Source organism: Python bivittatus, unplaced genomic scaffold (assembly GCF_059951505.1).
Source record: "Python bivittatus isolate LINGU-HERP-01145 unplaced genomic scaffold, Pbiv_v1 ctg000190_np1212, whole genome shotgun sequence".
NCBI lineage: Eukaryota > Metazoa > Chordata > Lepidosauria > Squamata > Pythonidae > Python > Python bivittatus.
In genome coordinates, this window is record NW_028277042.1 from 4,344,062 (window position 1) to 4,416,150 (window position 72,089).

A 72,089-nucleotide genomic window follows, 5' to 3' on the forward strand; every position below is an offset into this window, starting at 1 on the left:
CAACCAGTTTTCAGATATTGAATAAATCATGCGGAGAATGTGTGTGAGTTGCATTTCCTCATGTGATTCTGGGTGACTATATCAAGAAAGATCCGAGAAGGCTCTTGGTGTTGGAATAACTCTTGAATTGCAACTTTTTTGCACTAGAAATGGGAAAAGCACATATTTATGGATCTTATATAGTCTCAGTTTTGGCTTGCTTGAAGCCTGCAAAGCAACCTTATATCCTCTTAGAGCAGATACTTTCTGCATTCTCTGCCAGGGATAGACAACTGCTTTGACATTCTATGGAAGATGTTTATTTCCAAAATGATCTGGCAGGAAAAGCCATTTGCAAAACACCCATTGACCAGAAGGTAAACCAACTCTTCTCAGAAGCTCTCTACTACTCTTGTGTCTGTGTGTGTGTGTGTGTGTGTGTGTGTGTGTACCTTCAAGTCACTGTTGACTCCTGGAGACTGCCTGGACAGGTCCCTGCAGTTTTCTTGGCAAGATTTCAGAAGTGGTTGGCCCTCGCTTTCTTCTTCCTAGGGCTGAGAGAGAGTGACCAGGCCAAGGTCCCCCAGCCAGCTTTGTGCCTAAGGCAGGACTAGAACTCCTGGTCTCCTGGTTTCTAGCCTGGTGCCTTAACAACTACACCCAACTGGCTCTCTCTGCTATTCCAATGGTAAGCCCAAATTATATATTCTTGCAAATAAAATGCTAGAAGATGATGCTTTGCTTTCAGGCATGGCTGCTTCCTATTTATAAATTCCTATAAATGTATAAGAATCTTTTTTAAAAATCCAGGCAGGCAGAGAGCCTGTTGGTACCCAGAGAGATCTTCAGAGGCACTGGTGCTCTCACAGGCATTAAACTGTATGTCCCTGCAATCAAGGGTTCAAATGCATTCCACATTTTTGGCAAATTTCAGATCCTTAATTTTTTCAGATAGGAAATTATTATTATTATTATTATTATTATTATTATTATTATTATTATTATTTTATTTCTCCACAAAATGTTGTTTAGCTTCCATTTGCCACTGAGCCTATGATATCTGCTTTTCTTAGTTTATGGCTGGATAAAGGGCAGAAATACTTTCTGAGACATTCAGTATCACACTGATATTTAGTTTAGTTTTTCAATCACAAGGCTGGGAAATATTACCAAATCCTTTGAGTTATTGTTCCTGCAAAACACAGAGTTTGAGTTCTATTACCAAATCCTATGCATTATTCTTCTGCAAAAGAAATATCTTACGTATGTATGTGGTTGCTGCATCGGTATAATGAAATAAACGAGTTGTTTTATTTCCTCACTGAGTTGGTATAAAATCTTGCATTGAGGTGCTAGTCACAGCTGGATCCCTGGTAGATTCAAAATTGCAGAAGTAAAAGCTGTAATGTATTTGAGATTTAGGGAGGAGGAGAGAGTGACAGCATACATTTAGTGGAGTTACTCGACCGTTTTCAGTTGACCAGCTTCTGCCTCCCAACCAGTTTAAACAAAAAATCTGAGATTGATCTGGGCTGTTTTCACTACAGGTAGATCTACTTGGTTATCAGGACACTCCGAGCATGGTTTTCTTGAGTACAGAGTTTAGAGAACTCTCTACCAATCAGCATTTGTTTTTTCTGCCAATAATTGAATATAGAGAACTATTAACCCATAGTTACTTGGTTACCACCAGGACCCTGCTTAAACAAGCATCCCTTCCCTATAAAAGAGACTAAATTGATAAGAGTTTCCCCTTGTTTCTGGACTTGCCATAATAGTCAGTCTCCATGGCCTCCAAAGTCCAAGGGCTGGCAGACGAGCAATTCTGCATTTGATCTTCCTTAGCTAATCATGACAGTGCAGTGAAGGAGGTGTGGCAGAGCAAGTCGAGAATGCTTTCTAACAAGAGCGCCAGTTGTCCCTCGAAGCAAAACAAAGAGATGTATTGCTCTTTCGAAGTCACATTCACTGCCTTGTAATGGCTTTCCACAATTATAGATATAGTGTCATTGGCACAGAGATATATCAAGATTGCTTATAAACCCAGCCTTTGGACACAACATTTTAAGATCAGCAAAGGACTCCTCTCAGCTCACTACTGATAATCTTTTGCCTGGCAGATGATTCCTTACTTCTAAGGCACCCTCCCCCAACTAACTGTCTTTCAGATGAGCTGGATTGTAACTCCCAGAATTCCTAGCCAACATGACCATTAGCATAGCACATCTGGAAGGCAGCTAGTTGAGAAAGAATATCCCAAAGCATTGGGCCATCAGAAGCCAGCATTAGAGCCTTCCAACATATGTAATCCATGATAGGAAGGCATCTTCACTGATGTACACTTATTATTGCATTGCAATCAGTTGGGGGCATGCTAGCTTTCAGCTGAAGAGGGACTGGACAAGTAGAATGAGTGTAACCATAAACCTTGATCTTCACCACTTGTAAATAGCAGTAACACCTTTGGTACAGGTTCTGCTCATTCATTATATGCATTCTGTAGAGCAGTGTCCCCGTTTAATATCACCTAGGTTTTTAGGTAATATCTCCCATAATTCCCAACAAGCAAGATCATTGGCAATCCCAGTTGGAAATTATGAGAGTTATAGTCTAACATATCTGGAGGATAACACTTTGGAAAAGGCTATACGGAAAGTCATCTTAAGAAAATAACATTCTCACTAAAACACAGAATAGAGCAGAATCGGCCGTTGCACATTAGCATCTATCTATGACTGTAAAATCAATAATAGCGTTCCTTTCAGTTCATACTTGTGAACGTACTCCATGATGGGCCAGAGTTATTGGCACTTTTGCATCCCTGGTCACCTCCAGAAGTGTTAAATTACAGTTCCTATGATTGGCACCAACCTTGCCCCAAAATGGACAGGCTTTGTGGGAAGCATCTTCCAATATACTGGGAAGGTGTCAATGTGAGCATGCAAGAACCACATGGGTGTGATCAATTACATAGTTCTCTCCTATGGGAATATTTCCCAGTGCAAAGTGAGCACTGCCCAGTAGAAAAGAGACTATCGGAGAGTAATTCCTGTAACAGCATACGAAGCAGCTAATACTGGTGGAGAACCAAACCAGTAGTCAGGGATTTCTGCTCTGTCACCAGCTGTCTTACTCAAAGCTCTTCTGGTATAATGGATATAATTTTCTCCAAAAGTAGGTGTCAAATCTTTGAATCAACTCTTTCCCCTTATTCTTGTCATGCCTTATAGATGGAACTTCGTGCAATTTAAACAGGAAAACCTATCCTTTGCTTTGCAGTTTGCCTTGATTGTTTGATTCTCATTACTAGAAAGGTCATCTTACTCCATTTTTATAGCAGTCAGTCACTTTCCTCAAGGTGGATCTCATATTGCTCTGATAATATTGATGAAATATGCAGATTACGCAGAAATGAATTACTGCATCAGAGCAGTGCCTTCTCAGGGTTTGATGGTATTGGCCTTGTAACCACATCCTTCATCTTGACATAACCAGGGGCTGTGTAGGAGTCTATGATATGGATGTAGCAATCCATATAAATTTGTACATTCAGCAGAATCTAGCAGTGTAGTTTGCCCTGGAAATATTGCTTCATACAGAAGGTGGAAGGCCATTGTTTTTCACATCTCAGTTCTCTTCCCTATCTCACCATTTCCTATGCTTAAAAAACTAAAATGTCTGGGAGAAAGATTGAGCTAACTTTGTCCTGACAGAATGGCTCTCCATCTTATGAGAATTTTGTTCCATTTTTTGAGGTGAGATAGGAACATTGGACAATGTCCATTATCATTGGACCCCCTTGGTCAAGGGATGGCACCTGGACCCCATCTATGAAGTTTCAGATCTGTACTCCTCAATTTAAAAGGGTCTTTGGGACAGGAGTTGACCTCTGGTCAGAAGTTTGGTCTATCAATCCAGATTGACCAGCTGGCTCAGGAGAACTTTGCACATTTTACTGTCTAATCCTCTTTCTTGCAACCTTTGGAGACTCTCTTCAAACCAGTGTCACTTAAGTCTATCTCATGGATCAATTGGTCCTTGTTGGTATTATCTTTTTAAAAGTGGGAATTGCATTAAGAAATGAATTGGGATTCCACATTTTTTATTCATCCAAGGTCCATACCGGACTGACTTGGTTGCCTTTTAGTGTTCATCAGTGAACTTGAACATGGGTTCACTCTCCAAAATGTTTTTACTTGGGGTCTTTTGGTTCTGAATCATCATTGTGGATCTAGCATTCCCTCCCACCCACCCTCCACCCTAATGGTACCTTTACAACCATTTCATTTCAAAGTGAGTGGCATGCAATGCAAACGCATGCTTCCGATCCAGGCATGCTGCTACAACTTTACAAGGCTAAAAAAATTAAGAGAGAGAGAAAAAGGAGGGAGGGAGGGAGGGAGGAAAGAGAAAGAAAGAGAGAGAGAGAGAGAGAGAAAGAAAAAAAGAAAGAAAGAAAAAGAAAGAAAGAAAGAAAGAGAAAGAAAGAAAGAAAGAAAGAGAAAGAAAGAAAGAAAGAGAGCATTAGCTTTTTAAGGATATCTGAAGAAATAATGCAAAAACTCACTTCTGGAGCAGCACAAACAGACTGATTACAAACTAAATTGTGCTATATATCCGTATATACCTATATATATTGCTATCTCTATATATAGATATATATGTGTGGGGGTGTATGTGTGGGGGTGGGTGTACATAGATTATTTAAGAATGGCACTGATTCAAAGGAATTGGGACTTCTATCTTGGTTCCTTTAAGTCCACAGTGAAAGTATAGAAATATAGGCCTGCCTGGTTGCTGGGGCAACTTGTGACACTTGTCAATAGAATTGACCTTCATCTCATCCAACTCCCCATACGTGTTCACATATGCCTCTGTTTCCTTTTTCAACATCCTCCAAGTGGGTTTTGTATGTAGAAAAATCAATTGGAATCCAGCCTGGTCCGTCCTGAGGGGTTTAGAGGCATGGGGGCACCAGAAAAGACCACTCTTGCGTCTTGGTCACAAGTTTGGAAGTTCCCTCTTCTAAGCTCTTGAAGAAAAAGTGACAACCCTTCCTTATTTAAGAATCTTCTTCTCCAGTTGAAACCATTAGACGCATGGCAACAGGCAGGTGATCCGTGAGTCCTGCCAACTGGGTAATAAAACTGAATTCTTCTACTTCCTGCAGAGGGAATGACAAAGAAATGTTTTTATAAAAACCAAGGGTAGGTCTTAATAATCTTCAGTAGCCCTATGGCTCCCTTCTATTGAGTCTGACCAGCCACTGAATGACCTTTGGCTGAAACTGAAACCTCCTTCTACAGTTTGCTCTTTATTTGACAGACAAGGCCATTTTTTTTTAAAAAAAATGGATGCTGCAAACAGTCAAGGGTTTTAATTACACTTTTTCTGCCTTCCATATAAAAAACTCCAAGGAGCATAAATATATGTCCCACTACATCTGCGCAACAGTCCAGTGAAGTAGTGGAGGGGGGTCTGAAGAAAGGAAAAAGAGAATGAAACAAATGTAACATCAACTAGCTTTCCTTGTACTTAAATATCTCCATTTGTGGTGCAGCGCTCTTACCCAACAACAAGAACTTTGGCCCTCATGCCTAAGGTGGCCTTCTGTTTTAGCCCTTCTAACTTGCAGAGCCCTCTCTCCACAGCTTTGCCCCTCCTCCAAATGTCCTGTCCATCCTGGCATCTTCTCTGAATGCCTGAAAAATGTAGGTCAGTCTTGGCTGCTCTGTAGTTTACCTGAAGACATTGCATGGCTGAAATTGGACAGGACCACTCTTTCAGAAGCTCTGAGTGCTTTAAAGTGGGCTTTCCCCCATCAGAAAATGTTGTTGCAAGGTTTGAATTTTGACAGTGTTCCCAGTGACAACATCTATCCTATTCAAGAGGATTAGAAGGAAGATTCTGACCCCTGTTCCAGATCCTGTTCCCTGCCTTTCCATTAACTACTGCATTTGGCTGTCTTATTTAAGAAAAGAGGAAATTGGTGGCAATCTTTATATCATCTATATCTGTATCTATCCTGCCTGTTCATTGCAGCCGTAAACCTACAGGATTATGGTTGCAATGGGAAAACCCAACCTTCTGATGTAAGTTAAGCGTGCTTCCAAAATTATTCACATCCGTATTTCTCCTCAGATTCTGGAGTTCTGAATATGTTCTCTATATAAATTTCAATATATCACTTCTTTCAAAATGTAAACAGATTTCAATAGGATAGTTGTTGTTGTTCTGGCACCAGAACATTGGGGATGTGTAAACACTAACAGATAATTAAGTTTAGATCTTTGCTTGAATTCAGGGCACATGACTCCATTTGTATCAGTCTGCAAAGATCAGATTCCCCCTTCATCCCCTTCTACTACTGAGTTATATCGCTGAGGCATCAGAATGTAAATCAGTAGATTTCTTACTCGGTATTTCTGGTGGGAAGAGATTTGTATCACGAAGCACTTTTCCTTACAGCTGACATGAAATTTTACCTGTTTTTAAAAAAAGTCTTTCATTAAAAATAGCTTACCACTTTCCACTCTAGATAGAGTCCTTCCTTGCTGTAAAGCAGATAGTCAATCCGCCTCCCATTGCCTTTCAGAGCCCCCTTCCTCCCTTTCTGACTCAAGGCCTGGGTCTTGCTGGTGGGAAATACAAGATAGGCTTTTCGTCCTTCTTCACTTTCCATCGTCCTGGTTTGCAAACACATGGGAGGTGTTAGAACAGGTCAGTTCTAGCTGTCTCATTTCTCACAGTTCTGCTCACAAACTTCCCATTACAGTGGTACCTCGGGTCACGAACGCTTCTGTTCACGAACAATTCGGTTCACGAACAGCACCGTTTGCAAAATTTTGCTTCTGTTCGCGAACTCCGCATCGGGTGACGAACAGGATCCGCGGCCATTTTCCCTGCCGTGACACGTGGTCGTGGCTTCCTGTAGGGAGGGGGACTCTCCCTCCAAGCAATAACCGTCTCCTCACCTGCCTTCCTGTCCTCCACGCCTCAAGCAAGGTTAGCGTTCTCTTTCTTCATAGTGTACTGTACTGTACTTTGTGTCATATTTTTGTGGTTTAAAAAAAAAATACATATGGTTCAGAACGGATTAACCATATTTACATTGAACCTTATGGGAAAATTTGATTCGGGGCGCGACCAATTTGGGTCACGACCAGAGTTGCGGAACGAATTAAGTTCGTGACCCGAGGTACCACTGTACATGGAAGTACAAGAAGCTTTTAAGAAGGGGAATAAAATAACTCATTTGTTGAGAAAGTTCATGCTTCAACCCTTCTCCTGCCAAGTCACAGTAGCTACACTTTTGTCTTCTGCTTCCAATGCTGCCTGCCACATTGGGGGGTGGGGGGCAGAGAAGGGAGCAGGCAACCCTTTTTTGAGCTGGTGGATACATCTGGAATAAAGAAGGCGCTGCCTGCTGGCCCTTGATAGCAGACCAGCTTTACATATATTTTTTCACTCAATTTAAACAAAACTCAAAGGAAGATTTTAGGAGCATGTGGGGGTCATATTGCCTTGTCATAGCATGGATAACTTAGCACTTGATCGGATAGCTGCTATATCTTCAAGGAAAATAGAATTGCAAAATAGACAGCCACATGAATTGATTTAAAAATAAAAATAAGTAAATGGTTCCTCGCTTCTCTACCTGACCAAGGCAACAAACAAGACTGTTACTTGAAACTCACCATTCTTGTTCTGTAAGAATGTCTCACGACTTGGAACCCCTAGTTTGTAGTATGTTGGATACACACACACACACACACACACACATACAGAAGTCTGATTACTGGATATCTGTTAATTCTAATAGATATGATCCTGGTGATATTGGGTTATGGCCAACCATAAATGTAGTGGTGTCCTTTCTGAGTGTCCTTGCCATTCCCTTCTTTCCTATAGACTCTTGTCCTACATAGTATATGATATAATCATAGGAATTCTAATCCACTTCAAATCACTTGATCCTAAAGCATCTAATTGAACGTGTTTCATTTCCACTTTGGTAACATCAAGTTATCCTTCTCACATTTGCAAGCTCCAATGGCATATGCCCTTGTAAAATGAGAAAGTCTTATTTCAGTATTGGCACCGCCAGGGACTAGACTTCCTTACAGCTTCTGTTTGACCATGGCTTTCCTTTCAGAGCTACCTGTGAAAGTTTGACATTCTTCCTCCACAGCTAGAGGACTGCCTTCCAACTGGAAGATGTCATCACTTGCCCCCCAAACTTGTCTAAAGTGTACAGCCACTTGCCAACCATGCAGAAGTGATTTGCCACCGCCATTTTTCAGATCTGAGTTCTGAAGCTCCTGCTCTTGAGGTCGATTGACTTCCCCCAAGGTGGGGTGGCTTCCTTATCTCCTGAGCACCACATCAAATGAATGAACTTGCACAACATACAAAGTTTGGGTATTTCTTAACATAAGACTTTAATACCTAAGCTTTTATTTGATTCACTAAATAAGGACAGAATCCTTAGGTTCTGTTTTTCCTAATTCTTCAGTTCAATCTATGATTCATATTATACTGACTATTGTTAATTTTGCATACAGGTAGTCCCCAGTTTAAGAATGAGTTCTGTTCCCAAGGTCAAATTTGTATGTAAGCTGGAAGAGTATTATTGTATAATATTATATAAGTAGCATTGTGTAATGAACTCAAACCATCGTGTATTTAACTCAAATTTTGCTACAATAGGCTCCGTTCTTAACTATGGGTCATCCGTAAATCAGGCATTCTTAACCTGGGGATTACCTGTATTGATTGAATAATGTTCTGAAGTTTTACAAGATGCTTTAATCGCAGGATTAACCTAATGTTACTCTGAAATTTGTATGCAGTCTTATACTGCTTGTAAATCTCCTTCTCCTTCTCCTTCTCCTTCTCCTTCTCCTTCTCCTTCTCCTTCTCCTTCTCCTTCTCCTTCTCCTTCTCCTTCTCCTTCTCCTTCTCCTTCTCCTTCTCCTTCTCCTTCTCCTTCTCCTTCTCCTTCTCCTTCTCCTTCCCCTTCCCCTTCCCCTTCTCCTCCTCCTTCTCCTCTTCCTCCTCCTGCCATAAGGTATTCTAAAGAAGGGGATGGCTATAAATATTTTTCAAATAAATACATAAAATGGGGGGGGGGGAGGAAAAAAAAATAAAACAGCTAACACTCCACACTTTCCAATTAAAGCAAGTAGGTATCCTAGTAAGATTTGATATGGAACCATACAGTCAAAATATCAAATCAATGTAAAAGTGAGTTTTTGTACTGTTCTTATGCAAAAATGAATCTAAGGAACTAAGAAAAAAGATAAGAGATATTGCCATTATCTGCAAGGGGGTCCAAACAGGCAAGACCACAAGTGCCACATTGCAAAACTGAACTGAAAAAAAATCCCCAAAATTTCAAAAAGGAAAAGATCCTTTTAGAACAAGTTGTTGTGGGTACAATGGGGAATGAAAACACTGGGAAACAGCAAAGTTGTACAAGGACTAAAGGAAGACTTCCCCATCAAGCAAAAAAAAGACAAGGAAAGATATTTCAGTCTCGAATGCCAACCAATGCAAAAGCGTAGCAAGAACATTGCAATGAGAGAGATATTTTTAAGAAGATCAGAGTAATCACAGGAACGTTTACATTATTCAAAGAAGATTGAAAGACAGTTGGTTTGCAGATGGTTTATAGAATGAAACAGAAACATTTATAGAGAGAATATAGTCAGAAACTGACTTTATTAGAAAGTGACCAGCTGTCAAATAGGCACATGGAATATCTGCTAAACCATTCGAAGGTGCAGGAGGAGAGTCAACTAACTGCTTCATGTCAACAACTATGGAACCACACTGGGTGGCCCTGAGATCAGAAAAGATTGGGGTGTATATTTATATTAATACGAGAGACACAAGGGAATGTGCAAATTGCAAACCATTCCACTCACTCTCTCTTTTTTTCCATTAAAAAAACCCTTATTTATCAAAGATACAGCATATACAGATATACAAGTATAGATAGAAAGAGACATATATTCATTTCCCTCTTGTAAAAAGTACATCAGCAGTGCTCAGTGCTTGTTTTATTATTATTTTGGCCTATTATAATCCTTTTGTTTAAACCTTTGTTTTGTTTTAAAGGTCTCGTTTCCAAAACGTTATTATCTATGAAAAAACAGATCATTACTGAGGTTGCGCAATCAATACTCAACATAACATTAGTAAAAGTTCCAACCAGAATATATTATTTTTACGATATCAAAAAGTAAAGCTTTTTTAGTTTAATGCCAAAATTTCTACTATATATTGTTTATAAATGTTGAAAATGAAGAAAAAGAAAGATAAGAAAAAATCTCACCCCCAAAAATGGTACTACAGTGGAACCTCGGGTTACGAATTTAATTCATTCCGTGACTCTGGTCGCACCCCAAATTGGTCGCAACCCGAAGGAAATTTTGGTTCAATGTAATTACCGTTAATCCGTTCTGGCGTGGAGGACAGGGAGGCGGCTATTGCTTGGAGGGAGAGTCCCCCTCCCTACGACCATGTGTCAGGGGCGGAAAATGGCCGCGGACCACGTGTCAGGGGCGGAAAATGGCCGCGGACCACGTGTCAGGGGCAGAAAATGGCCGCGGACCACGTGTCAGGGGCGGAAAATGGCCGCGGACCACGTGTCAGGGGCGGAAAATGGCCGCGGACCACGTGTCAGGGGCAGAAAATGGCCGCGGACCACGTGTCAGGGGCGGAAAATGGCCGCGGACCACGTGTCAGGGGCGGAAAATGGCCGCGGACCACGTGTCAGGGGCGGAAAATGGCCGCGGACCACGTGTCAGGGGCGGAAAATGGCCGCGGACCACGTGTCAGGGGCAGAAAATGGCCGCGGACCATGTGTCAGGGGCGGAAAAATGGCCGCAGACCGTGTCACGGGAGGGAAAATGGCCGCGTATCCTGTTCATACTCCAAGGCGGAGTTCGCAAACCAAGGTAAATTTTTGCGGCCAGAGCTGGTCGTAACCCAAAAAGTCCATTAGCAGAGGTGTTCGTAACCCAAGGTACCACTGTATAGGTAAATAATTAATTCTGACTTCCCCTCCAACCGATTTGCAGCACTCATTCTTCAAGCAAGCAAAGATGTTACAAAGATGTTACAAAGAAGAATAAAACCATACAGGACAAGAAAAATGCCAAATGAACAGGTTTCAGAAAAGGCAGAGGGTCCTAAGAGTATATTATTATTAACAACTTACCCCCCGAGGTGCGATGTGCCCCCACTTTCATGGCCTTCAGGAAGCGTGTGAAATCTTGGCTATGCCAGATGGCCTGGGGCCAGATGGGGGCTCGCACCATTGGAATTGGCTCGTGGGGTAATTGATTCTATCACACACACACACCCCCATCATCTTGAATGTTTTTAGCCTTTTTAGGTATATGGACTTTTTATATAGTTCAACCTTTTAACTAAATTAATGGGGATATTTATGTTTTTAACTGTTTTGGGGTTTTATTCTAATTGTGAGCCACCCAGAGTCACCCTCTGGGGCAGATGGGCAGCCTATAAATGTAATAAATAAATTAATTAACATAAAATAGATAATGGAGACAGCAAGAGAATTAGAAGTTTACCTTTGCTTCACTTCACTTTGCTTCACAAAGCCGTTGATTGTATAGATCAGTGTTTCTCAACCTTGGGGACTTTAAGATGTGTGGATTTCAGCTCCCAGAATTCCCCAGCCAGTTCCCATTCTGGGAGTTGAAGTCCACACATCTTAAAGTTCCCAAGGTTGAGAAACACTGGTATAGATCATGTCAGAATATGGGGGAATTTAAAGCATGTAGAATGTCTGATTATTCTTCTGAAGAATTGGCCCAGAGCAAAAAGCTACTGAAAAAGTTCAATTTGTAGAAATAGAGTGGATCAAAATAGGGAAAGGACAGAATGCATAGTGTCTCCATATGTGTTTAGCTTATACTATACAGGGAATAAGAATGAAAAGGCAGGATTGGAATTGATGAGGGCTGAAATCAAAAGAGGAGGCTGAAATAGTGCCCATTTGAAATATGCAGACAATGCCACCCTGTTAGGTGAAAATAAAAGCTTAGCAAAATTTCTAAAGGAAGTAAAAATGGAAAGCGAAAAACCTTAAATATTGAAAACAAAGGTAAGGTCAACTGGCATGCTTAATGAACTGACGGTTGACAGTGAGGGTGATAAATAGTTTTGTTTTCTCAGATTCAAGAATAGAAAAAGATGGACAATGTTCTGGAGAAGAAAAGTTACACCCTAGGGAGCCAAACATTGGAAACTTAGATTAAAAAGGACAAGGATATTTCAGGGACAACAGAGATGAGAATAGTTAAAACAAGACTTTTTCCAGTCCTAAAGCACAGCTCTTAAAACTGGACATTGTATTAGAGAGAGGAAAAAGATATAGATGCCTTTGAATTTAGGATTTGGAAACTGTCACTAAGAATTCAGTGGCCTAAAAGAAGAACCAACCAATCAAATCTCGGTCAAATCAAGAAGGATGTCTCTCTTGAAGTCAGGGGCATCTGCAGGTTACGGGAAAAAGTCAAGATGGCAGCTGTGACAGTGCGATTTGTCAGTCTTGCATGGTAGTACAGACAAGAAGCACACTCAGAAATACTAACTCTAACTTTATTGTAAGGTTACATTAACAGGATCTTGCAAATCTGAAAGTACATCCCTCCCCCATCACCTTAACAGCCCTAGAAACTAGGGAGAGTCTCTTCTGAGATGTTTGCCACCCCCCCGCCCCCGCCCCCATTCCTTCTGCAGGCTCAGCTGCCTTGTCTCTGACTGTTGCCTAGTCTGCGGCTCTTCCTCCTGTCTCCCAAGGTCATTCCCACATTCTATTACATGACTGAAGTTTCATCTGTTTTTTGACATGACTAAGGGCAACTACCACACCCTGCCTGAAATGATTACGCTTGACAAGGCAGAGGGAACTGGAGAATGGTTAAATAGCTAGGGGAGAGGAGACAAAATTAGTGCAATCTTCTTGGAAGAGTTATGGGTCGTAGTTGGAGGCAAGCAGAGCTGGTGGGCATTTGCCTTATGTAGTGATCAGGTATCAGGCCTAACTTGATGGCATCTATATTGCTACTAGTTAGGTAAGTGCATATAGTCTTACAGGGCTCAGATGATCTACAGTCTAGTGAAAATGAAGAGTTGATGATAAGATTATTTCTAAAGAAATATGCTTGAAATGAGAGTTGTTCTTAGATAGATAGCCAAATGACCAGTTAGAATATACCTTGAAAAGTGAGAGAGATCCCCCCCCACCCCACCCCAGAAAACAAACAACTGTAACACTTGAAAGTCTGCAGCTCCATTTCTGGAAAATTAGAAATACATGAAAATAATCGCTGCAATTTATTCCTATTACTCATCCTTTATCAGGCTTTTAAATGCAAAATCTGGTGTTAACATGTTCCAACATTTATCTCTAGAGGCCTAATCTATTAATGTCTGCTTGCCATTTCTGATTAATTTAAGTTTTTGGGAATCAATAATTTGCAATTGTCCACAGATAGGTATTTTTTAATTACCCAATAGGAAGTTCATTTTGATACAAGGATGGTCCAAATCTAAACCATTGTCTAATTAATTGTCTTCAGTAGTACCCTTGGCAGACCATTCTTCAGTCTGCTTGGGGAGGGACCTATAGAATGAAATCTTCATTGTTTGATTCAGTGAATAACTTTGGTTTTGATGGAACTGACCTCTCTTGAAAGACCAGCCAATTATAGACACTTCATAATGGGAAATTAAATAAAAAGCTGAGAAATAGATGGAGAAATGCCTAGTGTGGTCTGCAGGAATTTTGGCCTTTTGCCCTAGAGGATATCTTACATCAGAAAATATTTTCTAAATCCCTACTTTCAAAGTGCCCTTACATGTTGCAATCATTTCTCTATCACCTCTCTCTCTCTCTTTCCCCTACAACTTATAGGTGTAGATATAAGGTGGGTTGTGGTGATCAGCCACTACACTGTGCTACCTATCCTTGGTCTTGTTGCCCTCCAGATGTGTAGATCTTTACCCCAAGAATTCTCAGTAAGCCCCTCTCCCCAGCGTGGGGGCCTGGGGGAATTGGAGACCATATGTCTGTGGATGCCTAGATATTGGCCAATAGATAGCCAGCCACCCATAATGAAAACCTTTTAGGGGTTCAGCCAATCACCTTGCATTTCATGAGATAATTATAGAAAGGGATACCCAGTTTAAGGGAGCCTTCTTCTTTCAGTAGCCAAGACTAGCCATGGATACGCCTCCCCACCCCCCACCCCAACTTCTTTGTTGACTTTTGTACTGTTTGAAGCAAAAAATAAAATATCTCCTCCTTCCATTCTCCCAGGCAGAAGCTGATCAGAGGCCAAGTGAAAACTTATTTCGTCTATTGCATCTCCCAACACCGCTTGAGTACAGCAGACCCAAGCTCATATAGGCCAATGGACTCAACATCCTAATTAGAACTTATTCTTTTATTTTTAGTTCCATTTTCCATTTTTGTCCTTTATTTTCAATTTATTTTCTTTTAAGGACTGAATGTGTACCCTTTGGTAGTGCTGGTTTTGGGACCATATTAGTAAAATAGATAAAGATGAAAGGGACAGGAATAAGGGGGGACAACTGTGCTTTTGTACAATGGCAAAGCATTAAATTACAGCAATCAACAGTTCAGGCTTTTTAGTTCTTTCAATATCTTTGTGGAATAGCCTCTTTCACTCTTTGCCCTAGCTATGGGGATCCATGGTGAGCAGGGGGGAGGAGGAGATCTTGTGTATCATGAAATCATTGGGCAAGTGATGCAGTTATGTAACATGTGATGACTTTACAACACATGTGATGCCATCCTGGTGTCATAACATGGCTTCTAGCAAACTCTTATGGACCTAAACATTCTCTAAAAGTTCCCCAGACATTAAAGCAAAGATAGAGGCATGTTCTCCATAAGCAATGATTTTCATTGATCTTTTTTCTAAAGAAGTAGATCTAGATTATTCTCAATGATGTCTTTAATACTGTGGCCTCCTTAACTTTATTGACAGGTTTTCTGAGGTTAGCGTTGGAGGGCTAATGGAAGTCTAATTTACTGTGTTGCTTCCAGATGTACCAGTGCCAATATTAACTGGGTGATAAATTAGTTTTTTATGTCTTTACCAAATTTTATTATTGAACGATTTCCGCATGGGTCTGTTTTAAGCGTAATCTAGTTGGTCCATGACATTAGCCATTTCAGAGATGTAATTATTTCTCTGTGTGTGTGTGTGTGTTAATCTAATGTCAAGGTTGCAAGATAATATGACAGTTTTCAAAATAAGTCTGAACTAAGATTCTGAATGACTAAGGGCAACTTCCACATCACTACTTTGTGTCGCTTCAGGACCAGCCATGGACCTAATTTTGCTCATGCTATTACATTTTTCCAGAGTTAGTTGATTTATTTCTGATTCTACTCTGATTTATTTCAAAGCATTGCAGCGTGGATGCAAAGCTGCTAGAGCTCTGTAGAACTTCGTGGAAGGCCTGGTGGGAAGTTTGAACTCCCCTTCTTTTCCAGGATCTGGTTTCAGGCCAGCTGTTAGTGATTCCCCCAGCCCCAAGAGAGAGTCAACATCCTGTTTCAGGAGCTATTCTTTTCCACTACCCCTTGTTTAAAACTTGACTCCCAATTCTCCTAGTTTAACTGCAAGAAGCAATTATTTGGAAAAGCACCCAGCTGCAAAACGGTGATATTAGGATCATTTTGCTTTATAACTCACAGTGGGTTTTATATGCAACAGAGGAATGGATGCTGTGGGAAGTCTTTGGGACATTTCAGTACGTTTCTTTCTGGGTATTTTGTGTATTGTGTGTTTACAGCAGACCTTTTCTTGCATAGCTTCCTTCCATACCAACCTCTGTGTTTTGTTTTTAAATATTTTTGCAAAGGCCAGGCAAATGGATGTATAAATATAATGACTGAAAATGCAGAAGGAGGAGATGCAATTTATTGGGTTTCCTTTTTTCTGTGTTTGAAGGGGGGGGGATGAGGAAATTTTGACTAGTGGGGAGTGCTCAGGGGCTGGGAAGTGGAGTGATGTTCTGTGTGCTCTTTAGGGGACTGCATTTTGAGGTCAGCAGAAGTCAAGATGATTGCAGGTTGCTTGATGGGGGGGGGGGATGGAAAAAGCCAACTGGGGAGGAGCGGGGGAAGTGCCCAAATCTTGAAACATTCAAGAAAGATTTCATCTTTTTTTTAATGGAAATGTATGCAGAAGGGTCCTCGAGGAGTTAGAGGAGAGGGTATGATGAATGTAGCATTGCGTCGATGTGGTGCAAGCTCTGCCCTTTTGGTATGTGCAGGTCCCCATGTACAAAAGGGGCAGAACTACATCATGACATGCAAGATGCTGCTTTGATCATATTGACAAAAGGGCTGGGTCCTGGATAGGGGCTGAATCGATATGTTTCTTTCTTCCCTTGGAACAGCGTTTCTCAACCTTGTTGAATTTAAGATGGGTGGACTTCAGCTCCCAGTGCTGGCTGGGGAACTCTGGGAGTTGAAATCCACTCATCTTAAAGTCACCAAGGTTGAGAAACACTGTTCCAAGGGAAGAAAGAAACACATTGAAGAAACACATCCCAACGCTCAACACAGAGGTTGATATGAAAGGAAGCTATGCAAGAAAAAGTCTGCTGTAAATACACAATCACACACACACACACACAAAACACCCAGAAAGAAATGCACTGAAACGTCCCAAAGACTTCCCACAGCATCCATTCCTTTGTTGCCTATAAAATCCACTGTGAGTTATAAGGCAAAATGATCCTAATATCACCGTTTTGCAGCTGGGTGCTTTTTCAAATAATTGCTTCTTGCAGTTAAACTAGGAGAATTGGGAGTCAAGTTTTAAACAAGGAGTAGTGGAAAAGAATAGCTCCTGAAACAGGATGTTGACTCTTTCTTGGGGAGAGCCAGCAGGAAGTCACAAGTCATGGTCACGTGAGGTCCTCACTTAATGATCCACACGGTCCTTGCTTAATGACGGCAACCAGGACTCCTGTAACTGCCATCACTAAGTGGCGCAGTCACATGGTTTGTCAACTTATGACCATGTCACTTCACAACAGAGTTTCTGGTTGCAATTAGTGTTGTTAAGCGAGGACTACCTGTATTGTTTTCATGTTCATTAGTGTTCATCTTGGTGTTTGGATATTTGGGGGAAGTGTGTCCATTAAGATTACACTAAAGCAGTGTTTCTAAACCTTGGCCGCTTGAAGATGTATGGACTTCAATTCCCAGCATTCCCCAGCCAGCATGGCTGGCTGGGGAATGCTGGGAGTTGAAGTCCATACATCTTCAAGCGGCCAAGGCTGAGAAATGCTGCACTAAAGGGAAGTGTGATGGCAAGAAGTTTAGGAACCCTTGCTGAAAAGGAAGGTACAACTGATCTTGGGAAAAGAAGAAGCAAACCTTTAGGGGGGGTGGGGACTGGCAGAAAAGATTATGGTCCTGAGAAAGAGGGAAGTCTGAGAAAGAAACTCAGTGACTGCTCCTTGAGTTGGTTTCGTCTGAGATCAGGCAGAGAGAAACTTGCACAAGCTTTCAAGATCCTGTTATTCTCCCTTTCAACAGTAAGACCATTCTGGAGTCTCTGCAGTATCTGTTTCTTGAAGCAAGGACAGCTGTTACATAGGCCTGGTGTTTTCATTCAACCCTGTGACTTTCACCTTTTGTCCTTTTTATCCGATTTATACTTTGAAACCTCTGGGCAAGAAGCACATTCTGAGTATCTGTACCTTAAATTTGTGTCTCCCTTTTCCATCGTGTGGGACTGAAGACAGCTATAAGTACCATGATGCAAAGTAAATAAATAACATTCAAAAACGTAAAAATAAGTCAGTAAAAGTATCTGTAATCCCCAAGTGAAGTATAAAGGGTTTAAGTTAGAGCAGCTCATTTATATTGGTGATGGGAATAAGACGGGAAGCAAAATAGCACGTACTTCTGTAGGTTGTCCGGTGTGCACACTTCTTCATCATACAGTCCTTTCGGATCTAACAGGGTTCCTGAGAGACAAAGGGAAATATACAGTATTATACTGTTATTCCAAAACAAAGAGATCATAAAAGTTTGAATTAGATTTTGTCTGCATTTTGAAGTGAAATATTTGTACTTCCTGAATTAGGTGGGACCAGCCTCCCCCAATCCTGTGTCCCCAGATAAATTGGGATTACAAGCCCCAAAATTGCCAGCTCAGAATTCTGGAAGCTACAGTCCAAGAGGACGTCATGTTGGGGACTAATGCTCCATTCCAGATAGATAGATAGATAGATAGATAGATAGATAGATAGATAGATAGATAGATAGATAGATGATAGATAGATAGATAGATAGATAGATAGATAGATAGATAGATAGATAGATAATAGAGCGAGCAATTTGTTGTGGGAATCTAGCCATTGATTCAACATGTTGCGTGAATTGTACTATCATGCTCAGCCATCATATGGTTTATTGAGGGAAGCACACTGTACATAGCAATTGTGTTTTGTTAATCCAGGTTTAGGGTTAAATATGTTGCGCAAAACCTGGCAAGAGTGTTGGCCATACCTTTGATTCTGTATCTTAGCCCTGTGTTGGAAAGGCTGCAATATCTTTAAAGAAAGATTCTGGTTTTATGCCCATTTCTCCCACAGGCTTTATGATTCCCATACTGGTAACTTTTAATTTGCCCTTCAGTCCTCCAGAAGATCAGTGTGTGGTTGGTATCAGTTGTTTGTAGTCTGCAACTTACCTTGGCTAAAACCAAAGCACAAGCTAGCAAAAAGAGGAGTTCTAGGCTCCTTAAGCAGGTTCTGCCTCCCAGCCAAGGGGCATCTGTCCCACTTCTGGGCCATAGCCTTCCATCTTACCAATTGCCCATGATTTGTCCTCCCCTGGACCTAGGCGGCATGGGTCCTTGTAGCGGGTGAACAAGGAGTGCTGCTGTTCCAGCTTGTCATCTGCAACCAGAAGAAAGGCAACTAAGGAGATCCATAACATGCCCGAGAAAGTCACGGGAGAAAGGTGGTAGACCCAATATTTACAGCAAAATTCCACAAAAATATGGACCTTTAAGGTATATTGTGGGTATTCCTGTAAAATCCAGAAGGCCTTCAAAAGGCCTTGGTTTTGCCATCGGGCCTGGGGATCCCATGGAAGTGTGGAGCCCATTAAATGGCTGCATTGGGTATAAGTTTAGAATTGTGATGGAATGGAATTATGAAGGCCACACTCAGGGAGGGAAACATCCTCTTTCGTCTCCTGAGGGGCGAGGAAGAGATAAGAGGATGAGGCTGGCACCTCCCTGAGGAATTCACTCTGCTTTCACTGGCTGACTGTGGGAACTAAGGGAAGATTCTTGCTAGAGGTCGCAGCTAATAAACATTGCTGAACTGAATCTGCATGGTCTCCTGGAGTTCCTTGGACTAGGCCTGACAAGAATGCACTCTCCCTGTCTTTTTGTTATTATAGTTTTTAAACTGTTTTTAACTGGTTTTTAATGGTTGTTTGAATTACGTTGATTGTTTAGCTTTGTACTGTAATTGTGTATGTGGCTTAGATGTGTGTGAGATGTACTGTAATTGTGTATGTGGCTTAGATGTGTGTGAGATGAGCAACTATATAAATTCAAGAAATAAATAAATGGCTGCCTTAACGTGGCTTCCCAACACAAAATGGCTGCCATGGGGCAGGTGGACAACCAGGTTCCTACTGACCTAGAGGCAAACTAATAACACTATACCCCACAGTTTCTCTCACACCCCTGTGAAGCCCCCTCCTACCTCACCTCTCCTTTTTTCTGGAGGGGTGGACGTATTTCTCAAGAAAGCCTTGGTCTGCAAGAATGGCTGTGAGACCCACCATTGATGCTGGTACCTCATTTTGTAACATACAAGTTTCCATTTCAGGCTTTAAATTTCTTTTACTCCTAAAAATAAATTACAAGCCATGTCAGATAGAGTCCAGGAGAGGTGTCCAAGGAACGGATCTGCATTTGCAAAACTATCCATTTTCTTCGACATCTCACTTTATTCTAACCTTAGGGTGATTCCTTCATGTTTCCTCATCACTGTGTTTTTTTTCCCCTCCTACTACGTGGATATTCTGTGAGTGAGTTTGTCTAATGCAATCTGTTTCTGTACATTGTTGTTGTTGTTTGTGAGCCATTCGGAAACATTCAGAAAAACGGGAATAGTGACATACAAATTGCATTTCCATTTGTATATATGTTTGGGAAATGTGAACTCAGTGTTCTTCCCACTCCAGAGAAAAGAGAGACCACGGATTGGACTGATACGTGTGTTTTGCTGTTTGTTTTTGTTTACAGATATCTAAAACCATTTCACCCACCTTCTTATATATTTTTCTGCTTTTGTAATCTGCCTCTAGGTAGCTATTTAAAAGTCAGTCATAATCTGGGTGGGGCGGGGCAGTTTGGCCTAGATGCAGGCAATAAAGGGGGTGCTGCTGAAGACATAAGAAGGCTAGCCGTGAGCATGGAGTTGGGCCACTGCTCTGCCCACATGCCCATCAGCTGTTTGGCAGTTAGTGACACAGTGCAGTAATGATGGAGCAAAAAAAAAGTGCATTTTCAAGTCATTTTGACTCCTGGAGAGTGCCCCTTGCAGGTTTTTTTTTGGTAGCATTGTTTGAAGGGGGCTTGGCAGTTCCTGCTTCCTAGGGCTGAGAAAAGTGACAGGCCCAAGATCAGCAAGCGAGCTGTGTGGCTCAGGCAGGACTAGAATTCACAAGGTTTTGATCTGTACTCTGGTGTCTTAACCTCTACACCAAACTGGCTCTCAGCAGTGGTCTAGCGGGGTATCAAATATGCTAGATACACCACAAGCTGTAGGCACAAAGCCATCTAGGTTCCTGGGCCCACTCTCTCTTAGCTTTAGGAAGAACGCAGGGGCCAACCATTTCTGAAAAATGTTACCAAGAAAATTGCCTGGGCTTGTGCATGTAGATCTTCAGCCAGGCCTTCAGCAAGGGAGATTGAGACCCCTCATGTCATCACACTTGCCATCTTTTATCTTTACTTTTTATGTTTTATAGATTTTAATGTAACTTTTGTTGGATTGTTATCAGCTGCCCAGAGTAGTTAAGAGTTGGGCCACATACAAGTTTAATAAATTATCATTATTATTATTATTATTCCCCAGGAGTCAGGACTGACTATGTACAATTATCTTGCCAAGATTGATTTTTTCACAGAAGAGAGAGCAAGGAAGGCACTGTGAGCAATTGCAAATGGTCAATATTGTAATTTATTGTTGCAGGATATGGGAGGGGATTAATTCTAATTTTACCTTGCAGAGCAATGATTAGTACCATCAGACATTACATTCTGCCTAACACCGTGCGAATGCATGTATCTAACAGCACCTCTTAATAATTTTTCCTTTGTGCAACTTGAGAAAACTTTGCTGTGTTTCTCTGGCTGCTCTCAGGGGAATCCCAAAAGTAGCTCTTCCACAAGCGCTAATGATGTCATTTATCATTGCCTGCTGTCAAGGCCATACAATTCATAAATGGGAGCCTTTAGGAAAGGGGAAAAATGCAAGGGGGGCATAACCAAGTTCTTCTGAAGCTAAAAATAAAACCATGCATTGAAGGTGATACCAATTAGATGGTCTAAAAAAGACTTGTGTTTTCTACATATTCTTTTAGCAGGTGGAGATCTAACCGCGTACAGGTATCTATGAGTGTGGCAAGAAAATAGAATCTCACAAAAGATCAAAACCAATGTTTCATGTTATAAATGACAGAGTCAGTGGTCCTGGCCATGGGGAAGGAGGGAAACCTCCCAAATGCTGGGACGGGGTAAGACAAGAGTGCACCAGTGTTGGCAAGTGGGAAGACACCCCTGGCTTTTGAGTGACCTGGCGTGGGCTACTTTAGTTTCCATTTAACCCACTAAAGTAGTGTTGTCCAAACTTGGCCACTTTAAGATGAGCATGGCTTTAAGCATGGCTGGCTGGGGAATTCTGGGAGTTGAAGTCCACTCATCTTAAAGTGGCCAAGTTTGGACAACACTGTACTAAAGAGATCCCGATGGGAATGCCACCATGCCTTTAAAATGTTTCCCCATCTGGCTATATTAAAAATTACAACTCAGTGGAAACTTTTGGAAGGAGCCACATTCAGTGCTCCTGAGGGCTTTGGTGCTTCCATTTCTTTTAAGTTCTAGATTGGAAGGAGAAGGAACCTGCCTCACCTGATGAGCAATTGTCAAAGTTCAGGTCACCACAGACCACATCAAATGCCACCAGCTCCTCTGGATTGGCTGTACTGGAGGAGGAGGTAGATTTTCTGAAATCAGCCAGCCAATCCTGAAGCAGATCCAGTTGTTCACATCGAACAATTGTGTCCTCTGTAGAAAGCACAAAGTAAGCAATTCAAATTTAATCATTTTTTTTTAAATTAAGAAGTTATCATTTCAGCAGCTGGGCGCAATGGTTAAATGGGGAAGGTTTAACCAAGTTCCTTACAACAAATGTACATATATTTGTGGAGCTCCAGAGATAGAGGACATATCTTATTTGAATGCCAGCTGTATAAGAAAGAGAGAGATTAGTATCTTGGATGCGAACGGCCTGTTGGGATCCTTACACTGAAATAACATATTTCATGTGTAGTCAGAACCCAAATATTACATATAATGTGGCTCATTATCTGAACAAAACAGTACAATTGAGAACTGCATACGTGGCTCTCATTGGAGTAAATTGCAGGGGTGATACAAAAATATGATTTGTATTTTTTTTTTTTAGTTCTGCCTTTGGCTCCATTTTCTTACACGTGATCTTATGATTGTTCTGTATTTTTTATTCTGATATGGCCTTATGGCTAATCCATAGTATTATTATTGGTCACACAGTCAGCCAGATGTTTAGACTGGATTTGGCATTTTTATCCACCTTTCGAGTCCTTCTCAAGGACCTGGGATAGGCAGATGTTGTTGTTTGATGCTGTTAAAGGTGTGGAATCCTTGCGATTCCCTGAGCTTGGTTGTTTTCTTGCAAATGTTTTGTTACCCGGCTAGTAACATCTTCAGCGTTAGCAGTGCTAGCACTGAAGATGTTCCCTAGCCGGGTAATGAAATGTTTGCAAGAAAACAACCAAGCTCAGGGAATCGCAAGGATTCCACAATTCAACCCTGAGCTACACATATTCACTTCTCTTGGTTTTAAAGGTATTGTCGCAGGATGTAAGCTGTTCCAAGTAAAGCTGCCTTTTGCAATTGACTGATGGTGATTTTGTCAATGCTGATGGTGTTCAAGTGGTGCTCCAGATGTTTTGGGATTGCACCCAAGGCACTTATGACTATTGGTACTATTTTTGCTTTCTTTTGCCATTTTTATTCTTGCTTTTGCTATTCTTTTTCGATGATGATGACAACGATGATGATGCTACCAGACTGTTTAATGCAATTCAAACATGAACAAGCCTTTATTCATAGTAAGAATATGTTAAGCATGCTTAACCCTAAACCTAACTTAATGAAACACAATTGCTCTGCTCATGTAACATGATACGCTGAAAAAGATAAAGCACATTTTAGCTTGAGTTAATGGTCTGGTTCATCCAATATGCTCAGACAGCGTATGGGCCCCCCCCCCACACACACACACTGAACCCAAAACTATTTAGCTCCATATTATCTTAGCCTAGCATATTGTTTACTATGCTAGGTAGTTATTTAAATAAATAGCCAAACCAATAAAAAGACAGCTGAATGTGAACGTTCTGTAAAATATATTAAAACATTATGCCTGGTTGGTCTAGGAAGTGCTGAAAAAAGAAACAGCCTGTGAAAATAATCCTTGACTCCTGTAAATCTATGTGGCATTATTACTTTTAAAGGGTAGAAAAAGGAAAGATACTTGACCATTTAAAATAATTCATGTATTAAGTCCAACCACAACCCATTCCGTTCCTAAACAATGTGGCCATTTTTTGTTATTTCTTTTTAAATGATAAAGAAATGGAGTGAAAAGCCTGCTAGATCAGAAATCTGCCCTGAAAAATAGTTAGTAAAATTGGCTGCATTCCTGATTGGGGATATGCTGGATTAAATTTATTTGGAGATACAGTTCCAACATATCAGTGGGACAGCAATTTGCCAAAGGCTGTGTGACTTATTTGCATGCTAGATGAATTTAAACCCTTTGTCCTAACTCCTAAACATTTGCTTTTATCGGATGTTAAAGCTTCTCCACATTTTCAGGGTAGGTTCCTTGATTGTCTGAATTTGCCCCAAGTTAGATTTGAAAAGTAAATTAATCGTGCATATATTTTCTCCAAAGTTTTGCCTTTTTAAATTTAACTGGGAAAAAAAATCTCCTACATTTTTTTTAAGTTTATTTCAAAACTTTACATTTACATCCTTAACCACATCAGAAATCACAGCTCATGTGTATATTTATTTATACAATTTATAGGCCACCTGATTCCCAATGACTTTGGGTGGCTTACAATGAAAAGTAAAAAAGATACAACACACGCACACACACAAAATTCATGAATGGCCCCGAAACCACAAGTAATCAAAGAAAACTCATCAAACAAGAGCTCAACCTTCACGCTACCTCAGAGCCTGGTAGAGTAGCCAGGTCTACTAACTTCCTGACTTACTAACCATCATGGTGGGAGCCACCTGGATATTACTGCAGCTAGCAGGCACCACCACAGTGATTCCTGGGTCCCATAAGATGAGACGGCTTGATTGTTGGGACCTGGAGCACACCAACTCTGCCTGATTGCTCCAGCTGGGCAGAAACCAGTGAACACAGCCTCTCAAATAACCAGGCCTCATGCCATGAAGGGCTTTATAGATGATAATCAGGACTGGTAACCAGTGCAGCTCAGGGAGTGGTGGGGTCACATGGCCATAAGGAGGCATGGCCAAGACTGCCTGCACTGCTGCATTCTGGACCAGCTGTAGCTTCCTAGTGTTCTTCAAGGGCAGCCCTATGTAGAGTGCATTATACTAATCCATTCAAGAGGTGACTAAGGAGTGAATGCTATCTGAAGGGCCTCCTGGTCCACGAAAGGGCACAACTGGTGCACTAGGAGTACTCTGGGCCACCGCTGCCCCCTGCTCTTCAAGCTGAACCTGTGAGTCCAAGAGGACCTTCAGTTTTCACACCAGTCTTGAAAGGGGAAGCGTAAGACCAAAGATGGAAGACAGAACATCCCCAGAGGTGGAGGGCTGGAGAAAAAAAAATCCACAACCACTCAGTATTGTCAAGGATGACCCTAGGTCTACTCTTCCCCATCCGGATGCACACATTCTCCAGACACTGAGACAGGATTTCGACAGCATCACTTGGTTGGCCTTGGACTAAAATATAACATTGGATATTATCAGTGTACCGCTGATACCTGACCCCAAAGTAATGGATGACCTCAGGGATGACAGGTTTTCCCTCCCCTCCCTATGCACACACTTCATGACCAATTGGTTAATAATTACCCAAATGATGCTCTAAAAAACTCGTTTCTTTTTTTGACAAAATATTAATATGTATAATTCGCAGCCGTATTTGAATAAGGGCTGTTTTAAAAGCATGGCAAAGGATAATGGATGACATTTTTAATATTCTAAAATGGCCAGCCACAGTTCCTTGCTGAAGCATCTTTCTGATTCCGATTCCACCATTTAACCAAAACCCAGAGAACATTTTTTTTTCCTATGACAAGTTAAATGGTTTGGATAGCAGCAGATATTAATTAGCTCTAGATTCTGATTTTCCACCGCAGATAACAGTTATTGCTATTCAGCGAGAAGAAAAGAATCATTACAGATGTAGCTATCGTTGTATGAAAGAGGATTCCTGCCTGAAATGTGAAAAGCTGGGTTTAGCCTCTTCCTTGGCTACTGGTATTTAAAGATATTTCAGGGGCAGGAGCAGTAATGATAGTTAACCAGCATCTGCTAAAAAAGAAAAACTTTATCCAGCCATCCCCAGCTGACCTTTGATCATAAAGCAAGCCAGTATAAATTTTAGATGGGTACCTGGAGAAATCTAAGTATAAATAAGTGGGACTGGAACAAGAAACAGAGAGCCAATTACAGATGGAATCAAAGACTAAAGGTGATTAAATATTCATTGGAGAGCCGTGTCTTGCTTCAAAAAGAAGATTTGCATGTAGGAGGCCCCAGCTGAAATTCCCAGTATCTCCAGGAAGGTCTTCTAAAAAGCTCCTGTCTGAAATGGTGTTGAACAGGGGTTCAGTGCATTTTGAGTTGTCTCCAAATGGAAAAAAAAGAGCAGCAAATTTTAAGCAGAGAGAATGGATGATGGGTGAATGCTGTGGCAACTTCTTTCAAAATTCAGTAACGGGGAATGGGAGGTTACTACCCCAGGACAAGCCCTTCCATGCATCCCTAATGCTACCGGGACTCTGTTGGTCTTGCCACTGTAGAATCTAGGAGGACATATTCTATGGGGTCAACCTTCCCAGAACCACAGGAATTGTTATGATGTAGAGTTTTCCTCAGCTCCTCAGATAGAACCACCATGGGGTAATTCTTTTCACTTGCTAGTGTAAATGCTCTTCTATAATAGGGATCTGATGTATTGAACAGACAATCTGCTGGCTTCAAGGAACAATTGATTCTATCCAAATTAAAATAACTTGGAAGCAATATGACAGTTTCAATTGGATTTGCCTTTCTTGTATTCTACTCTTATTGTTGGCTCTGGCACCCTTTAATACTAGTGCCAAGAGGGCATGGCTGATCTCCAAAAATTGCTTGTTTTCCTATTTACACGTGGTGAGAAGTGGCCAAAAGAATATCTAAGAAGTGGGGCATTTTGTAGGTTGGCTGAAAGCTGCTCTAATCATCATCTTTAAAACTTCCCAGGTGCTCTTCCCCTCAGACCAGGTAGAAGGTCCATAAATATGCTGTGTGCTTATTTTACCCCACTCAGGCATCTCTCAGAGCCACTAACAGGCAGCAGAAGAAACTGTCACTGCTCCTGGGATTACAATTGAAAAGATATGATGTGCAAAGGAAAGGGAATGTGGAGAAAGGAGGAAGCAAGCCATCCCAAGCATTTGTTCTTAAAGCTATCATGTCCAGCTAAGATGGAAATAATTCAAGGGCACTTGATGGAATGGCTACCAATTAGGAACCCATTTAAGAAGACTCGGAACTAGTCTTCCATCACAAATGACAGAAAGGCCCAACTTCTCTTCTGTTCCTGTGATCTGCATTCTGATTTTGTTGTGGAGTCTAACTAATCTTAGTCACCAAAGATACCAACCACCCATCTTGTGACAGCAAATTCCATAATTTCAATCACAAGTCACGTCAAGTCTCTTGTGAGCCCAATTTGACTCCTGGTGGGAATGTTCAAGTAGTCTTCTTCTTGAATGGGGCTTCTGACTTTCCAATCTAGTCTATAGCTCTGGAATTTCTTGTCCCTTCTTTTCCAAGTACTAACCAAATGCCACCCTCCTTACCTTCAAAAGCCAGACAAAGTTAGTTATGGGCCACCTTTGCTGAGAAAAAAGTAAAAATCTCTCTTAACTGGAGCTCAAGGTTTGATGGCTTCAAGGATGTGAATATGAAGTTTTCTTGGCAACAGTAAGGAAACAATTTTCCATTGCTCTTTAGAGCATTTTGTTTGTGTTTCCTGCACCTTTGGCATTTCCTGGCCATATCCCATCCAAGAACTAACCAGGTTTGGCCCTACTTAGCTTTTATGAAATCACCCAAGATTGGTTAGATATTCCTTGCTGTGAAATTTTAATGACAAGTTGGGTGAAAAGGGGGTTCCTTTTGTTTACTTGGAAACTACTTCTGATCCTGGTGTTTCTGATGACTTTGCATTTAAGATGGCAGAGTAAGGGAAATGCCTCTTAATTTTCTATATTATTCACAATGTTCTAAAAGTCCCAGTTCTGATTCCAGGCACCTTTATTTTTCTAAACTGGAAAGGCTTATAAACTCAATTTCCCACGTACTCAACCTAATATGAACATTTGGTAACATAAGGGAATTGAATTCTCTGCCAAAAAACCAATATTTTAAACTCTGCTGATTCAGTAAGATGGATACACTGTTTTCTCATCAAAAATAGGAAAATTCTAATGGGCGGGGAAAATCAGTGTGGTGTAGTGGTTAAGGCACCAGACTAGAAACTGGGAGACTGTGAGTTCTAGTCCTGTCTTGGGCACGAAGCCAGTTGGGTGACTTTGGGCCAGTCCCTCTCTCTCAGCCCTAGGGTGAAGGAGGCAAGGGCCAACTATTTCCAAAAATCTTGCCAAGAAAACTGCAAGGATTAGTCCAGCCAGTCACCAGGAGTCAACACTGACTTGAAGGTGCACACACACACACACACACACACACACACAATGGGTGGGAGGAGGAGTTTTGCCACTTCTCTTAGATGGTCTAGAAGTATGTGTGAATGTCCTTTCCTCTCTTCCTTGTAAAATTCTCTCTCTTCACCAGATTTCCTTCCCATTCTCCCACTCAATCCCTAGAGAAGACATCAAGTGGATACTTCTTCTGGGGCTTTGATGGGGGGGAGAGGAGGCTTTTTCAGACTGAGAAGTATGGGCAACCAGGGAGTTTACAGAAGGAGAACAATGTCTCTTAACAGTCAAATCTGTTCTAAATCATACTACAGAGGGGAAAAAAAAGTCCACATTATTTTGAAAGTATCCCTGAGAACGAAGGAGAGAAATCAAAGCTTCTTTTACAGGAGAAGAAAGCTTCTGGCAAATTGGAGGGCAGAATTCAACCCAATATTAGAACGAATGCTAATATGTCTGCAAAAGTGATAATAAAAGAAGGCTGGGATTGGTAACCTGCTTAAGGCAAAACATTTATGCAAAAGATTCTTCTGTGCAATCTAACCAGGTTGGCGGGGGGGGGGGGAGAAACTCTCTTAGTGCAAAATGCAAACTGAACATGGGCTCTTGATACCCATAGCTTTCCAGGTGACAGATTCAGTGCAAGCATGTATTTGTCTAGTCAGGCAAACTGTGACCCTCCAAGGTCTCCATGCCCAGCCAGGTTTGCATCATTATGTAGTTCGCCCTTACTTTGTAGAGTTTGATTTATTGCCAGCAAACCAGTCAGAGGGACTCGCTGTAAATGTCCTTGCCTGACTTCTTTGACTCATCCATCATTCAAAGATAATGTGCTGTTGGTTTGGAAGGCTTCCTTTAGAATCGCCAATATCAGCATGCAAGCACATTACATGTGCAGTATATTTTCATTAGCGTATTGCTGAGTTTCCCTCTATTGTTCAGTGCTACTCAAGATCCATCAGGTACTTTTAGGTGAGAAAAATTTAGATGCTTCGAGGTTTACACATGAGAGCTCAAGGAGATATGGATTTAAGAACTCTCAGCAAATTGAGTCAATCAACACTGGCTGCATTCACAGAGCATGCTAAGCCCTGATTGGCTAGAGCATGGTTTACTAAATAAATTACTATTGACTGGGCTCACACAATATACTAAGCAGCTTACACTCCACAGTGATGGCATTCATGTAACACACTAAGCCAAGACGAATGTAAGTACGTTATAGGTTACTCTGTTGTTTGAACAAGACACCAAGAAAGGTTACTGCAAGAAGCCAGAATGAGAAACTGCAGTTCATGGACTTAACAGTATGTCTGGTGGCACAAATTACCTGACTCCATTTTAGCCTGGTCTAAGGTACTGCATGAACCTAGCTTCTGCATGCTCTACCAATAACCTGTGGCACAACACCTAATAGGATCTTACTGGTTAAGTTTTCACATTGCTCCGCTTCATAACATGAATTAAAATCCAGATGTGTCTCTATTTTACCATGCCAAATTACTGCATGAGAAATGCTTGTCTATCTTTACTCAGCCCAAGTTCAAAGGCATCTCAGTAATTTACATTTTTTAAAGAAAAGGCTGCAAGATTAAACACTCCTTCACTGTGGTTTCTTCAAAATACAACTTTCCATAATCCCTCATTGCTGTTCCTGGAATGACATGTTTTGCCCATTCTTATTCTCTTCTATGTTACTATTAGCAAAAATAAAAAAGGAACAATTTTCTGTTGATTAAGTGACCAATGGGAAAAATGGATGAAACTATACTCCAAAGTCTTCATTTAAATGGCAGAAGGCTGGCTGTTGCTCATCTGTTTTCTATCTTGGGTGTAACCTTCTAGTAGTTTGCATGTTCTGTGTGAACATATTCTGTGCTATGTGTGAACTACTAGTAGCCTACCAGACAAAGGAATAAGATCTTCCTAATGTATTAGTGGGTTAAATCAGAAGTCTCATGGCATCTTTTCAAATAACAAATTTGGTATATGCATTATAATAAAATAATTCAAGCACAACCAAGATTAGCTCTTTGGAGAACCCTTTCTGAATCAATAAAGGAAACTTGTTTAGGGCTACTAGATCTTGGCTGGAAAGTGCTAAGTGTTCACTATGTAGCAGTAAAAGATGAAGAAAACTCATCTAATGGTTTTCCAAGAAAACAAAGAAACAGCCAAGAAAACAAATTGATGGATCATTGAACAAATCACCCCAGAGTTCTCACTCGAGGCACAAATGACCAGGCTGAAATTATCCTACTTTAGATACATTGTGCAAAGACCTATGTCTTTGGAGAAATTTATAATTCTGGGAAACGTGGAAGGAAAGAGAAGAAGAGAATGACCAGCAGCAAAGTGGATGGACCCAGTTACAGTCATGGATGCACCATTGGAAATGCTGAAGGACCAAGTTGGGGACAGATCATCATCTATGTGGTTGTCAAGAGTCAAAAACAACTTGATGGCACATAATCAATCAATCAATCAATCAAATTATTTTCCCAAGTTTTATAGACCAAATGTGATAGTACAAAGTAGTGATAAACAAAATTACGACTAAGATTTTTCCTTCTTCTTTAAAAAAAATAATCCTGATGCTGTTATCTCCAGGTCCACATGCAGCAGTTTATGCAGAACAGGACATGCTCTTAAAAATTAAACTTTTGGCAACAGTTTGTTAGATGTTGAAAAACCAAGAAACTAGATGTACCTACTAAAAATACTTGTTCTATCAAGTGACTTTCCTCTTGTCGTTTCTTTGAATGTTTTCATTTTTTAAAGAAACTTTCAATTTATAACTTAATCCCAAAGCTTTACCAGTTGATCTCCTGTTTATCTTGAGATAAGATTTATATAATATTTGGATTATCTTCCATTACTGTGGGTGAGATAAGGCAACTTTAGTTATTGAAATAGGGCTGGTTACGCCCGAATGTCATTCAAGACTCTTTCTGGATACTTTTGTGCAACCAAGAAATAATTAAACATAATTATTTCCCACCCAACCAGACCCACAAGTTGATTTTCAACAGGTTATCTTTTACTGAAGTTCCACATGGCAATTAGAAAAGACAAATGCATACTGAAAAGAGAAGCCAATGTTGGTTTATTGCATGATGTTTAGGAAACATGGCACTACTGAAAGATGCAACTTGCTTTGAATCAAGGTCCATATGGTAGAATCAGCTATGTCAGATACGGAAGAGTAATTTGCAAAGCCACTGAAGAAAGCCAAGGCCTGTTGTAACAGTGAAATGAGGCCTCATGAATTACTCTATTCTGACTTCTTTCCATTTATCCATATGCCCATCCATCAGTGTCTTCCCTCACATTTCTCCATCACTCTACATTGTTAAAGCACACCAGGATATATGTTAATGGCCTGCAGGAAAATTATCCTGCAATACTTCTATCTGTCCTCATCTGTTTCATGAAACAATTTGATTTTGAAATGTATTTAAAAGAATTCTGCTTAGCTTTCCAAGACCAGGCAAGGTTAACTAGATGCCACCACCCAGTTTGGCGTCTTTCTTCTACAGAGTATTTAGCCTTAATCTAATCCAGCATGCAACGTTTTTACTTCCAAAATGTGTGGCATTGATAGGAGGTCATCAAGGGATGACTGATCCAACCCATTCTCTGCAGCTGAAATCAAAGCCACAGAACCTGTCCCACACCACATGAGGATGATTGAAAGAATAATTCCATACGCTACCTGCCAGAGCTTGCAAGTGGGTGCAGGAAATGTATCCCACAATTCTTTGGTCCTGAGGTGTACTTCCCACTTGCACCTGAAAGGTGAGAGAGAGAGAGACAAATACGATAGTTAATAGGATATTTGGTCTCCATCTAGCATCAAAACTCAGTGATGAAACACAAGATCTGTTTTCTTAGCAAAGGTTTTACACTAGCGGATTCATTCTCAAGGTAGAACCGTGCAGAGAAATAACATTACCCTAGCATGCTCTAGATCACACGATCTCTCCCAGGAAAAATACGCAGGCTGGATTATCTAGGTGAGGAAAACATGAGCGAGGAAAAAGATGTGACTGAAATTACATTATCTTTTAAGGAGGGATGGAACCAAATTTGTTTCATCTTTCTGCCACTTTTCCATGTACTTCCATGCATGCCATATATGTCCATATAGCAGGTATAAAACTGTTCCTCCCATTACCATGGTAATCCCTAATGGAAAACTGATTTTGCTGAAAAACTGCAGTTATTATGATTATTATTATTTTAAAAAGCTAAATATATTTTCTCTAAAACCACACATTTTAAAAAGCATTTTATATCCTGCTGCCCCAATTTTTTATTTTTATTTTTTGCAAAAGGGGAAGGCTGGATTTACCTTCTAATCTGAGGTGCAAATGAAGCCAAATTATATCATAAATCACTTAGATCAGATTATTTCACTGTCTCTAAGAGCAAAGAATGTTGCTATGTTTGTACTATTAACCCCATGAGGGTTTGAATATTGTTATTCCTGTTGGAGCCAGAGAAATGATGCCAGGAGAAAGAGTGACAGCATCTTTTATGAAGTTATGTCATCAGTTTATTAAAATACATGTGAACATTTGTCTGCGCTAAAAAAAAAAAACCAATAGCATCTACTTTTCTCTAGATTTTCCTCCAAATTTACCTTGGGTGCAAAGAGGGTTCAATTGTTTTTTAAAAAGAAAGACTATTTTTACAAGTTAAATAGATAGTTATCAACAATAAGTTTACCCGTCTTCTTTCTTTCTTTCTGGAAATTTTGTTATTTTCCAGAAAAGGATCATAAAGAAGTACTTCAACATTTGATCACTTTCAGCAAGGCATCAACAAGGAATAATCCAAAAAAGACTATGGTGAAAAGTGATCCTGTCAGAAGGCATCTCTCATTTGTGTAAGTGCGCATAAGAGATATTTGCCTTTTGCTTCAGTTTAATTTTACTTTGGGGAGGACTTAGATAGCTGAGTCTATAACTAATAAATGGTCTTGGCATCAGAGATGTCTTTTGAGGACTAGCTTCAGCATGTACTCCTCTGGCAGCTGCCAAGGCCCTCTGGCTCTTGTTCTGAATCTGCCAGATGTTCTTTAGAATTTCCCACTGATATGGCATCACTTCCCAGAATACCCTGAATCTTTCTATGCCAGGGGATTGTGGGAAATTTAAAATGGCAATTTATAGCTGCTTATTTCCACTTTCAGCTCAGGACCACGCCAAGAAGGCCTGGCAAAGGGCTGCTGAAGCTGGAATTAGCCCTGTCTCTTTCTTCTTTATACAGCAGCACCTTCAGATGTGTTGGGACTGCAATTTCCTTCCATTCTTTTGGGTGAGATTTCTAGGATACGCAGTTTTAATATACCCCAAGGGCAACAGGTGGAGAAAATCTGATGGTATAGATGTCAAAGAATTGGCTGTACTGAATTTTACCCCCAAGTAGCACTTGGCCTCAGAAAATCAATTCCAGTGCTATTAGGTTCAATCTAATAATATTACTCCAGTTGAGGGTTGTTGTTGTTTTTTTCTGTATGCAAAATTTGCCTGCATAGTCTGGATTTAATTGTGCAATCAGTTTCTCTGAGGATTGGGCACTATTGTTGTACAGCTTTTATCTGGTCTCCCCTCCATCTTGCTCAAAAGCAAAACCACCAAAATACAATGATAGATTGATTTTGGAAAGGTGGCATGAGATGACGGTTTTCTTCCTAGGCTTAATAAAAAAATACTCTGGCATCAGGGAAAAGATGTGTTACCTATTGTTCTGAAATATTATCCCAATATTTGAAAAGTCTTTTTGCTTTTGACAGTAGGGAGATCACTTCAACTTTCAATCTGGGAAATTCATAGCAAGTTTCAGTGGTCAATTCTTGATGAGATTTTCAGATTAATGCAACTTTATGTATGGTTCTTAAAGATCAGAATCATGCAAGCCATGAGATTCCCTATGACACCCCATGGAGGCAAAAGTTGGACTTTGAAGAAGCAGGAGAGGAAGAGTATTGATGCTGTTTGACATAGGTGTTGGAGAAGACTCCTGAGAATAACGTGGACACCCAAGAAAACAAACCCATGGATCATCGAACAAATCAACCCAGAGTTCTCACTCAAGGCACCAATGGCCAGGCTCAAATTGTCCTACTTTGGACATATTATGTGAAGACCCAGCTGTCTGGAGAAGGCTCTGATACTGGGAAAGATGGAAGAAAGGGGAAGAAGAGCACAACCAGCAAGGGGGATGGACTCAGTTATAGCAGTGTTGAATGCACCATTGGAGGACCTGAAGGACCAGGCTAGCAAGAGATTGTCATGGAGAAAATCTACCTATCTGGTCACTAGAAGTTGAAAATGACTTGATGACAACATAATCATCATCTTAGCCCCTCTTCAGCTTTTCTGTCTAAAAAGGGGGCTCTCCAAGTGGCACACTTGAAGTACGACTACATTTAAAACACAATAGGGACAGGAGTTTCTGGAAAATTGGATTGGGACTGGATTGGCTCATTCCCACGATGGTTTAATGAAATTCCCCCCATCTCCAACCAAGATTGTCACCCTCTAAGTTTACTTAGAGTTTACTGCTAGGAGGTCAAACCAGTCAATCTTAAAGGAAATCAACCCCGATTGCTCATTGGAAGGATTGATAATGAAGCTCAAGCTCAAATACTTTGGTCACCTAATGCGAAGAGAGGACTCTTTGGAAAAGACCCTGATGCTGGGAAAGATTGAAGGCAAAAGGGAAGGCAGAGGATGAGATGGTTAGATAGCATCACTGAAGCAATGAGCATGAAACTGAGCAAACTCAAGGAGGCAGTGAAGGACAGGAAGGCCTGGCGCGATATGGTTCATGGGGTCACGAAGAGTTGGACACGACTTAACGACTGAACAACAACGACAAGTTTACTTATCCACCACTAAATGTAATTGGCTTCAGAAAGATCGTATAAACTCTCCCATAAATCTTTGCTGCCCCTTAAACCTTTAGGCTGGTTACAAATCTCCCTCCATCAGCTCCCTAAGAGTGCCCTGCAATGGCTATTAAATTGCACCCTGCAGCGCAAAACTCTACCTCTTGCTGTTGCATCAGATGGATGCCTTGATGGCAGCTGCAGGGGAGACATCATTTTCCATGAAAGTCAAGGAAAATGTCCCCCCCGCCCAACATTACCATTAGAGCCAGAAGGAACCTTGGCATCAATGAGATCTTTAAACAGGATGCAACAGCATGCAAGATGCTTTGTATCCCATTTAATGCAATGTTGAGAGCTCATTTTTTGGATGTATGTTTTCATCCTCCAGGATATTCTCAGATTCCATGGAATGTAACTTAAAAAGGAGACAGTTTCCAGGGCACGCATTTCTTGAGCAAAGCTGCACAGTGGGAGCTGAGCGACTCAAATATAGCCTTTCCTGAGAGTTCTGTGGCAAAGGCATTACGGCACCGAAGGCAATATAAAAGCCATTTCCAACCCAAAGCTTTTGAAAGGTTTTCCCCCTCCTTCTACGCTGAGTGCCCACCACATTATTGGCTTCAAACTGGGGCTAAACAAGATTTGCAGAAATCCTTTTTTTATGAGTTTGGCATTCTTACCCCCTTGCCTGCAGAGATTTTTGTACTTTACAAAGCAGCTATGTTAGTTATGCTAAGTTGATCTATTATTTAAACATGTGAAAACAGAATGAAATGTAAGTATAAAATGTTAATGGGAAGAGCTGTAATCTTTGGCTACGTGCTTTCTTTCTTTCCCATTAAGTTGAAATACCTGTTGGCTGAACAAACAACCCCCTTTTGTGGAATTTAGGGTCATGAGATGGTTGGAAATGGTTCTCTGAGGGGGCGTTAAAAAAGCGTAAGATGAGACAGCAGAGAAATTATTAGAACTAAGAGCTAAACAGACAGGCATGAAACCTCAGCCTTTCAAAATATTAAAGCATGCATGTTAGCTGTCAAATACAGGAGGTTCAGAAGAGAGCAGAAAATAAAGGTTTAGAAGATGGAATTTCAGCAGATTTGGTATGATAGCCTTTCTCAACCAGGATGCTCTACGTGTGTATGGACTTCGGTTCCCAAAATCCCCTAACCAGCATGATCATGGGTGAGAATTTTGGCAGTTGCAGCCCACCAATTAACCCATTAAGAAATGTCAAGGGCTTTTTCTTTACAAGAAGGATAAGAAAAGGGACTGCTTATCTCCTATGGTTCTGCCTGTCCGGTAAGTTTGTTGCAGAGTCGGTATGCTTTGAGTCTCTTGGATCAAACAGTACCATCTAACACAGTGTTTCTTAACCCTGTCAATGTTAAGATGGGTGGACTTCAACTCCCAGAATTCCCCAGCCAGCCATGGTTGAGAAACACTGAAATGCAACCTAGGAAGTGCACCTTCTCTGTTGTGATGCTTGCTTTCTGGAATGATATCCCTCCAGAGATCTGTGTGGCTCCCACCCTCATGATGATTTGAAAGTCTTTAAAAAATGTGGCTGTTCTTCCAGGTCTTGGGTGCTTGAGGAGCCCCTGACAGTTGTGGTTTTTGGGTAAATTTATTCCATTTCACGTGGCAACTTGAATGAGCATAAAACTGGGCCCAAAATCTGCTCAGCTGGCCTGTCTCCCCAAGTTTATTTATTGATTTGATTTCTTCCTGCCACAATCAAAAGACTTTCAGAGGTCATGATCTCATCAAATTATGCTAAATGTGTACAGAGTAAAGCCATCATCATATAAATTAAGAGATAATAATTAAAACTACCTATAAGAACAAGCCACAAATAGGGCATTCATAGCTGTCCTCAATAGCTCTGTTTTCAATGATTTCTAAAAAGCTAATAGGGTGAATGCTGATCAGATATTCCCAAGGACGTGTGCTGCAGCAGAGAAACGGTAGCTGCAAGCTTCTGTCTCCCTTGCCACCCAAAGTGAGGAACTATTAGAAGATTCTCCTGGGACATCCATGTTGGGTAGTTTAATGCTGGGTGGAGACAATCCATTTTATTGCCACCAAACCACAAGGGATTTGTCACTGTGGCTAGCCATCTGTAAGACTGATTCTGAATGAGGTCTTCAGAGTGAGAGTTTGTGAGCTGGCAATGATGGCCGCCTGCGAAGGTATCTTTCACCGTCACTTCTCAACAGCTAGGTTTGGAAAGCAAGCTTCATTGATTTGCAAATTCACTCATAATGTGTTGAATCACAAACTAACCCAAAGGGCTGGTTTCACACCATGCACTAAGTCACCCAGAAACACACACTAATCAAGATTAAAATAAACCAAGCTTAGCAGATGGTGTAAATACAGCTCATAGGGCTTTAGCTGACCCGATTAAACATGTGTGGTGAACCCAGACACTGGGCTCCTGCAGACAGCATGAGGTAAATTGCAACACTGAGGCCAAGGGGGAAGGGATGTACTGGCAGAAGCAGCATAGAAAGCCAAGGAGAGAAATGAACTGTCCTTCTTCCACCTCAGAAGGTGGATCCCTTGGAGACCTCCTGCTCGCAGCATTAGAAAAAAGCCAAATGTCAATAGATACAGGACGTACACTTTACACAGCACACTATTACATGCTGGGATTGTACACAATGAAACAACCACCTTGGACCTGCACGGTATTAGAAGGGGATTAGCTGAATTCATGAAGAATAAGGTTATTAATAACATTATGAAGGCTACATCATTTTCTCCCATAGTAAATGAAAAATACCCTCCCAGTTACTGGAGTTACTGGCGAACATGGCTGGTTGTGCACAATACACTAGAAGGCCTCAAAATGGATAGTTTGCAGGAATCCAACCATTGCCTTGAGCATGATCCAGACTGTAATCTCTCTAAGCCATAATACGGATGATTTCTTTGGGCGCTGCATGGTCGCTAAATGCAAGAATTTTTTTTGTCAGCCCAAATCTAAGATTTAGTGTGTTTTATCAGCCCAGCCCATGAATGTGAAAAGTGGCAAGTGTTCAGTTTTCACTATTTTGCTTGTTGAGAAGAATAGAGAAAAGGGAAAAGCAATGAAAAAGGTATTCACATTATTATTAAAGCACAGACATATTTCTCTTACTCTGCTTAATAACAGAAAGCAAGAAAGGCTTCTTCCGAATTTCCCCTTCCAGGTTTTTCTCCTAGTTGGAGGTAGTTGGAGTTGTAGCCAATCTGAAAGGTGCTGAGTTGGGGAAGCTGTTTGAATTCAGCCAGTAAGGGTGGATTCCAGCCAAGGTTTGCATTAACAGAGGCAGCATGTGTATTATAAAATATTTAGATTACTGCCTAGCCATAATGCAGAAAGCTTGTTTTTAAAAGCTGACAAGTCCACTGACTGAGATGGGCCCAAGGTAGCTGCAAAGTTCTGAAACTTTGGTGAGTCAGTTTGTCTCTGTTTCTGTGTAACCAAGCCAATAGTTTGGTCTATACAGGAGATTTACATCATCGCTAGCAGAGTTTTGGACTTTTTTCCTCATTGAATAGCTGCCCTGTTAGCCCATTGCAGCCTGCTTTGATGTTACTTTTGATATTTGCATCACATTTTCTCTGTTGAAACTCCAAGCTGGAGTCTCAGACTGGAGGGAGGCATTTAGACCTAGATCAGTTTTATTACAGCCGTGGTCTGCATCAACTCTCCACAGTTTGAAAAGACTCCAACTCCTGGAATTCCTCAGCCAGTGGGGATGATAGCTATGAAACATATGGAAAGTCTGGAGAAGATGCACTTGCAGAGTTCCACCATCTTCTTTGGCAGGGCTATGAGCCAAATTAAGATGAGTGATAATAACTATCGATGAGGACTTAAACTTGAAAAGGTCTTTCTTGAAGGCCTGGCATTAGAAGACCAATAACCCAGTTAGTTAAATTCTCTAAACTCAGATGGCTTCCATCTTTGTTTCTGGCAAGGATGTAGAAGCAATTCAGATTCTAGATATGATGGGGATGGGGGATAGGGAGAATTAATGATCATGACAACAGGAGGAGGAGGAGAAGGAGGAGAAGGAGACCTCATCAAAACAGAACAAAAAGAAACATTTATTAGCACACTCTTCTTATGTAGAAGTAAACAGATATGATACTAAAGCTACAGTATAGTGTTTTTCAGACTTGGCAACTTTAAGACATTGGACTTCTGGGAGCTGAAGGCCACACATCTTAAAGTTGCTTAAGTTTGAAAAACACTGGTTTACAATATAGAGATAGTCTTGAAGAAAATATATGGCACCATTACAAAAACATCAGCTTAGCTTGGGAAAACAGGAGAAAATGAGGAAGCAGCTCAAGGTTGGCCTGCCTTCGTTTACTTGGGTGTAAGAGGAGGGAAAGAGAAACTCTGTCAGGCTTTTAAGATTGTTGTCAGCCCCTCAAGGATGGCCAGGTCAAGAAACAGACATCCAAGGAACTAAAGTACCTCTACTCTAACATTGTATTAGCGCAACAAGAGAATCTTAAAAGCCGGACAGTTTCCCTTTTCCTCTCTCTTACACCCAAGAGAATCAAGGCTGGCCAAGCTTGAGTTTCTTCCTCACTCTCTCCTCCTTTTCAGGGTTAAGCTGTTTTTGTGAATGGCTGCTGCTATTTTCCCCAACGCTATTTCTGCACCCCTTGACAAAGGTAGACAAACTTGCTACAAATAAAAAGGGAATACATCTCATTGTAGTGAAGAAGACCATGTCTAGCTGATGTAGGTGTCAATCAATCAATCAATCAATCAATCAATCAATTTTATTACAGTCATAGACCAGTACAGATGTATGTGTCTATACTTTGAATATATTCACAAATTAACAGATTTGTTTCAAATGGCGAAGTTAACAGCGTTAATAAGAGATAATACTGTTTCTAAATCCATCTCCTCATGGCGACCATTCTTCGATTACGTGCTTGTGTGGGAAAAAAATGAAGTTTTGATTGTGGGTTTTAATGATTAGATGGTTTGTGCTGATAGTAATAATGTGAATTTGGATTAATTAGTGGTAAGAGGTTAACTTTCTTTTAATTTGTATTTATATCTGTATTGGAGATAGTCGGAAGTCCCTTTCTGTTTCCTCTTTCTATCGACTTTCACTATTTTAGTTTTTGTCTTTTTTCTTTTAGTTCTATTGTCTTTCCTTGCTATACTGTCTGTTTTGCATTTTAATTGTACTTTCTATATATTATGATGACAGTTTCGTAAGAGAAAAAAGAATATATTCACATATAACATACTTAACTTGCTTATTGAATTAGCCCAATTTGCGGGGTTTGCACAATACATTGAACCATAAACTATCCAAACCGTATGGCTTGACAGAGCATAAACTACTGCAAGACTCATCCAAGTAAATACCAGTCCAGCTTTGCACACTAGGCAAAAGCAGCCACTGACTCCTCAGCTGATTCAGTTCAGCATGTGGTAAGTTAGCCATTAGTCGGTCTGTTGTCCAGGTGGCAATTGTTTGTGGCGATTTTCAGTTTCCTGACCTTCTTTTGTCAATTTCTGTCCTTTATATCTAACTTGAATTAGGCATTTCTCTTCTTAGAATGTGACAGTAAAGATAGCTTTTCAAACAGACTGTCCTTGGGAAGCTAAGATACTTAGCGAGTTTATGACTTCTACATTTTTGTGTTAGTGTTTTTGATTTGGTCACCACTTGTTTCTCCTGAAAAGACCTGGAAGCCCATGAGAGAATAGCTGTCACCTGAAATTGTCCATCCCAGTATAACAAACACACCTCTCTTCATGTCCTCCTAACAAACAGGAGTCATTTTGGAAGGCCTCTTCCACCAGTAACCTTCATTCTACAATCTCCAACTTGAGAGTGACTTCTAACCAGACCTCAAAGCTAAAATAGGGGGGTCAAAGTCTTGGTGTATTTGCTTGTTTATTTATTTGCTTCTTCCCTGATTCCATTTATTACCTTATGTTAATTAAGAATTTTGGAGGCTTCAAAACTTTGGCCACTTTTTGGCTAAGTTCCTATAATAGACTAGATTAAACTAGAGTGGGGTTGGGTCGTTTGTGGTTCAGTGTTGTAGGTACAGGCGTCTTCTCAGCATGTGATGTGAACCTGTGTTAATCTGTAATGTTAATATGACTTATCTGTTTTAACATCATGTATTCTGTGAAAATAGCACGTTGATGTAAGGTTTGGAGAGTTTATGAAGCCCGCCTTTGTGTAATCTTAGTTTGTCATAATAAAGGCATTATCTGGGTATGGATCTGGGATTATCACCCCTCATGGTTTTCTTTGTCTTTTGTTCTTCATCATCTCTGTTTCTGTGTTTAATCACTCCAGCTCATGATCAGATTGTATATTCCCCTAGATCTTGCAGAGCAGTTCTTGATTCAGTGACTGCAAACCAAAATACTTGCATTGGTCAAAACTTTGTAAAAAATGTGAATACTAGAGAAAAGTGCACAGAGTAAAAAGGCTATTTTGTGTCACTTCTTTAAAATCTGCAAACAAATGCAGAAATTGGATGAAATGGATTTATGGTTGACCAGATTAGAAAATGACATAGATCTGACATAAACTGATTTGTCCATTCCCTGCCGAAGAAGAATATTCTAGGGCTTACATCAAATGCCTCACAATTGTTTAGATTAACTTCCTCAAATCTGGTGTCCTCTGGATGTTTTGGGGTTACATATTCCTATATTTCCTGCCAGTGCAGCCATCAAACCTGCTGACTAGGAAATATTCAGAGCCATAGTCCTAAGACATTCAGGGGATAGCAGATTGGCTGGGGAGGTTGCTTTAGATCCTGGACAATTTAATGCCAAGGACAACTACAAAAAACAAGGAGACTAGGGTCCAGAATAAACTCATGCTAAGGACTGTTCCTGAAACCTCCTTGCTAATGGTGAGAATCATGGAATTGTAAAGTTGGAAGGGATCTTCTAGTTCAACCTTCTACAGTATGCAGGAAGCCAATTAAATCATCCTTGAAATGTGGCTGTCCAGTCTTCTAAAAAACCTCCAGAGATGAGGAACCCAGAACCCCTGTAGGTAGTCTGTTCCACTGTTGTGCAGATCATACACTTAATAAGTTTTTCCATATGTTGAAACAAAATCTAGGCAGCTGCAACTTGTACCCAACATTCTTGTCCTAATTCTCTAAGGCATTATTCCTGAGTTTTATTTATTTGATTTATAGTTTTCTACGCACACAAAAGCTTATGGAGGCAGTCATAGCACTCCCTCCTCCCATTTTTCTCACAAGTTCTACCCTTTGAAATAGGTGGGCTGAGAGAGAGGGACTGGCCCAAAGTCCTCCAGGGAGCCCTTCCTTGATTCCTTCGCGCCTCTTCGCGCCTCTTCTTTGGTCCCACAACCATTTGACCTTGCTGGCGCTCTTAGCGAGATAACGGTGCACCTGGCCTCTGTTGTTTATTGTCCACCCTCCCTCTTGACTTTTATGGCAGGAACAAGCAAGTGGACATACAAGTTATGGTTCTTGTCTAAACTAACATTTGAACCTACAAGCTATTTGTCTACATTATAAATTTTCTAATGAATTTCTAATAGCCTTTCAATAATTGCTTGCACAGATCCTGACATTCTGTGGCTGAGCAGGGACTTGAACTCACGGTTTCCCCAGTACCCATCCAATGCCTTCATTGCTTTCAGCATGGCTCTGCCATAACTGAAAAGGTGCTCTATACAGGAGTTTTGAAACTGCACAGAAGATGCCCCAAAGCTTTTCCACTAGGCTGGAGAAACCAAGCCTGTTTCTTCCACTTGGTTTTCTCAGCATCCTAATAGTAAATGGCTCTCTCATTGCTGCTTTGTTTGGACTTCAGTGAAGACTTGGGGTCCATAATTAAGACTATCAATTCTTTGGAGAGCTGGAAAAGAGGATTACATGCCTGCAAGGAACTTGGGGTGGCGAGGGGAGGGAAACACTGCTGCCAGCTCGCTGAAATGGGTAATAAATTAATGACTCAGCTCTGGGCAGCTAGGAACAGACTGGTTTTAATCTTTAACCCTTAATATATGCACATGCTGAATGGGAATCAGAGATCTGCGCACCAACCAGATTCTGGAGATGCCCAACAGATTAAAATAAAAGGCTTCTCCCAGCTCCTCTTGAGGTCTGATAAAGCTGTATTAGGTGGACCAACAATGATCTATCTCACCATAAAGCAGCAACATCATGGCTGCATTTTACAAAACACATTTCACATTGATTCATTTTCTGCGTTCATAAAGTACCTTGAACCATAAACTCCCAAAGAGGCTGGTTTCATGCAATATGCCAAGACATAAAGAACTCTTCAGGATTAAAACAAACCAAGATCAGCATGCTGTGTGCCTAGTCGTTAGGTCTTTATCTGATCTGATTAATTTTGGAGGAGGAAGTGTGCTATGTATGCCTTTGAGCAGAAATTGGAACTGTGCAATAATTAGTGAATCAAGTTTTATGACTGTAACAGAAAGATGATTTATTTAAGGAAATTCATTATATAGATCAGCAAAGCCTATCATCTAGCTAACTACATCCTACCAGGAGCAGTCAGAGAGCCCATGTTGCATACATCTGTACCTGGGAAGCAAACAGTAGGAACCGTCCTGTGATTAGCAATCTCTTAGATGAAAAGCAAGCAGAATGAGAGGAGAGACAGAATAAATCTTTAATTTTTATCTACATCCCTCCCACTACTTCTTGTGATCAGTAGGTCATGAGATGCTGGAGAGTCAGTGCCTCTGAGTTTGTATTTTCAACTATTGAGCATTTGAGATGAACCCAGACCTTGGGCTTCCACACATTGTTATCGGCCAGCCTGAAGGTGAGTTGCAGCCACAGGGGAAGGAACGTGCAGATGGGAGCAGCAGCGAAAGCCAAGGAGAGAGATGGACTATTCTTGTCCCACCTCAAGCAATGCACCTTCCTTCCATCTCAGAGGGTGGATCCCCTTGGAGCTCCTTAAAGCACCAGCATCTTTTTTCAAGCTCATGCTTTAATACATAGCAGTGAGGTGCTGTGCACTCACTCCCGCAACCCGCAAAGCATTTCTTCTGAATCATTTTTGAAGTGCGCATAGCCACAGTATTTAAACCTTATGTCACAGTGGCTTTGCCTGCAGCCTTGCAGCTTCTAGATGTGCCTTTCTTCTCTGGTGTCCAGAAATGCCCACCATGAAATGTGAGTTAGGGGTCTTTGAAGTTATGCATCTAATGTAGTCCTTATCCCAGACATCTGTGAGCCCGTGGGGAGTGTATGTCTGGAACTCCAATGGAGCAAAACGTTCCAGATGCATGACTTCTGGATGGAGCTGCACATCTTCCAACTGAAGTTATTGTTAGGGAGACCAAAGCAGCCTGACCACTTCCTAGTTGTGTTTCCTCCCTCATTGATATCTATCTAACTATCTATCTATCTATCTATCTATCTATCTATCTATCTGTCTGTCTGTCTGTCTGTCTGTCTATCTATCTATCTATCTATCTATCTATCTATCTATCTATCTATCTATCTATCTATCTATCAATGAGTATCTGAAATTCCTTCTATCATGTTTCAGATGAAATCCACCCCAATTAATAGATTCCTATTTTTAAAAAAATCACCCACCTGAATTTTTTAAAAAAACACTTTCATTCTTGCTTAGGGAGTGAGATAATCTTGTCTGAGGGGGAAAAAATCTGAATCATCTGTTAATTTCTTTATTTCTTCTTAAAATTGTCTTGATTTCTTCCATTTGGACAGTGTCAGTGGCTAAGTCATAACTTCACAGGGGGCCAACCCCAGTCATTAAGTAAACTGAAGCAGATGATTCAAGCAGCAGGTTTTAGATATCACATAAGGATGACAGAGTTAATTCCCTGCATTTTTACAGCCAGGGACAGAGGGCTTAAATATATATTTGCTTGCAGATAAACCTGTCGGTAAATTCCTCAGGTTATGAACAGGAAGCTTGAAGGAACTCAACTAGTAAAATAGCTTGCAATGACTCTGTCTTCAGTATCTCACAGAATCAACCAGTTCAGGGGGAATATATGTAAGAATGTTTCAGGTGACTATGTGATGCTGTGCTCTAGTTAATTATGAGATTGGGTATCTGCTGGTGCTTCTATGGTCCTCATTCTCTCCTGAATGTTGGCTGTCCCCTCAGTCTCTTGCTTTGATCTCTATCTCCCCAAAGAGTTTGCATATGCACACCGAGAACCAAAAGCTATACTTCTCAGAAGTTTCCAAGGAGCAGATCCTATTTGCAACTTAACTGCTGACCTCTACTTCTCAAGGGATGCACACTTGAAAACAGTCTTCTGTGTAACAACCACAATCACAACCATTTCACTTGCTTTTCAGTTATGAAGGTTGCGTCGACTTTCCACTTTTGGGGGTAGGGGGCAAGTTCTTGGCTGCTGTTGACTTTTAAAGCCTGAACTAAAGAATCGTGTTGTCTCATTTTCACTGTGAACGCAGCTGGGAAATTTGTGGATCTTTCATATGTTTTTGGTCTGCAACCCTAACAGCTCCAGACAGCATGGGCAATGATACAGCATGTTAGGTGATGTGATGTCATTTAAAATATCTGGGTGGTTTCAAATGACTCCTGCTTTTCTCAGATATTCCCTGGAGGCATTCCCACAGAATCACATTGCCTTTACTATGTGCTTCCTTCTTAATACTCCCACCGTTTATTTGGTTATTTCCCACACTCTACTGTTCAACATTTTAGCTGTATCTTCCTTTCTCCCTCCCCTGCCTTCCTTTGTTGCTCTGAACTGTGATCCAGCAATTCATGCTAAAGCTGCATCTCTCACATCTTCCTGAAACATATCATTCCAGAAGAGTGAGGCATTTAAAAAGAAATTAATTATCATCCGTGTTTGCTTTCTGCTCAGGATGCCTCCTCCTCCTCCTCCTCCTCAACAATTCAGTTGCCAACTTAGCTCATGCTGAGTGTTTATTTCTCTAAAATATCATCTGCCACTCAAACCTCCTTCTCCCTCAAGCCATGCTTGTAAAGGTTTTATGGTGAGGAACTTCACCAGAACCAGTACCTTTTTAAAAGTACCTTTCTTTGTTCTATTTTAAGCCTTTCTTAAAAGGGAAATCTTTCATTCTGGTGCTTAGCTGAAGTATTCTGACATATCAGATCCTGTTTGTTGTAGCCTCAAAAGGCAGAAATGAAGATGGAGAATTTTCATTCTTCTTCACTTTCCTTGCACTAGAAGGTGGAAATATTAGTTTTGCCAAGAATTCTCCCTGGGTTTAGGGTGCCCCTTCCCAACTGATTCTATCATGCTCCCTTTGGGGTTTTCCAGTGCCAGGAAGAATTGGGGGAGGGAAAGGAGGAATCTAAACAGTCCCACGTCTCTTCCAATTGTAGGATTGTACTCTAAACGAATCAGCTTGTGGCAATTAAAACACAGACACACAGGGGCACACTCACACCCACACAGAGCACAGGGCCTGGGATCAACTCTTAATCATCCACAAACTGACAAGTTCCTGACAAGTCCCTATTTTAATTTTAATTCCGTAACCTGGCCACTCATTGGGGAAGCTAAGATTAATTGTCCCAGCAAAGGGAAGCAACTTGTCTGAACTCTGGAAGGACAATAAGCAAGTTGGAGAGGTCAGTGAAAGAAACTAAGTATTGCATTAACTCTGCATACAAGAGCTGTTGTCTATCACATGTCTATGCTCAATGGATGCCTTAAGAAGACTAAAGAGATCACTGGTTCCTAACTACATCCAAAATTGTTTCTGAGTCCCTTTTGAAATTAGAGACTCATGCATGGGTGAGAAATTGTGGAAGAATCTAGATATGAGTCAAGTAATGGGAAAGATATATCCACAGGGTAGGAAAGCAAGATAATCTATCAGATTCTGGATGGATTCACACAATATGCTGAATCCTAAAGCTGGGTGAACACAATACCCAGTGCTCCCTGTGCTCATATAATATGCTATGTTCGCAAAATAAACCACATGGTGTCTTAATTTGATGGCCTGGTGCACATAACATGCTAAGACAATGGTTGGGTTCCCACAACATGCTGTCTCCAAAAGCAGGAACTGTATCTTAATCTACTCTAGCATGTTGTGTGAATCCAATCTCTCCATTTTCTGAATTCTAGTGAGCTTCCATACTTGGGGACATGACATTTCCTTCTAAGTTTCTACCCTGCAAATTCTGCATTTGCAAAGTACACCCATCCCTTGTTCTCATACACACCCCTGAAGGACCGGGAATCTATTCTGTACAACGAAGGTCTCTTACCTTGAGAAACAGGGCACCCTTTGAAGACAAGGCATCTGTTCCTTTTCCGTTGGGGTAACAGTGATAGGCAGCATCCATAACTGGGTAGCGACTGGCAAAAAGCAGGCCACTGTTCACAAATTTGAAGGTACAGCAGCCGTGGCAGCTGTAGACTCCAACGTCATACAGAATGTACTCAAAATAGCGATGGAGCTGATCTTTCAACTTCTCTGCCGCCCTTTTGTCAAACACTTCCTGCAAGCACAGGAAGTCCAAGTTGGCAGGAAAGAAAGCAGAGATCTCGTGGTCAAAGGGCTCATCCATATTCTTCTTTTTCCTCACAGAGGTCTTCTTCATAAGTGAGGCCTTGTAGAGGAGTTTACTGTTCACGGTGCTTTGGTCAACTGGCCCATCTCCAGAGCGCATCTTCACCAGGGACTCTCGTGAGGCAGTACAGCTATCCAGGCTCCCAGAATCCCCTTCCTTTTGCTTAGGGTTGGATGTTTGACCTTTCAGGATCTCAGCTTCTGATTCTGGTGAACAGTTCACTGCTCCCTTGCTGTTATTCATGTGGCTTCCCATCCCATCAGCTTCTAGGTCTGAAATATGGCCATTATCCTCTCCACCTATGCGCACAATGCAAGTGTTGCCATCTTCTCCATCACCAGCATCTCCTGCAGCTTTGGCATCTTTGCCATCTTCATTGTTAGAACCAGAGTTGTCTCCTTTGTACTCCATGGATGTGGTTCTCTTAATGCCCGTGTTGACTGCTCGGTTATTGCCATCTCCGCTTTGAGGGGAAACAAGGCTGCTAAAGCTTGCTGCGCTGATCGATGTGTTGGTGGGAGAATCTATGTAGATTTTGATCTGAGGCCTGCTTGCCCCATTCCGGATCCTTCGCCCAATTTCCTTTGCCCGTGCCTGTGTATTGAAAACATTGTTGAATCTCGCCAAGGAGTCTGGAAGCAAGCAGACGTTGGCACTGCTAAAACAAAAGCTTTTCCCATTGCTGGTAGCCTTCCACTCTGTGAGTAAGGTGCTTCCGTTGAGCTGGCTTTTGTCGTGTAGCCTGGAATAAATGTATGGGCGTCTCACTGACTGGAGGGGGGACCATAACAGGAACCCGATCAGGGCAAAAGGAAGGGAAACCACCAGCAGCGCTAAGTAGATGGGGGTGGTGATGATGACACAAAGAGCATGGAAGTAACATGGGTCATCTCCCCTTTGCCGTTTCTCGTAGGTGGTAGGCACAAAAGAGGCCACAAGCCGGTCCCCGAGCCAATAGCATGGAAAGATTAAGCCCCAGGAGAAGGAATGCAGTGCAGAAAGAAAGCCGTTAGGAAATGGGGAAGTGTATAAAACCATTGCAACTCAGTTAGGACACCCCTTCAGCACCTTCTACATGGTGTCACCACCGTCCACCATCCATCGGAATGTGGGTTTGCAGGCCGAGTGGGGGAAAGGACATTCTCCTGGCAAGATGGTGTCCTCTGGATTGCAATGAGCATTTATCCTCTCAAGGGCACCGACTGAATTTCATTTAGGATGAGCAGAAGGTCGGCCAGGATTCCTTTGAGCGTTAGGTGTCTAGAGGTGTCAGGTTGTATCATTTCTCACTGCAGGCAGCATGTAGGTTAACAGGATGTGAGAAATATAATTGCCTGAAAAGGTACATAGACAAAGAGAAAGAGAGAGAGAAGGAGACTGAGAATAGCTGTCAATATCAGACATTTGCTGGAGACAAGGAAATTAGAACCATAAGTGGGATTCACACATTATACAAAGCTATGATGTGCACAACCGTGATTTGACTAACCCACTGAACTGCTCAATGGGTTAGCAGTGGCCTGCATGTTCCAGGTCACAGAATTTTAATACACAAAAGGGATATCCCTTTTGTCAAACCCTGGATTACCCAACTTCAAGACCATTGTTATAAATGGACCACATAGGCGTGCCTATTTTTCCTACAAAATTATTCCAGGCGTTTTGCTTGAATACTCAGTTTCCACAAGAAAAATCAAATTCCAGCACTTTTACCTGTAGAGTTTAAAAAGGAAAGGGTGATGGAAGCATTCTATGCAATGGCCCACTCAGAACCAAACCTTTGCCTCTTTCCCAGCAGTTTGAACAATGAAGGAGAAGGAACAAAGATAATTAACAGACCTAAAATGCTGATTTTTAAATTGGCCAAAAGGAACTTGTTACTAAACGAAAGAGCTGTCAGATCATGCCTACCAGACCCTCCTTGTTGCTATTCAGAAGCACGTCCCATGCAGTTTCATAGTATTTATTTCTAGGGAAGCTTGCACAGGAGTGGCGCATAAATCACTGAAAACATATCTGGCATGTTATTTATGTTGACCAGATTTGGCAGTGCTGTCTCTATCCCCTTAGGAAGGCCCCCTTGCCTTTTTCATCCTGGGTTTCTCCCTACCATGCAGCTGATCCCCCTTACACAACCCAGTTTATATTATGTCCTGGGCAAAACAGTGGCAATTTTAAATGCATGGACAGGGCACTTGGATTTCAGCTGGCCTCAGGAGTGCCAAGATCAGGACTTCCGTTTTTTGGGTCTGGAGGAGAGAATCTTAGTCAAGACAGTTCAATGGGTCCTTCTCTCTTTTCTTACCGTCATTGTAATGATGACCTGTTTGCTTGCTACTTGCCCTTAATCCCAATCCACCCAACCAATCTTTGTAGAGGAGAAGATAAAAGGAGTTCATAGTGATGTCACTAAGGCAGAGTCCAGGGTTCCAGGGATAAGAGGATTTCCAAACACAGTTACCTTAGGCCTTGAGGGGACAATGGATCAACTTGCACTCTGCTTATTTCCCCCTGCAAGAGTCCTCTGATCCAACACTTTAATCCTAACAGGGCCAATCTCTCATCACACTTAGCAACAGCAAGGAACAGAGGCTGTAGGGATTCCTGCTTTGAAGATGATCCTCAGCCTATACATCTTAATGCCCTTGCCAACCATGGTGCCGGCCCGTTATTCACAGAAAGCACAGTCTTGTAGCAGCTTCAAAAGCTTGCTGTGAAGACATAATTTGGTGAGAACGTGGTTTTTATCATCCCTCTCAGTTTGAAATGCCATTGTCACATATCTCCGCACCATCTGCCTCTTAGCAAATGTGGTATGCCACTTACATGCAAGTACAGTCATTCTTAGATGGTATTATATTTGCATGTTATCACTTAGGCTAATCAGCCTTGAAATGACCAGGGGAATCTACAGCTGGGACAAGGAAAAAAATGGTGTGAAATGGAATTCCAGGGATATGTGTTCCCGGAACATTGTCTAAAGGAAGGGAAAAAAACGTGTCTGCATAGAAGAGGAATGGCAGAATAAATCAGCACGAATAACTTCTCAAAATCAATATGGTTGTAGCTGTACTGTGGACTATGACAGATGGTCTCCAACCTTACATTTACAATCTCTTAAAAGGGGACCAGGTACCATCTCGCTAACCTTCCAAGCTACATTTTACAGCCAAGAAAAAAAAAATGTGTTTAGTTTAGTTTGCATTTTAATATGTCCTTTATCTATTTTTGCATGTTCAGAATGAGACACAGGTCTGTTCTCTAAAAGTTATAATTTTCTACATTTCACAGTGTATCTTGCCAATTAAAATAAAACTATCCTGGGGACCAGAATGATACATTTGTGAAAGCACTGTAGAAACACTGTTCCATCAGGGACACTAATTTGCTTGCCAAAACACTGACTTGTGTACACACTGGTAAAACTGCACATAAAAAAGTGTACATTTGGAGAAACAAGAACAACAAAAAAAGGCATATACATTTTAGGGCAAATATAAAAGAAGGTTCTTGTACGCAAAAAGCCCTAAAAATGAGGAACTGAGACTAAACAAAATTAACAGATTTTTGCAGTTGTATTCCTCTGCACACTAGGTTTTGAAAGTGGAAGAAGTATTAATGATGGTTATAATGGGATTGTCCATTCCACACCCGGTAGGCTTCCTAGAGGTGATGTGTGCATTGACAGTATGAAAACAGAAGGGTTATAGTTCAGCCTTGTGAAAGGCTCAGATTCAAACCCCCATTCAGTCCTAACGTTTGCTGTTCCCACAAACCTACCTGGCAGAGTTATCATTAAGCTAAAACTGAGATGCTGATTATTACTGATGTTAAGTGTTCATAGACGATCTTCTAGGACAAAACACTTCAAAGGATGGCTTAACATAGTTGCATACATGGAAGAAAGCATCAAAAAACCAACATTGAAATCTAAGCATCAAAAATCAACACTGAAATATAAGTAGTACAAAAATTTAAATATATCAGTATGCACTATTGGGAGGTCCCTGTAGGATTAAAATGAATAAACCCCAAAGACAATCAGTTCAATCATAAGGCTGATCTAAGAAATGTTGCCAGTAGGAAAAGGACTAGCAGAAACTTCTCTTAATTTTCCCAAACAAACAGTGGGATTATGAAACAGTACAAGAAGGAGATTTCTTGGCCCAGTATCCACGGCTCGAAAGTAACCTGAATTGCTTCATCCTATAATTAATTTATCCACCTGAAATAGGACTCACAAATCTGTTGGGTATTTGTAATACAATTTAAAACCCCTGGCTAATTGTGTAATTGCTCAACAGAGCAGAATTCTCTAATCTGCAACTATTCTCTAGGGAAAATAACAAGAAATTCTTTAGGGTATAAAAATGCCATGTGGCCAAAAGACTCATTGTACCTCCCTATTTTTTTTTCCCTTTTCTTTTAAAGATGTGTATCCAGTGGAGGTGAGTGGATGTTGTACAAGAGATGTAACTTTCTTTTATAATTGGGATCCATTCTCATTCCTCTTTCTGATTCTTCAAGGAATGATTTGAAGCACATTTAAGATTTAACCCAAACTTCCATAATGCAAGTGGAGCAGGATATAGAATTTCTCTCTACACACCCCATGTATTTATCTCTCTTTCTCTCCCTCCCTACTGCCAAGAGGTGTGTGTCCATTATAAATCAAGAGCATATGTTAGGGAAGATGTCAAGGTATGTCAACCTAGGATTCATTCGGTTGAAAGGGTTAGTCTTTTGTTCAGAGCAAACAACCACGCCCAAAAGCAGAAGTATTCTGCACTGAAAAACCCTTGCATGCTTGAAATGTCTTCTTCCCCCATCAATCAACAAGGAACCTAGAGTCACGTGTACAGTGAGATGGGCGGCATACATACATACATACATACATACATAAATCTTTAGGGTACATTTGGTAGAAGAGTACTGGAGGGAGAGAGCAAAAGGAACCACTCAGAACTGATGAAAGTAAATATACAGTTTCAGGTCTGATGCAGTATTATTACAGTTACTTATATCTTTAAGCCAGAGGCAGCAGCACTGGCAACAGGGGGATGAAAATTAGCAAGACAGAGGATGGTGCATTGCAATGCGAGTTCTGTCTCTTTTGTACTTTCATAGATTAAAAAGACGGCAAAATTTGCCACCTTGCTAATTTTGACCCTCACTTGCCAGTCAAAGGTGTCCCCTCTAAGTCTCTATGTTGCCTGCAGAGGTTCCCAGTTTATAAGTTTTTATATGAAAAGAGGAGAAAGTTATTAAGGACGTGACTGGAGAGGCTGCCTTCTACTTTAATCTCAGGTACTTGAGAGCTCCTTTCCAAGTATTGTTCTAGGATGGCAGCGGAAGTTACTGTGAGTGCTGTTTTCTGGTTGCCTGTACTGGCCAATGTTGGGGTGGGGGGAGGAAAGCATTCCCTTTGCAGTTTTCCCTTGGGACGGAATGGAAGCATAGTAAGGCAGAGATGGCTAGGTGAAACTGTACAGTAAAAGACTGGGGATTCACATATACCCCCGGCTGCTTCTCAATTAAATGAGCACAAGAACCCCGTGTTCTAGCTCTAAGAGTGTCACTGAAGAATAAAGCAGCACTGGTGAAGAGATGCAAGAGCCATTAGCACACAAAAGAGAGAGCAAATGGCATCTCAGCCCCAGGAAAAGTGGGAGTGTGAGAAAGAGACTCAAAATAACCCTGCCTTGATTCTGTTCGGTATCAGAGGGAGCATAAAGAAATTCTGGCAGGCTTTCAAGATTCTGATATTGTACCCTACAATGATAGAGTCCTGACAGTCTTTGCAGGTGTTTGTTTCCTGATCTGGCCTACCTTGAAGGGCTGACCAATTCATTTCCTCTTTGAAAGAAGGTTTGAGAGGGTGGAGAGTTGGAATAAGAACTTTGGGTGAATCAGTTCTGCAACCATGCTACTTAGGTATGTAGGTATAGTGTTGTATATATGTTTCTTTAGGTTCTTAAGTGTCCTTTGCTGTTATTATACATGCAACACCACTAAGAATGGATTTTTAAAATTATGCTGCCAATCTGTGCCTGGTGATAGCTAATTGATTAGAGAGTTCTCTGTCTTGAGAGGAGGATACAGGTTGCCATGCCTACTTATTTCTTCTGTCTAACAAGGTCAGCCTGTTGGAATCTTGGCTCAACTCATACGTCAAAACATCAAAGATCCTGTATTTCTTTTCCAGGAAGGCGCCTCTACTGTTTTCGTACCATGAAGAATACCTACGTCACCCTTGGTAGCTATCTTGTTTCCTTGTCAAATGTAGAGCCAACCTTTCTCTATTTAGGATCTTCTGCTAATTGACACACATGCTTAAACTATCTTTGATCAACCGTCTATATAAGGGCCATGTAACGTAGTAGCTCTTAGTTCATCTGGTGCAAGAGACCAGCGATTTGCTGTAACCTGGTAGCTCTGAAACTAATAAAATAATCATTTGGAACCTCTCCGGTTGTTGGTGCTTTATGGGTGAAATTTCCACCACAAAAGCAAATACTCTTTCATCTACTGAATGCAAACTGCTTGGAAAAAAGATAAGTCAGGAGAAATGTTCGGCCTGATTCCATTAATGAATGCACAGTGATCCAGCCTTTTAAAAGCTACGCACATCTGCTTAGATGAGCAAATTTGTGATTGTTGCTGTCTCCCACATAAATGAAAAGAGACTAATACCTGTGTAAGGTTCTGGGGTGAACGTATCTACTGCAAGAGGGATTTGACGTGCCTACTTTTTCATTTCTGTTGTGCATTCCTGTGGTTGGCCAAAAGCCAGCGCTCAGTTAGTGGCTGGAAAAGTCTGGCTAGTTTGGAGGATTATCTGAAAGGGAGAGCATGAATGCAGAGAACACAAATGTGCATCTGTCATCAATGGGAGTTATGAGGGTTACAGGGATGGAGAAGTCCACATCTCCTCTTCTAATAGGATGGTTTCAGAAAAGAAGAAACAGAATTTGAGAACTGACTAGGTAAAAATTCTGCACTACCATTCCTACACACTCAAAAACTCTCAGCACTCATGTTTGGCTACTGTTCCTGGGGTACAGAATAACAGTAAAGACTGAGTTTCTAGTCATTTGTCCTTGTCTCAGTGGGAGTCAGACAGCAAGGATGGGAAAACTGTGGCCTTCAAGTTGGATACAACCACCAGCCTCTTTGTTATAATCCCAGAGCCATCTCATGAAGCCAGACTGTTGAAATGTAGCAACAAGCAGTTGAATAACAGCAGTACAATTTTCTGTGGGTTGACATCCTTCTGGTAGGTGTAAGCTTTAATTTTACTTCTCTTTCCCAATGCTTCCCAATGGAGAACAGAGTTGAGAAAACTTCTTCAATGTTCTTCATTGTAGTCACTGTAGGAGGAGAGCCCTATTAGTCAATGATAGCCCCCAAATAAGAAGGAGTCTTGGAACACCTTTTCCAACTAACACATTTCATTAAAAGGCATAAGCTTTCAGCTGTAGCGCATGCAACCTTATGCCTTTTAATAAAATGTGCTAATCAGAAAAGATGCTACCAGACTCCTTCTGATCAATGTCCTTCTGTGACATTATATCAATGTAATCCTATCCCAATTTTTAAAAAAGATGAGGCCTTAGCTGTAAAAAGATTAGAATTCTATTTTGGGTGGTTAGGCAATAACACACTAAACCAATGTGGTTTGTTTGGTTCTAGTTTATGTGTTACATGAATTTAGTCACTGTGATTTGCAAAGCAAGATTTCTAGCTCAGTGTGTTATGTGAATCAGGTCCATTTTGGCTTGTTCAAGAAATCATGATTAAGCAAACCACAGCTTACAGCAATGTCTAACTTGCAATGATTATTTTAGCCATAACTTCCTTGTTGCAGTCAATCAGGCAGAATGGACCTCTAGTTTACAGAGAGCCAGGAGCTCCTATGATTTGAGATGGAACTGAAAGGAAGAATTTCAGCCCCACAGTTTGGAAAAGAACAGGTAGATGCAGAAAGATCCTTCTGTTTCTATGGCAAAAACCCCAAACTGTTTTCCCCCAGATGTTTTGAATTTCAACTCTCATCATTTCCAGGCAGTGCACCCCATGGTAAGAGATTGTAGTCTAAAACATCTGGAGTCTTCCAGGTTTTCTGCCCTCGTGCAGATAGTACTGACCCTATTCAGTAAAAAGAGGTGGTGTGCAAATCAGGCAAGATCCTAGTTACAGGAATTCTTGGGGTGCCTAGAATTCACATAACACACTAGACTAGACTGAAATGGGGTTAAGCAGTTGGGGTTTAGGGTATGATGGGGACCCAGCCATTGTTTTAGCAGATTGTGGGATTCAGATATCATATAAGGCTATTATTATGATTATTATTACTGTGTGCCTTTGAATCAGTGTTGACTCCTGGCCTTTGCCTGGACAAGTCCCTACTGTTTTCTTGGCAAGATTTCAGAAGTGTTTTGCCCTTGTCTTCTTTCTAGGGCTGCGAGTGAGTGACTGGCCCAAGGTCCCCCTGCTGGTTTCATGCCTAAGGTGGTACTAGAACTCACAGTCTCCTGGCTTCTAGTCAAACACCTTCACCACTATGCCAAACTAATTCTCTAATTTCAGTTAGTCTTGACTCCTGATGGCTACATGGATGAGTCACTGTAGAGTTTGGAAGCGGTTGGCCCTTGCCTTCTTCTTCCCAGGGCTGCAAGAGAGGGACTGCCCCAAGGTTGCCCAGCTGGCTTCATGCCTAAGATGGGACTAGAACTCCTGGTCTCCTGGTTTCTAGCCTGGTGTCTCATTAAGCTATAATATGTTTTTTATTAGGGCATACAGCTACTGTTGAAAGACTTGGCTCTCAGGTGCATAAAGATTCATGCAACCATCACATAAGCAAACAGCTGTAAGATTCTCTGTTATCAGTGAAAAGATCCACCCCCTTATTCATACACTGTAACCTGTGAGGAAAAAATTCAGAAAGTTTCCACCATCATGTACATTGAGATATACAGTATGGTCTCTAAACTGAAATTAGTTCATGTGCTGGAATTCTTATACCCCTGATCATTTCCTCTTAATACATCTTGTTAAAGAGAACTCTAAGAATCATGCTTGGAAAATATTGACTTTTGGTTTCAGCAGCCGTCCACCACCAACAACCTGGGGTTAGCATGTTGGGCGAACCAAGACAGGATGAAAAATTCCTTGGGTGCACTTGGAACTAACACTCTTGACCAAACAGGGGTAGAACCCTCTTTTCAGTGGTGGGTTCTTCTTTATTAGCTTTATTGCAAATACAATTCAATATAAGCAAGTGAAAAATTATGCACAATGATTGCAGCAAAAATAATCCTAACTTCACTTAGATGGATTTGATCTCAAGATTTTACTGAATAGCTTTGTCTGAATCACTGTTCCAAAAGCTGCACTGATTCCCAGTTGGCTTCTGGTTGCAATTCAAGGTACAGGTTGCCACCTATGAACCTCTTCATGTCAAAGGACCTGGTTATTTGAGGGACGGCCTATCTGTGATGGAATGGAATTATGAAGGCCGGGCTCAGGGAGAAAAATATTTTCTTTCATCTCCTGAGGAGCATGGGAGATACACGAGGATGAGACTGGCACCTCCCTGAGGAATTCACAATGTTGTGGCTGGCATTACTTGGGAGCTGGGGTTTCAGTCTGGGGAGATTCTTGCTAGAGGTTGTAGCTAATAAACATTGCTGGACTGAATTTACATGGTCTCTGGGAGTTCCTTGGGCTAGGCCTGACACTATCCCAGTTTCTACCTGTTTGGTCAGATCTGGAAGAGTGGGCACACTTGGAGTCCCCTCAATTAAACAATGTCATCTAATGGCACCTTGGAGTTGTACCTTCACTGTCACAAAGAACATTTCCCCAGAGATTGACATGGTTCCCACCCTGATGATGTTCTTAAAAGCTCTGAAGATCTGGCTATTCTCCCAGACCTTGGGGCAGGGGAGTGGGGGAGCCCTTTCAAGATTTATTCTGCTCTGTATCTCTTTTTCTGGATGCCTATCATCCATTTCTCTGTTGTATTGTTCTGGATTTTATCATATAAAGCCAGAGTTGGGTGGGATCAAGTGTTCTTTAAATCTAGGTAAATGTATAAATAAATGTATAAAATACCAGTCCATATGTAACTTTATTTATGTCCATAGTTACGAAAACTATTTTGTGTTCACTAGTTATAGTGTTCACTAGTTGTTGTTCACAAGCTTGTCATTAGCAAAACTTGTGTTGTGTTAGTGAAACTTGTTCAGAAGGCTCCTAGTTAGGACAGCTAATTTGTGTTCACTATTAAAATAGATATATTTCCTATAACAGTGGCTGAAGAACATGACTTGAATGTGCTCTCATCTTTTTTTTAATCTATTGCAATTTTTAAAACAGACATACAGAGAAAACAATGCTCAAAAGAAAAGAAAAGAAAAGAAAAGAAAAGAAAAGAAAAGAAAAGAAAAGAAAAGCAGTAATATCCAACTAATTAATTAATTATGAAACTGTAGTACCAAAACAAACAAAAAATTGGAAATAATTAAAAAATGTAATAAACAGGAAAAAAAACCCTAAAAAAGTAACATACTAAATTAATATAAATCACCTAAATATTGATTTAATTGTTTAATAGCAATGTATCAAATTGTTCATAAAAAATGTTGCATTCTTGCTTGACAGCTTCTGCTTATGGGTTCATGGACTTCTCAGAACCATCTCATCTTGCTAGACTGCCCAGAGTCACTGGAGTTGGGTGGCATATAAATTTATTATTATGGTTGGTCACACAGTCACCCAGATGTTTAGACTGGATTTGGCATTTTTATCCCTCTATCGAGTCCTTCCCAAGGACCTGGAATAGGCAGATGTCGTTGTTTGATGGTGTTAAAGGTATTGTCACAGGATATAAGCTGTTCGAGTAAAGCTGTCTTTTACAATTGACTGATGGTGCTTTTATCAATGCAAAAGACAGCTTAGCTTGAAACAGCTTATATCCTGCATCATCCATCATCATCATCATCATCATCATCATCATCATCATCATCATCATCATCATCAGTTTTTGGTCTCAGACACAATTTATGCTACTGTTTTTTAATAGAGCTAAAAAGAAGGCAAGAAATCACCAGAAGCTCCATTTCTTGATGCTTCTTCAGGCATGATGGTCCTTTGAAAAAATTATTATTTGAACCATCACTTGGTCAGTTATACCAGGGGGTGACAAACTGCTACATCAGATCCATTGTGGACCCCATTGGGTTCTGATGTGGCTTTCAGCCTAATTTTAAAAGCTCTGTGCATGAGATCAGTTCTGGACTCTTCTTTGCCACTTGCAGCTTGAGAACAAAAGAGGGGTGTCAAAAAGCTAAGGATGTCAAAGAAAATGGGCGTCCCTATCCACTTTTGGCTTTGGTCTCTCCCATTCTTTACATCAGCCCAACCTACTTTATTGTCTCCTTCTTCCTTGCCTGAGGAAAGGTTGTCCACCACTCAATTATTCGAAGGGTTGACAATTATCCCACTTGATCCAAGGTAAAATCAACCATGGTAAGCCTGCTTGGTTGCATCTGTAAATGTGACAACGTCCACTTATAAGAATACCGGTGGAGAAGGACAGGCATTATCAACTCTGAGTTCACTTATGTTTATCCTTTTCCTTCACCTCTTAAAGGTTATGTCAAACAGTTTGCAGCTCCCTCCAAAAGGTCCCAGAGGCTGCCCTAAACAAGCTGTCAACTTAATTGGATTTCACTAGAAAATTTTGTTTCTAACTTGTGCTTGTAAATGACATGAGTTGCTGGGCCCCAAACTGCAGCCATCAAGTTCAGCTCGGTAGGAAAATCCCCAAATAGCCAAATCCTTCTTTGTTTAACCAAGTGGAGCCAGGAAGACCGTGACACATGTTCAATATTAAATGAAACTCAGAGCATCTTGCCCTGAACCTATTTATATGCGCACAAGGCACTGAGAGATGTTTCAAGAACAAACATTGGTTGCCTAAGCAGCATGAAGATGAACAGAGAGATACACAAAGGTCCCTGATCTAGTTTATTAGATTTTTTAATTTCAGATGCTGGAGTCAAATCCCATTTTGGCTTCTGATGGGCTTGAGTTGCCTTCAGGACATCAGTCTCTCCCCTCCTCTCTCTTTCTCTCCCTCCTCCTCCTCCTCCTCCTCCTCCTCCAAGCCTATAGATTTCCTACCATGATGTAAAAATCAAATCCATGGTGGGACCTGAAGCTCAGACATGGTTGAGAGATTTCTCACCAAGCCTGTGCCAAAAGGAAGAGGATAGGGAAAATAGGTACTTCATTATGCGTGGAGTTCTTGGTGTTCTCTGAGTTTGGCGGTTTGCCTGTGGACGTTTCATGACCCAACTAGGTAACATCATCAGTGCGAGCTCCTATATATAAACAAGCAGCAAACCCCCCCACTCACTTGCAGCGATATAGTATTTTATGGTGTAATAAGTAGGCAGAACTGTAAAAGGTTCACCCACCCCCGTGCAATGGGAACAAAAAAGAATTGTGAAGCGACCAATGGGAATGAAACCTCCCTTTTTGGACAGGGAACATGCTTATTTTCTAGCTGTTGCTGAACTGAATAATAGCCTCATTGGCGTCTGAGTTACTGCTCTGAGTGTCTGAATTGGCAGATTTCAGGAGCAAAGATTAAGTGGTTTGGGAGAAAGTCTGAAAGTTTCTCTTCACAGGATCCTTGGTCCAAAAGGCAGCTGTTTTCAAGAACACCAAGGAGACCTTGCATGTTATAGTAGATTCCAAACACACACACACACACACACACACACACTGACCAAAGAGAAAGTGTGAATGCCAAACTTTCCTGTTATGAATTTCCGTGTGTATTTTTCATTCAGAATTGGTTGAGAAACTTTATTTTGCCTGTAGTACTATTTACTACTCAGCCTCTCCTGTGATACTTTTATTAGAGATGGGGAGAACACTGAATTTTGGCTTCTCTACATTTTAAAATGAATCTTTTTGTGTAAATAAATAAAGTGTAAATTTGTCCAAAGGTGCAGTTTTTGTTTATAATTTTGCCTAATGTGCATACTTGCAAATAAGTTCCCTGATACATTACATTTTTGTGCAAGATTTTCTTGAGTAATATGTCATTCTTGTAGACTTTTCACTGTTTTTTTTTGTTAATAAAATTATAGTGAACTGTACTGCACAATTTGGAGAATTTTACAATTCAAACATTTATCTTGAGAGTGCTTTTTTTACAAGAGAGGAAGAGTCACATGCTAAAATAAACAATAATAAATTAAAGATCGAGATGGCCTAATACATATTCTCTTTTGCTTTGAACATAGTAAAAAAATGTTAACTGGGGACATATAAATAATTGATTCCTGGATTTACTAGGTATACTTTATGAAGGGACACAAATCCTAAGAGTTAAACAACTGTGCTTTGCTCTGTACATCACTATCAGGAGAGCTGAAGTCATCAGGATTAAATCTAGTGAGTTTAAATAAGAGATGTTTACATCTAGGAATGATCAAAAGATAGTACTACTGCCAGGAGAAAAAAATCTTCTGAATTGTCTGCCAAGTCCCATTCAACCTAATGAAAGAGAATTTGCTTTTGAACAGGGAATATTCAAGAGGGTCAAAACCTCTCTTGACTGATTACAGCACCCATTTTTCCATTCAACCCCAAGGGAAGACATCACGAGGGACTGCCCACTGGACACTCCCCATGAGAAAGTGTTGGGGAATTTCTTCTTCCCATGGAGAAATATGGACCAATTGTCCACCAATTTCTCCCTCCACAAATTGGGTGGAGAAATTCAAAAAGCCATTGGTACCAAACATGGAGAAGGCTTCTTAGAAAGAGCAGTTGGACAACAGGCTCACATATCTGACCGGGAGGAGGGTAGGCTCTCTTGCTCTCTCGCTGAAGACCTTTAACCAGAAGCTCAACAGCCAACTGTCTTGGAGTTCCAGTTCTGGATTTTCAGTATGGAATGGCACGACAGAGTGCTTCTAAAGTCTCTTCCACTTTTATAAGAGTCACATCCTGACTCTTTGTGGAGTATTTGCTTGGAGCAAAAAGGAAGGTTTGTTTAGCGTAAAGGAGAGCTGTTTACATTCCTTCTGCCTTGCGTGCTAAACTGTCCAAGTGGAAAGAGAATAATTTCATCTTTAAAAACACACTGAGCAGCACAAGTCGTTACTGAGGCTGGGAAGGCTAAAATCATTATCATCATCATCATCATCATCATCATCATCATCATCATCATCATCATCATCCTTTGGGACATCTCATTCCTGGAGACTCCATAGTTCCCGATAAAAAAACACAATTTAGAAAAATGGGTGTTTTCTTTCACATGATAGAAATTGACTACCAATTCTCTATCCATTTGCAGCTCAGAGTCAGGGAGATCCAAGCTGTCTCTGTCAAATGAAACACCTCTGAGATTATGAAGAGGAAAAGGCGATTTCTTGTGAAATATTTCTTCTCTTTTTCATGGGGAAGAGTTTCGTGTGAATTAGATGGGAGGAAGGTTTGGAACAGGAAGTTGGGTACAAGATGCTTATTAACCTGATCAGTTGAAGGCCCAACAGTTGAATCTGTACAACATCCGATGCGTATAAAAAATAGGGGGGCTTATAGTGCCTGAAACAGACCCATCCAGCAACATCTGCAGGAAAAGAAGATGCCCTGCAGATGCCACCAGACCCATCATGTGACACCCACAGGCATTGCCAATCCATTCCCCTTTCTTTGTTTCCTATTACACTCAGTGCTAGGTAGCTTCCACTTTAATTTCCCACAATGCCACAGGGCTGCAAGCATTCCGGAAGTGAAAATGCCAGCCCATTTGTGAATGCCAAATGTGATACTGCTGACATCAGAAACCCCCTTCTGGGTAAAAGCATTTCCTATGTCCAAGGGGAGGCTTCATTATTCATCTGTGGCCTCTAAAGCCATGGAAGTGGGACCCATGACCCCAGGCCAGACTCAAAGTGAGCAGGATCAAGGGGTGATTATAGGACTGGTAGACGATCGTTTTTGTGTCAAAATGGAATTAATGCCTTCATTATTTGTGTTAACATCAGATGTGCTAGTATGGGTGTTCCATTATCCCAGATTCTGGCAATTTTAAGTTTTGTTTAATTTGAAACAATCCCAGAAACACCCACAACTATGGGCTAGCATGTGGGGAGAACTATCTACCCACCAAGTGATGTCACACGATGTTTTAAAAATAGAGAAGCCCTTTCTGCAGACCCATATTTGGTGTGGAGGAATAGTAGCAGATCTGTGAGCTAAAGCTCTGTTTATACAGGAGACACGAACAGGCTGTATTTGCAAAACACCTTGCTCTGGTTCAGCCTCTTCTTTCACTAGAGCTGCTGTAATTCAGTGATAGCTAAATACATCTCATCTTTCTGAGCAGCTTGTTTAACTGATCGCTGTGAAGGTAGCATGTTTGCTCTTGCACTCTCAGTCAACGGGAGCAAAAAGAACAAAGAAAGGGACGGGCGGAGAGCTCTCTGTAGCCCTGGCTTAAAAGTAACCAAGCACCACGGTTCTGTTGATTCTAGGAAAGTTCAGCAAGACTGCTGTTAAAATAATGTCCATCACCGCTCCCAATTAGAACTGCAGCCTCTAATAACATCTCCCTTGACTGTGTTTACATATACTAAACCATGTTTTAACCAAAATTTGTTTAATGAGACCAAGTGGCCGAGTTACACATAATGTGATGCCACCAAGCCATAGTTCATGGCTGGGTTTCCATGTCATGCTAAGCAAAACCACATCCTGCTAGGTTAAAGAAGATGGGCTAAGCCGGATCCTGGCTTAGATCCATACTTACTCCCTTATTTCCCATGGGATCCATTCTAAGCACATGGCTAAATCAGGGTCCAACCCAACCCATTTAATGGGGCTGTCTCTTCAATAACTGTCCATGTTGCAACCTATATTGTGTGCTCAAGGACAGCCAGCGTGGTATGATGGGGAACATGTTATATTAGAATAGGGATGGGCAATTTACAGCTCCCCAGTGGGGCTGGAGAGACCCCAATCCAAGTCTCCCCTCAGCCATGGAAGGTTACTGGCTCACTGTGGGCCAGGCCCATTCTCTCAGCCCAAACTATTTTATGGCGCTGTTGCTGGGCAAATAAAATGAGAAGAAATCCAATGTTAGTTTCCTTGAGCTCCGAGGAAAAAAATAGAGACATAAATCATGCATCACAACTACCCTGTCTTTGCCTTGGAACTGTGAGAGATGTAATCACAGCATGACTGGAGGCAAGCTTTATCCCAAACAAAAGCAAAATCTCAAGGAATAGTTGACCAAAATAGTATCATGATTTCAGCTGATATATGCAAATGTTATTTTGCCTGCATAACATACAGTACACAGTCTATTATATACACTGCTTTTCCTCCAAGGAGTTCAGGATGACGTATAACAATTTTGTGAGGTGGGTGAGGCTGAAAGACATAGATAATCCAATGTATTTTCTGATACCTGATCTCTCAATTTCTAGTCCAACATGCCAACCAAACCTCAGTGGCCCTATATGGAAACAGTAATTAGATAGCACTATCAATAAACGTAAAAACATGAATATGTGTCTACTTATTCTATATACACACTAAAGAACATCCATGTAGGAACTATTTCAACTATCAGATTTCATTTACTCACTTGGCCTGGATAGAGACATTCTTATCTTCAACTTGAGTTAGTTAGTTGTTCTAGCTGTGTATTAGTTGTAAATAACTCTTAGGACTTTATACGTAATAAATGTGATTTTTGGATATGAGAAGGCGGAATTCAAAGAGAGATCTCTGTCTCCCAGTTGTGAGATTCTCTCTCTATCTCCTCATACCCTCATGTATGTATTCTACTATTATAAGAGAGGACATCATTCTCTCTGTGGCCTTAAACTCACTGTCTCTAAAATGACAAATGGATGAAGAGCAAAAATATTGGATCAGGTAGCCTAGTGCAACAGGCAATTGGGTGGATAAGAGGACCCATTTCTTCATCCAACAGAATAGATAAAAGAATATTTCAGAGAGAAACATTAAAATCAACATAAGGGAGAAGAAAAATGTATAGGATCATCCACAACTGAGTATTAAACTTGGCATAGTTGAATATTTCCAGAGCATTTTGTCCTGTGTACACAGAGACAATGGACAAAAATTGTCAACATTGTTAGTTGTTTCCCCACATTGATCTGATAAGGAAAAGGCAATAGATGTGCAACTTTGGTCCTCCCTCCTGAACACATTGGTACCATTTAAGTTTCTTCTTATCTTTTCCAATACTGTGGTTTTTGTTGAAACTTTTGATTGCTTGAACATGTATATCACCTTTATTTTGTGGATAGTAGGATGCTGTTGGCATCATCAATGAAGTTTTCATAGCGTGACTGCTCAGTTGTTGCCTCAAAGACCAATCAATCTGGAACAAGCTTCTCTACGGCTCACACAAAGCCACCTTTGAGGAGGGAGAGTAGGCTAACCCCCGCCCCCTTCATAGCTCAGGGAAATTCCCTAGGACATTTTTTCTCCATAAAGTATGAACAACATCTTGATGTGAAGGCACAGCATGGAGGAAGTCCATTTCTGTGCATACATTGCAATTCTTAAAACTCAATTAAACAATGGGGTCCTGAGGTACGCAACTTTTTCTAGGTGAGAGGCAGCCCCATTTGACCTTTCAATGGCATGCCAAGGGCCAACTAGCAAAAAATGGGGGACAGATCTGGAATAGAGACAAAGTTCAATTTAATTTTATTGATCCTTAAATTGAATTAAAATTAAATACAGTTAATATGATTACCTCCAGGCATACATTTAATAATGTTCCTCCCTCTATCACATTCAATATTAAAATTTGGTGTTGATTATGGATGTCTCTGGGAGTTGTTCGCAAGATTTGGGGGGACTTCAAAAAGCACTGAGACTTCTGCCCTGGAAGAAAAAGGTGAGGCATCTAAGATGGTATTTCCTCAGAGCAAAGTTGTCTATTACTCCTAGGTTTTCTTACTCCCCCCCCCCCCAAGAACATGTTGGAAATTGGAAGCAGAGAGCTAAATGTTCACACAGACCTATTGTGAGCCATTCAAACAGATTTTGCTCAAAGGGAGTTGTGCTTTCAGAGTTAGCATTTGGCTTTCCCACAGAGATCATGAAATAGATTCTGATTTAGGCATGGATGCGTGATTAGACAGTGGTGATGTAGAAAATCATTTATTTAATTATTTATTCAACTTTGATACTGCCCAGCTCCAACCAACTCTGGACAGCTCACAAAATAAAGAACAGCATAAAAGTAACAGGTAAATAAGGATACAATAACATTAATCCAAAAAGAATTACAAATTAGCAACCCTGGCAATACACCAATCTTAAAGTCAACCTACTTCACTCTAACACTGATTATCAGCCAATAATATAACTAGACCTAAATGTAGACTTTTCTTTATTTGCAGCTGATTTCATTTAAATCACATGGTGCACTAAATGTTTCAGTAGGGGTTATCATTCAAAACCATCATCCACAGCCACTTCTACCCATTTCTCCCTCAAACCTATACCAGGTGGCCTCAGCAGGATGTGATAAAACAGAAAAAGTTTATACGGAATGAAAAGAGAGACTTGACCTCACATAACATTTCACTTCCAGCATTTTAACTGCTGTGGACCTTGCTCTGTTGAGTTCTGATTAAAAAACAGTCTCCCATGAATTTCAAATGCTGAACTGATGAGCTTTTCACAAGGTTAGGCATGCTTGAAAAATAAAATAAAATAATGAAATGAAATGAAATGAAATGAAATGCAACACAATGCAAATGTAAATGCAATGTAACACAACACTGTACACTCACTTTCTGTATTATCCTCTTCCCAAAAAGACAAGGCATCCCATTGGGGCACAAGCTAGATGCCACCTGAAAATGAATGGCTTTTGCTATGGAATCTCACTGTCCAGATAAGTTACAACTTTGTTTTCTGGATTGGAAATGCGTATTAACTGAGTTTACTAAAAGACCTATTTTTAAATTTTAAAAAGGAGGATTCTAATTCATATCATGCAAGCATTATTTCAGACAAGTGACTAAACCCTTCATGAAACTGGCAGCTGAAAAACTGTATGTTCCACAATGAATAATTGTCTTACTGCTTTTCAATCTGGATAGCAGTAGCTATCCAGAAATTAGAGTTAATTTCAAGAGCAAAACTAGACAGAATATCATTTCAAGGTAAGTTTCTTGGTAAATCTTTGGCTGTCATAAGTAAGGAAAGTGGATGAAGACTTGCTCAAGGCCCCAGAAAAATCACAGAATGCTTGACTGGCTGTTGACTTTTGAATCAACTCCTGCTGTCTTTGATCACTCTCCAAGGTCCTGAAATATTTGTTAGGCAGCTTTTAATTAACTCTAGATCTGCTGAAAGCTGAACTACCAATGTTCATTACAGCTTTAATACCCACTGGATATGCTTCGTTCCAAGTCATCCTGCTCAGAACTTGCTGAGAAAATGTTACTTTACCACTAGTTCATCCAGGACAATGATTCTAGACTAACTTGGAACATAGATTGAATTTGGGTACTCCCTTACTTTTGACTGGAAAGGATTTTTCCCCTTGGAGTTCTTATTGACTAATGATTGTTTGTGTGTGGGTTTGTTTCTGTGCACATATATGATTTCTTTCTTTTTACTCCTACCAGAGAAAATGTTCTGCATCCCCCTAGTGGCCCCCCTCAAATTCTCATTCAGTGTGATGAAAGAATATTGGCTTCTGAATTTTCTTTCTAAAAAAGAAAGAATTTTGGTGGAATTCTCCGTGTTACAGTGAGGGATTCTTCATCTTCTTGGCTATATTCATATAAGTTGTTTAACCTGATTTAGTGAGTTAACCCATTTTGGGAATTTCCACAACATGGAAAGCCACCCCAAACCTAACCAAGATTAACACCAACCAGGTTTAGCATGTCATGCAAAATGCAGCCATTTTACTCTTGGTCACCAAGAACATTATTGTTAATGCCAAAGGAAAGTCCCTGCCAACTCTGAGAAATTGTTAGAGATTTTCTCCCTCTTAAAAAAAAAAAAAAGTACAGACTCAGTTTCTTTCCCCCAAAACTTGGTGGAGAATTTCAAAAGGCCAATTCTACTCCTCTCTTAATTGCTGCACATTTTGCATTCTTTATATTTTGTATATCCTGATATGGTAAACTATCTCCACGTTTCCCTGAATGCTTCTATAAGGCCATTAAGGCAGGCCATTTGTGATTGCTATCTTCCTTGCAAATCAAGCTCCAGTAACCCAAACTAGCAAACCTGGTTCCTGAGATCTCCCAATATTGCATCACCCAGTGACTGCCATCTAGGCTGAACCATTCACATTCAACCATCCACTATGATCTTTGTTTCACATGTACTAAGGAATACAAGCTCAGAGGTGGAGAAAAAGGATGTGTGACCCATTGCATAGATCCAAGGAGATGACCTTGGAGAAGCTAGACAGAGGCAGTGACAGTTACCTAAAGAGAAGCCCAGGCAACAGCGAAAGTTTGAGAAAGAAGCTCTGACTCTTCCCTAACTCATGAGAGTATAAGAAGGAAGGAGGGAAGAACTCAGTCAGGCTTTCAAGATTGTTACTATAACCATGTTATGTTACTATATCAAGAAGGTACAGTTCCAGTCAGATTTGTGGGGTCTGTTTCCCAACCTGGCCTACCCTGAAGGACTTATACCCACCTTCAACTACCAGTTTAGTTGCAAGTGTGAAGAATCTACAAGGATTATTATTATTTATTATTATTTATTTGACTTGTCCCTGCCCATCTCCCCACAACGGGGGACTCTGGGCGGCTTACAACAAACTAAAATCGGCAATACATAATTAAAAGATTATAAACCAAAGTTACAAAGAGAAAGATAAAAAGGCTAAAAAATCCAAGAGGCCAATAGAGGCCACACCAGGCTGCTAAGGGGCCAGCCAACCCCATTTTTGATATCCTCCCTCCCCGCCCCAGGCCAGATGGCAGAGCCAGGTCTTCAAATCCCTCCGAAAGGCCTGCAGTGAGGGGGCCTGTCTCACCCCCGGGGGCAAGATGTTCCAAAGGGCGGGGGCTAGAGCAGAGAAGCCCCGCCTTCTGGACCCCGCTAATCGAAGTTCTTTTTACCGCAGGGATCTGGAGCGGATTCATGAAAGCATTTATCTGGGCTGCTGAGGATATGCTGTGGAAAGATTAATGCATCTGATTAAATCAGTGTGGAGTCCCTATATCTCACCTCAAGGCGAATGTTATTCATCCACTGTACAATTGCCTAGGGATAACTTTGGGGTGGGAAGGTTAATGCACACATTTTTTTCAATGCACCTTTAAGATAAATCCTGCAATGGAACCATCAATGGCAAAGAAGAATCCTGTGTATGAGAAAAAGATTTTTCTCAAGTTATGGTTTTTGCTGTGATATAGAATTAAACATGGAAGTTTGAGTATTGAAGTGGTGGAACTCACCCTTGATTTATCTCTTTCTTGTGCAGCTGTCAAAACCAAAATCCACTTCTTCCCATCAGCCAGTAATCACTGGGTAGGTTTGTTCTCTTATCACATTAAACCATGGTTTGCTTAATCATGACATTGCATGATCAACAGTTGGCTAAGCTCAAACTATATACTGGGCCAGGACAGAGTAATATCTCCGAATACATACATCTATTTTCAGTCTTTAAAGTTTCACCACTACTTTCCTCTCCAGCATTTCTCTCTGTCCCTTTTAACATCACCACTTCACTAGACATGCCGTTACAAATACCTGCAAATACTTTTCAAAAGGAAGCAGACCTTGTCTGAAAAAATCGCCACCCCTCCATTGATCTGTAAACCATAATGGTTGGCTTCACACAACACATTCAATCATCATTAAAGAAACCGCATCTGGCTTTAGCATAATCAGTAAACATAGACTGGTTTCTGGTGTCAAATGACTAACGCAGTGGCTTTCTTCAAGCAGGTCAGCTAAAGATGCATCGTTGCATTCACCCAACATGCTAAACTTGGTTAGGGTCAGCCTTAGTTAGGTTTTGTGATACAGTGTGTTTGGTAAAGCCAGCTCATTTTATGAGTTTATGGTTTGGTGCATTGTGCAACCCAAGAAAATGGGTTTCTTCAATAACCAGGTTAGGTTTGAACGAAGTGTAAATGAAATGGAGGAAGGCTTCAGTTGCATGTCTTTTCCCTTGATGGCTCTTTGTGTTTAATAAAAAGCAACAGAACCAGTGATGGGGAAGGCAAGAGGAGCAAGGGCCTGATTTGACCTAAGCAAATGTTTCTCAACCTTGGCAGCTTTAAGATGTGACTTCAACTCCCAGAATTCTGGGAGTTGAAGTCCACACATCTTAAAGCTGCCAAGGTTGAGGAACACTGATCTTAGCAGACAAATGGATAAGAGGGGCAAGGGGCAAGCAATCACTCTGCCCCCGCCCCCAGTGTTCTTTTGCTCCCACTGTGGCCTGAAGCTGCTTTTCATTTCTTTAAGAACAACTTGTGTGGGGGAAGAGACACAGGGCAAAAATGTTGTTTCTAGCTTGACTCATTGATTGCATGCTTGGGAACAAGGTCTCTATTGTTTTCATTTATCTACAGGGTCCCAGTAGCACAAAAGCTCTAGTAATAAATCTTCTCATTATAGCATGGAATAGATCAGGCTGAAATCCTTGTGGCCTCCCAGCCATATAAGGCCACGTATATGCAAGGGGAGAGCAAAAATGTCAATGTGGTGGCCATGATTGCATGATCAAAACTCCACCCTTTTTTTACTTAAAAAAGTGTCAGGGCTTCAATTGGCCAGATAGCCGCCATTTTTATTTTTATTTTTTTACACACGCACATACAACACACACTACAGATGCCCTGCTCTCAGGAAGATGATAATCTTTCTGACTTTGTCACTTTGTCAAGAGTTGTTACAAAAATGAAATAAACAGGTGTGTTGTGAAACACCTCCAAAAATAACAATGCTTATCATTCTTAGGCTTTGGAAAGGAACACAGTGTTGGTCTCCAGTTTGAGATATTGGGTGCAATTGAAAATGCTGGTCTTGTCTTGTCTTCTCAAATTTTAAATCAGCTTCTCACTCAAGGGCCATGCACCTAGAATTCCCAACTGTATTAGGAGTAATTCTGTATATGCCTAGTTTTTAAATATAAATTCCCCAAGGGATTTGCCTTTTTTGAAAGGCTAAATTCCCTGATGTAATCTCTCACTTTCAGAAAGCTTTGCTCCAGATTCAAACCCTTGAAATGTATGTAGATTTGTGACCTAGTAATGAACTCCAATGCAACCATTAGGTTGGTTTCACACAACACACTATGGGTCGAGGGATTTTATGATTCTGTGTGCAATGATCCATTGCCTTAACACAGTGTTGTCCAAACTTGGCCACTTTAAGGTGAGTGGACTTCAACTCCCAGAATTCCCCAGCCAGATGGCTGGCTGGGGAATTCTGGGAGTTGAAGTCCACTCATCTTAAAGTGGCCAAGTTTGGACAACACTGCCTTAACATATTGTGCAAACCAGAATGGGATCTCTGGGCATCATGTTTTGTGAACAGAAGAATTGTGTCTTGTTAGCTCATGTTTAAGTTCAGCAGGTTGTGTGAACCCAATCTTAGGATCTCCCTCAAGTCCATATTAGGGCATGTTGCAAATCCACTTCCATAGAAATTTGTGAAGAATTTCTTGGCTGCATAACAACAAACAGCAGAGTTTCCTCCTAAATGTTTCTTGCAACCCTATTTGCTTTCCGAAGTTTAAGGTCCTATGTAATAGGTATACTGTATTTCTTGGTTTCTCTCTTAATGTTCTTTACAACCCATTGAAGGATATTTTTCTGAAGTCATTCCTGTCATGATACAATAGATTGTGTTTTCACAACCTGCTTAAACAGATTGAAGAGCTGTATTCTCAGAGCATGCGAAGACTAGTCAGTTCTAATCTTCATTTGTGCGTAAGAGAGAGATTTATTGTGTGGTGCAAATCCAGCCTCTTTGTTTAGTTCATTATTTATTGCAGTGTGAGAAATCATCAAGTTAAGTGTGCTGCATGGACCCAGGGAAAAATCTGACAGATTTGGGGAAAGTATCTGTTGAATCTGTTGAGTTAAGCACTATTCATCATTTTGCTGGTGAGTTTTTCTGAGGCACTTTGCATGACCAGTGTCTGAGCACTCAGACAGATTATATTCTAT

General features: G+C 40.9%; 1 protein-coding gene across 2 annotated transcripts; it reads right to left on the reverse strand.

The window, feature by feature from the left end:
* Positions 1-4,511: 4,511 nt before the first annotated feature.
* On the reverse strand, positions 4,512-49,125 carry SMPD3 (sphingomyelin phosphodiesterase 3). Of its 2 annotated transcripts, XM_007429171.3 has the most exons (8): positions 48,064-49,125; positions 47,536-48,033; positions 32,064-32,139; positions 22,233-22,388; positions 18,886-18,975; positions 17,976-18,039; positions 6,503-6,665; positions 4,512-5,143 (listed from the first exon to the last, which is right to left on the reverse strand). In XM_007429171.3, the coding sequence occupies exons 1-8, from the start codon at positions 48,877-48,879 to the stop codon at positions 5,042-5,044; spliced, it is 1,965 nt and encodes a 654-aa protein (XP_007429233.1). In that variant the 5' UTR covers positions 48,880-49,125; the 3' UTR covers positions 4,512-5,041. The 2 variants fall into 2 exon arrangements, with proteins under 2 accessions (XP_007429233.1, XP_025023029.1); XM_025167261.2 differs by having other exon boundaries at positions 47,536-49,125.
* Positions 49,126-72,089: the final 22,964 nt, after the last annotated feature.

What these genes read in the sequence shown, in the direction of transcription:
- SMPD3 (XM_025167261.2), bottom strand. Translation starts at nt 48,879, where the DNA reads ATGGTTTTATACACTTCCCCATTTCCTAACGGCTTTCTTTCTGCACTG. An exon ending in ACACCGGACAACCTACAGAA is followed by an intron (nt 6,666 to 17,975) that starts GTACGTGCTATT and finishes TTTGCAAACCAG; the next exon opens with GACGATGGAAAGTGAAGAAG. An exon ending in TCTATCTAGAGTGGAAAGTG is followed by an intron (nt 5,144 to 6,502) that starts GTAAGCTATTTT and finishes TTCCCTCTGCAG; the next exon opens with GAAGTAGAAGAATTCAGTTT.